At 38.1% G+C, this 72,089-nt stretch overlaps 1 pseudogene; it reads right to left on the bottom strand.

The window, feature by feature from the left end:
- Positions 1-24,742: 24,742 nt before the first annotated feature.
- LOC149224818 (receptor protein kinase TMK1 pseudogene) lies at positions 24,743-60,442 on the bottom strand (annotated as a pseudogene).
- Between the last annotated feature and the right edge of the window lie 11,647 nt (positions 60,443-72,089).

Genomic DNA, 72,089 nt, shown 5'->3' with positions numbered 1-72,089 from the left:
GTTTTGTTTTGATAATGCCATCTTCTAAATCAGCTCCTGGTGTAATGATTTCTCTGCTTTCTTTTGAAGTTTCACTAGGTTCTTCTTCTGACACTGAGTAAAAACTGCTGACAACTTTCATGATATCATTCTCAATGAAATGAATGCCTCCCAACCTAATTGAACAATTTTCAACGAAATTCTGTCAAACAAAATATCATATGTCAATAAAAAACAAAGTTAAAAAATATAGCGAGACACTTTCAAAAACACAAAATACAAATATAAATAACAATACTTACAATGTTTTGTGTCATCTCATTTAAGATTTGACTACACAACTTTGTAGATACCTCTCTCGTGTCATACAATGAATATGATAGTTGGTATTTAACCCTTTCATGTGACTTGGGAGCTTTTGTAAGTACGTAAACAACTTCAGTGTCTGGTACCGAACACATATCTACGACTCTTCCCATCACCTCAAAAATTCCATTATCATTCGGTATATCGATATATAGAGATATATTCACATTTGTGCTTTTTCTTTCTTTTACATACCACATTCTTGATGGAAATTTCACCTCTTTCGAATTCTTACAGTCTGAAATCATCTTCTTATCACTTGAGGCACTTGAAAGATTTGTAGTCATGAGCTCAGGTGGAGTTCGTTCACCAATGTTTCTTTTAGATGCACCTTTATGAGTCTTTGGTCCAGAAAGATTCACTGAAATTCTCTTTGATGCCATTTTCCTGAAAAATATAAACACATAAATCAATAAATAATAAAAACATATTAACTTAAATTAACAACGAAAATATATCATAAATTTTAATCAACAATCGCCTCACCCACCGCCCCTCATATTCCAAAAGGATATGCATTAACATTCCAGTGTAAAAAAAGTAAATCACGAATAAAACATTTTGCTCGGGCGCCCTCACCCACCCCCCCCGCACGGCACGGCCACCCTCATCCACTCACCCCCCCAAGCATCCCAACCCCCTACCCCGGCGGCCTAGGCGCCCTCACCCGCCCCACCACTCGGGTGCCCCGGCCCAACCCCCACAACCCTCCCCGGCGCGGTGCCCTCACCCGCCTGCCCCAACCCTCCCTACTCCCCCCCGCCCACACCCGCCCCACCCCGCCCGGCGCCCCACCCCGCCCGGCGCCCTCCCCCACCCCTCACCCGCCCCCCTCCCCCCATCCCCTCACCCGCCCGCCCCAACCCTCCCGGTGCCCTCACCCCTCCGAGCGCCCTCGCCCACTCGCCCGCCCCACCCCTTCGGGCGCCCTCACCCGGCCCCCCCGCCCAGCACCCTCACCCGCCCCCCTGCCTCACCCGAACCGCCCTCCACCCGGGCGCCCACCCACCCGCCCTCTGCCCTCGGCCCCACGAGCGGGGCTCGTGCAGGGGCCACCCAGGCCGCCCTGCGCCTGCCGAGCGGGGGTGCGGGCGGCCAGGGTGGCACCTGCACGAGGGCGCCCTTGTGCAGGTGCCACCCAGGCCGCCCGCCCAGCAGGCAGGGTGATTCCGTCCTCGTGCAGGCGCCACCAGGGCCGCCCGCGCCCCTGCCCGGCAGGCGCAGGGCGATTCCCGGAATTGCCCTGCGCCTGCCGGGCGGGGGCGCGGGCGGCCCTGGTGGCGCCTGCACGAGGGCACCCTCACCTACCTGCCCGCCTCACCCGAACCCCCCTCCGCCCGGGCGCCCACCCACCCACCCTCCGCCCTTGGCCCCTCCCTCGGCCCCACGAGCGGGGCTCATGCAGGGGCAACCCGGGCCGCCCGCGCCCCCGCCCGGTAAGCGTAGGGCGAGGGCGCGGGCGGCCCGAGCGGCGCTTGCACGAGGGCGCCCTCGTGTAGGTGCCACCCGCGCCCCCGCTCGATAGGCAGGGCGATTCCCGGAATCGCCCTGCCTGCCGAGCGGGGGCGCAGGCGGCCCAGGTGGCGCCTGCACGAGGGCACCTTCGTGCAGGCGCCGCCCGCGCCCCCGCCCGGCAGGCAGGGCGATGGAATCGCCCTGCGCCTGCTGGGCGCGGGCGCGGGCGGCCCGGGTGGCCCCTGCACGAGCCCCGCTCGTGGGGCCGAGGGAGGGTGGGTGGGGCTGAGGGTGGAGGGTGGGTGGGTGGGCGCCCGGGCGGAGGGGGGTTCGGGTGAGGCGAGTGTGTAGGTGAGGGCGCCGGGCGGGGGGGCGGGTGAGGGCGCCCAAAGGGGTGGTGCGGGCGAGGGCGGGTGAGGGCACCCGGGCCGGGCCGGGCGGGCGGGTGAGGGGGGGGTGGGTGGTGCAGGCGAGTGAGGGCGCCCAGGCCGGGCGGGCGGGTGAGGGGGGGGGTAGGTAGGGCGCTCGTAAGGGTGGGGCGGCCGGGAGGGGTGGCGGGTGAGGGCACCCGGGCCGGGCGGGCGGGTGAGGGGGGCGTGGGTGGGTCGCCCGGAGGGGTGGGGCGGGTGGGTGAGTGCGCCCAGGCCGGGCGGGCGGGTAAGGGGTGGGGTTGGTGGGGCAGGCGGGTGAGGGGAGGGGGTGGGTGGGGCGGGCGGGTGAGGGGGGGGATTGGTAGGGTGCCCGGAGGGGCCGGGCGGGCGGGTGAGGGCGCTCGGTGGGGCAAGCGGGCAGGCAGGCGGGTGAGGGGGGTGGGGTGTACCCACGGTTATTAAGCAAATGAGGTTGACCGGTCCCACCATGCTCACGATGGATGTAATTGTTATTTTGGCTCAGGAAAATTATTAATTAAAAAAAAAAAATATTTTTCATTAAACTAATTTAATATAAAAGTTTTCAAGGAAAAAAATTTAACTTACCTTTTAATTGCGAGAATTCTTCGTTGAATATGTTGTTGATAGCGATTTAGCTGCTCCACAAATTCACGAGTCTTTCAACGATTTTCAGAAAGCCTGGATGTGATGTGAGTAATAGTGATAATGAAATTTTAATATATAAGTGAAGTTACGGAGATGTTTTACTGTACGGTTAATATGGGATAATTTGTTTTACAATATTATAAAGTGAATATTATAGATTTGTTTTACAACGGGTTGAATGTGGGATAATTTGTTTTAAAATATTATAAAGTGAATATTGTAGTATTGGAAAGCGAATATTATATGGTTTAACTATTATAATAATTAATGTAGAAGTTGTAGTGTACAATTTTAATTATGATTTCATAAAAAAATTTAGTTTACATTTTTCAATAAATTGTAGAACAAAGTAATGAAGGTAAATAAATTTAACAGACTTTTTGGAGGGAAATATTTTCGCGAAACTTTTTGGAGGGAAATATTTCCGCGAAATTTTTTGGAGGGAAAATTTCATTCTTTAAGCTATATAATATCTTTAGGAGACTCTCCATTTGTATCATTCAACATCTTCTATTTGAAAGGGATGGATTGTTCTGATAGTGAAGTTTCGATTTATACACCATCAACTTCTTCATCGCGTAACAACTCTATTCATATTGATGAATATAGCGGGAATTCTTCCACTATGAATAGAAAGTCAATTCTTCCACTTAGTCCTGATTCTAAGGACTATAAGAGTAGCACTGATGAAAGAGGGGATGGAGAATTTCAAATAAATAAAGAGTCACAGATTCCACTTAGTCCTACTTCTAAGGACTATGAAAGCCGCAGTGATGAAGAGCATGATGGTGAAGCTCAAAAGAACGAAGTGCCACGATGTCCACTTAGTCCTAATTCTGAGGACTATGAGAGCAGCAGTTTTGAAGAGCATGATGGTGAAGTTCAAAAGAATGGAGGGTCACGGTGTCCACTTAGTCCTAATTCTGAGGACTATGAGAGCAGTAGTTTTGAAGAGCATGATGGTGAAGTTCAAAAGAATGGAGTGTCACGGTGTCCACTTAGTCCTAATTCCGAGGACTATGAGAGCAGCAGTTTTGAAGATCATAATGGTGAAGTTCAAAAGAAGGGAGTGTCACGGTGTCCACTTAGTCCTAATTCTGAGGACTTTGAGAGCAGCAATTTTGAAGAGCATGATGGTGAAGTTCAAAAGAATGGAGTGTCACAGTGTCCACTTAGTCCTAATTCTGAGGACTATGAGAGCAGCAGTTTTGAAGCGCATGATGGAAAATTTCAAAAGAATGGAGTGTCACGGTGTCCACTTAGTCCTAATTTTGAAGACTATGAGAGCAACAGTGATGAAAAGCATGATGTTGATTTTCAAAAGTATGGAGTGTCAAAGTGTCACTTAGTCCTAATTCTAAGGACTATGAGAGCAGTAGTGATGAAAAGCATGATGTTGATTTTCAAAAGTATGGAGTGTCACGGTGTCCAGTTAGTCCAAATTCTAAGGACTATGAGAGCAGCAGTGATGAAGAGTGGGATGATGAATTTCAAAAGATTGGAGTACCATAGTGTCCACTTAGTCCTAATTCTGCGGACTATGAGAGCAATATTTATGAAGAGCGAGATGATGAATTTCAAAAGAATGGAGTGTCACTGTGTCCTCTTAGTCCTAATTGTAAGGACTATGAGAGCAGCAGTGATGAAGGACAGGATGATGCACTTAGTCCTAATTCTAATGAGTATAAAGGTAGCAGTGACAAAGGACGGGATGTAGCATCTTCAATAAGTAAACAGTCACATTTTCAACGTAGTCCTAATTCTATGGACTATGAGAGTAGCATTGGCAATGCATATGAGGAAGAATATCCATTAAACATCGAGTCAGATTTTCCATTCAGTCCGAATTCTAAGGACTACGATAGTAGCACTAAAGAAGCGGAAGATGAAGAATATCCTCCAAGTCAATATTTGAAAAGCAGAGCTGATCATAGTGTGGATAACATTCCTCTTAATGATGATGAAAAGCCTTATACAAATGATGATCAAATGATGGAGATGTTGCCAAGAAATATTGTATCAAGGAGTAGGAGCAGACCTTTTCGTATCAATGCCAGTTTTTCTAGTTATACAAGGGGTAGAGCACAATATCTGACGAGAAGAAGTTCTATCAGTGCTCTCATTTCAAGTGAATGTTGCCAAAAAGATTGCTTGAAACATATGGATTTCAAATCTGCATTAGAAAGCAGGAAGAGATATTTGTCAATGAATAAAAGCATGCAAAATTCATATTTAGTTGGGTGCATGCAATCTACATTGTCAGGTTATGATTATCATATTGGGACTTTTTTTATCTGTAGAAAAGGTTTCAATGTTTCATTCGATTGGGAATTTTCGTCTCTCGAGAATTCAAGAAAATTTGGAAAAGGATCCCACATTTTATTCAGAAGTACGTCATAAAAGACAGTTTGGTCCATTACCAAATACTGCAATGTCATGGATGAAAGATTTCTTTTCAAAGCATGGAGAGTGTATGCCAAATAGAGAGACAATACATATTCCAGATAATTTTTCAAGACGAGAAATCTACAACTTATACAAAGAATATGCAGAAGGTGCTGAAGGACATGGCCAGTTTATTACATATCAATATTTTGTGAAGGTATGGAAGAAAGAATTCAAAAATGTCCGTATTCCTAAGAAGACAAGGATGGGGATTTGCAGTACATGTGCTTCTCTTAAATAAAAAAGGGACAAATGTGAAGGCTCAGAAAGAGGTAAACGTTCATAACTTTAACTTTTAAAATTGTATAGTCATCAACTATGAAAACATATTTCTTAATGAATCTCTTTTATGTTGTGTAGATTTAATTGTCAAACAACTTCAGGAGCATCGCGAACAACAAACAAACGAAAGGAAGAAGTTGTACAAGCATCGAAAGAAGTGTTATGATAATCCGAATAAATATTTGGGTTTGATAATTGATGGTATGGGCCAGAAGAAAACACTTTTACCACATTTTGTTCGCACACCCAAAAATTTACAGGAGGAAAACTTTATTCAATTTCACTTGGTCGGTTGTATGGTCTTCAATGGGGAAATGTTGCCAAGGGTGTACTTCACAGCTCCAAATATTCATAATGATGCAAATCTGGCCATAACCATAATTCATGATGTGATTTCTCATTGGTCTGGTAATCTTCCTGAAGTTTTGTATCTACAATTGGACAACACTTGCCGTGAAAACAAAAATCAGGTTGTTTTTGGATATCTAAACATGCTTGTTGAATTGGGAATTTTTCAAAAGGTAAAGGTTGGTTTCCTTCTTGTTGGGCACACTCATGACCATATTGATCAGATGTTTAGTCGTTTTTCAGTCACATTGAGGAGGAAGGAAGTTGGGAGCTTGCCATCACTAATTGAATGTATTAAGAAATCATACATGCCAGAGCCTACTTTTGATGTGTTGGAAGAAACTGTTGACATGCGAGGGTTTATTCTGGGATCATATGGTGAGGAGAAATGCATTGAACAACTTAATGACATTAGCTTCCAACATCAATTTCGTATCAAAAAAATTGATGGGAAAACACTAATATGGGGCAAGAAGTATTCAACTACTACAGAATGGGCACCGTCATCAGGATTGCAATTTTTGAAGTTCATTCCAGATCATCCAATATTTGCATCAAAAATATTGTTATTACAATCAGTTGGTGAAGTTCAGAATGCACGTAGACAGAACAGGGTTATAAATTATTCTGATTGCCTGGAAGAAATTAAAAAATGTATTAGATATACATATGAGTACTTTGACATTGCTGATTCAGTTTGGTGGGAGTCGTTTTTCAATAATCAAAGTGATATCATTTAGACAACAATAAATGAAGATATACCTTTGAAAAATCCATTTATTTGGCCACAAAATGTGTCGAATGAACATGAGGAAGTAAACATTGTTGAACAGCAACAATCTCAAGGTATTATTAATTCTTCACAGGCAGCAGAAAGAGAGATGTATATTGGTTCTAGAAGATCTCATGCACAACATGAAGCCATGGAAGACCTTTATAGGGGTTCAGTACAGGATATTAAGGAGGTTTGCATGATTGCAGTGCTAGCAGATGGAGATCCCAATGGCTATCCATTTTGGGTTGCTAAAGTTATAAAGGTCTTTACAGAAAATGAGGATGTTACAAGTGTTGAAGTACATTGGTATGCCACAAATACACACCCATTCAATGGTAGTTGACAAAAAAGATGGCGGAAAAAGAAAAAGAAAGGGTACAAATGTAAATCACCGCCGCACAGACATATTAAAATTGGAGGATGTAGACATACTTGTTTATGACTTCAATTTAACAAAGAGAGGAACTCTTCGCTTCAAGACGTTAGAGATTCTGAAAAGGTTGTTACCATAAGGAACAGTGTTGACATGGGAGTCACCTGAAACCAGTCGTAGATCTAGAAGAATTTTGAAACCTGAAATGTTGGGCATGCATGTGGACTCAGATGGGGCACTAGTTGATGAAAGAGAAGAATATGGAACATCTTCGTCAGCATCCAGTCACTCATCTGAAGATGTGAATTCTGATGGTGTGCCAGAAAACATTAGTGATTTTGAATAATTGTTTAAGATAGTTTATATAACTGATGTATGCATCGTATCTTCAAATAAAATTAATGTTTTCCATATGGTGTTAAATGAGAAGTTATGAGGCATTTTTATGTTGTTGGATTATATGTCTTAATTATGAAAAATTTTATTGTTTAAAATATCTAAATGCAATATTAAATTAGAGATATAAAATATGTTTTATTCAATATACAAATAATGACTTTTGAATGCATTTAGTGATGTAATTTGTTCATAATGTCATGGTTTTTTAATTTTATAGTTGAAAAAATTTCAATTTTTTTTGTATCTAGCATGTTATGGTTGAAAACATGTTAAATTTATACTTAGGAAAGAAAAATGATATTCTACCAAAAACATTAGTGTGTTTTTTCCCGCATAAACAACTTTGTTTGACACATAAAAATTTGGTTTTATTAGCATTTTTTTTAAATTTTGAAAATTGACCCTAAAAAAAAAATCGTTGTTCCAGTGTCATCACTTTCATTTTGAAGCTATATTTTGCACGAAAATTTCATAGTAAATTTTGTAGTCACTGCCAATTTTAAAACATGTTCAAAATTGACGCCTAAAAAATAAAAACATCGTTCCAGTATACACACTTTTCGTTTTGAGCACTGTTTTTGATGTTTTTTTGGCCAGAGTTCCCATTTTGAGTTTATAGTTCCCATTTCAAAGTTTACATTGTTCTATGTTGCTTGCATCTGTTTCCACAATTTTAAATGCAAGATCATCAGCAACATATAAAATTGGCAGTGTTTTTACCTTGGCCTTAATATTTTGTACTGCCTTAGTATGGACTTATGTCCATTCTGGAGGATTTTTCTTCAATCTTTTATTCAATATTCTTCTATCACTTGCGCAGTCTTGATAGAAGTTGCTTACATAATTGAGACATCCTAAAAATCTCTGTGGCTGATTTTTATCTGTTATGACATCAGGGAATTTATCTACAAATTCCAATGCATGCTTTTGCAAAGAGATCTGTCCATTTGAGATTGTATGTGCCAGAAATTTGATAGTGGTCTGAAAGACCTCTATCTTCTTCTTGCTGAGTACAAGGCCATTGTGTTTGACCAGATTTTTGAAAATATTTACATGCTTGAAGTGATCTTGAATGTTTTTAGAAAATATCAACACATCATCTATATACACAATAAGCCAATCAAAGTAAGGCTTAAAAATCTTATCCATTACCTTCTGAAACTTGGATGGCGCATTCTTCAATCCAAAAGGCATCACGTTCCACTCATAGTGGCTTGCTGGTATTCTGAAAGTAGTTTTGAACTTGTCCTTTTCTGAGATGGCGACTTTCCAAAATCCTGCCTTTAAGTCGAACTTAGAGAAGATTTTAGCTCCTACTATCCTTCTGATCAAATCACCTTTGTGAGGTATAGGATAGGTATCATCTGCTAAAACCGAGTTCAGAGGTTTGTAGTTTATCACTAGCCTTGGAATTCCTCTGATCTGTTCTGCTCTCTTGTTAACATAGAATCCATAACAGTTCCAGGGAATATCTGATTCTCTAATAAGTTTCCTATCAAGGAGCTGCTTGATTCCCTTTCCACAAATCCATGTATTCTTTATTCATGGGGATCGGTAGGCTCTTACAAGGTTTACTAGCATAACCTTCTTTGTAAGGGAGCTCGACTGTATGCTGCTTCCTATGCCAAAATGCATTGGGCTCTTCAGAGCAGCATTCTTCTTCAATTTGCTTCCTCAAATCCTCAATTTTGCTTTTCACTTGAGGAAGTTTAAGTTATTCTTCGATCCTGAGGGTAGATTTCAGATCTGACAGTCTTGCTTCAGCCTTGTCCAAATTTTGCATGGTTTGGACCATGGTGGAGATCCTTGGATTTGAAATATATGGTAATTCAATCTTCTTTGTTGTTCCTTTAGATGTAGGAACTGATATGAAATAACCAGCTTTTCCACCTTTTATTCTTAATGAGCCATGAGGCTCTACAGCTACTAAGAAAAAATTTCCAAGGATGCAGTCAATAGGAATATCTGCAACTGCAAATTTTAAATTAACGCAGTGATGCTCAAAGCATAGAGTTGCTTTGGGTACTTCATATTGGAGCTTTTTGTTGCCTAGGATCACCACTTTTCTTTCTGCAGCAACCCAATATTTTGTTGGAATGGTATTTATATTAAGAATATTTATATCTGCTTCTAAATCAATAAGCGCCATTAGTTCAAACATTTCTCCTCTGATGAAGATATTGACTTTGACATGATGCTGCTAATAAGAGATAGTCATAAACCTTATCTCTTTGAATCTAAATTTTGGATCTTGAAAACCTTCAGCAACTTCAATGGTTTGATTACTGTTGTATAAAGCAGTATCCCATGGTTGGTCTTCTTTTTCTTCCTCTCCTTCTTTTTTTTTAGCTATCTGCTTTCCCTTTTCTAATTCTGCAATCTGGGACTTCATAGCAGAAATTTCTGACTTGATGTTGTGAATTTCACGACTCACTTCTCTCAAGGTGAGGGATCTCACCCTGTCAGGTTTCTCTTGGTGCCTTTGAAATGATTTAGTGTTTCTTTCAAATGAGGCATCAATATATAATGATTTCTTACCTAAATCTTTTGAAGCTCTGGATTTGAGCTGGTCCATGAATGCTTCAATCAGGTGATTCTTCATCTCACCATCTTCCATGGCTCAAATCTGAGATAAAATCTTTATCTCATATTCTTCGGTTGCAGCCATCAGAACTTTTTCTTTTTGGGGTTTGAAATTATCCCCTTCTTCACTTGTTTCACTATAGTACTCTGAATCAGAATCATATTGAATTTGGTAGGCACATTCATTAGATTTAGAACAAAAGAATTATGAAATATCATAATTTGAATATTGTTGTATATGGGCATGTATTTCTTCTGCAGAAGAAGAACTGAAAGAATCATAAGATGATTCTTCAATCTGGTGCTGCTGAGCTATTTCTCTAAGCACAACATTGGGACAACGTTTTGTCTTATGGGTATGGGAACCACACTTCATACATTACATTGGTCCCTTGCTCTCTTGCTTCACTTGCTTTCCTCTTTAAACAAAGGCCTGAGATTTCTTGCCTCTGTTTTTCTTTGAATCTTCACCTTCTGGACATCGAGATGAAGTATGTCCAGTTTGACCACATAGCCAACATGTAAGGCTATTCCATTTTTCTTGCTTTGTTGTGTGCAAATGAATATCAGAAGGGTTGTAGTAATGTGTTCGAGGAACATACTTATAATATCCCTTTTTTCTTCTAGAGGTTTGGCCTCGAGATTGCTTGAGATATTTCCTTCTATTCTTTGGATAATTTCTACTATTCTTGTAGAATGTTTCTTTGAATTCTCTTTTTGCTCTCTTCTTGGTTTTTCTCCTTTTTACCAAAGGGTCATCTGCTGTAAGTCCATATTTACTGCAAATGGACTTTTTGTCTGGGAGTCTGGAGAGCTTTTCCAAAGATTTATTGACTTTGGCACTGGTACAAACACTGACCAAGGTCTTTGTGATATGAGCATATATTTCTCCCCATGTATAAGATTCGAATGTCAATTGAAATACTTCTTGCAATCTGATGTAGTCTACGAATTTGGATGGCAGGGCTGCAAGGTAAACTTGTTTCCATGACAAGTTCTTTGAATCTTTGACTTCATAAATTCGTTGCATCCAATCTCAGTGGAAGTCTTCAAACTGAGACATTTTATGGCATTTCAAATTCATAAGAATAACTTCATTTTTATTTGTGATTTTTGTCTCACTACCACACCAGTGTTCAAGGATCATTGATGTCAATGCTCCTATCATGTTGTTGATAGTGGTGCCATCGGGATTATGTATAACATCTCCATTTTCATCTTTGAGAACTGCTTCTTCCATCTTTGCTATGAGTTTAGGAGATGACTCTGTCTCCCACCACCTGAGAAGTGTGCCTGTAAAGCACTGTATAATTGTCCTGCAAGCATCAATCTCACTTTTTCCCCTTAGACACATAAGCTTGTATTCAGTGTACATCATATCTTTGAGCTGTCTAATCTGACCAATGCTCATGTTATCTATGTTCCAATCTCTGTGGGATTCTGAGAAAAAGGTATGAGCTTCAGGGAGCTTACCTTTGCCTTCAAGGTCAAGTGTTGGATATTTACTGAACCTATGCTCAAGAGGTTTGTAAATGGGAAAGATCTGAGTGTCTGGATATTTCTACTCCTTTTTCTCTTCTTCTTCATTCTTAAATAAGGATGCAATGGTTACCTTTTCAGTAGCCTCAGATTCTGAAAAGGTGGCTACTTCTTTTGGGAACAGTGCTGGGAACATGTTGACAGGCTTAACAGGATCCTGCATTTTTATATTTCTTTTGAAAAGAAAGGAGTTAGGAACTAGTTTTTTTGTCTTTGACAGATTCATTTTTTTCTACTTTATTGCTCAAACCAGTTATAAGACTCTTGGTTGTATCCAGATGATCAACTAATTTATCTTCTACTCCTTCTATTTTTGATAAAGTTTCTCTAGTATATGTACGAATAACAGTAGAATCATACTGTACATTATTCAAACACTTATTTACTTCATTTATTGATACTTGGACAGTATCAAAGTGTTCTTTCACCTCTACTGCTTTGGCTATGTTAATTTCTAAGCCTTTCATTGCTGTGTTTGTCCAATTTAACTGCTCACTTGCCTTCTGTATTCTGCCACCAATGCCTAAGGCATTGTCATCTTTCTGTACAAGTGGAATGGCTTTAGTTGCATTGTGGTTTTCTCCAATAACAATTCCTTTGAATGGAGGAAATGTTGATCGAGTTTCAACTTGACTCCCAACTAATGCAGTCTAGGCATGTTTATTAAATGAAGTAGTACCAGTTAAAACATTTACTGGAGAAACATTATCTTTCCATGAATAGAAAGATATACATGAATTATTTACTTCCATGTCATGTTTCCAATCTTCAACGAATTGCTTTTTCTCTTGGGGAGTATAAGTCTTATCAAATTCTTCTGCTTGGGGATTAGTGAATAAATCCCAATTAAGCATTGCTTTCATCCATTTGGCACTTATTTCAGACTTTAAACATCCATCCATAAGAGAAAATAATTTATGCATTTCCATCACAGCAAGCTTTTTGCAGTCTTGAGGGACTGGACCAAATCTACACGCAAGGATAAGGCCATTTGCTTGCTCCAGATGACGTAGACCACATCTAGGCTTGGCTGGTCTCATAAGACTCATCATCTCTGTTAATATTGGATCTTCTCCTTCCAAAGTAATGTTCTCATGCATCATAAGGACATGGTCAAACTCTTGGTCATGAGGGAAAGGAATGTCTGAGCATTTAGGATTGGGGCATGGATTTATAGAGGTTGATGGAGGAGCTACGCTAGATCTGGGGTTATGATTTGCATGGATTGCAGTTTCAACAAGCGTAAGCAAATTGACAATATTTTGGCATTCTAAACATCTAACTTCTAGGGAAGTGAAATTAACAATCTGTGCAAATTCAAAAAGGGAAATATATTTACAAGAGGAAGAACTGGAACATGCAGTATCTACAGTAGAAGGATCCCTATAATATTTAGAAATATTATAGGCTTTTTCAATACCTCGGCGATCAATAGTAGATCTTCTAGGAAAGGATAAGACTGCAGAAGATTGATTTTCTTTGATGTCGGCTGAGGTAATCCTTTTTGGAATGAGAGGCTGGGGGTTATGTACTAGCCAGTGCTCAGGGAAAGTCAAGTCTTCCCAAGGAATTTTTTGATGCTCGATTTTCTGATTTTTAGCATCAGTCATGATAACTACACTTGACTTGGAGTCACGACTGGGAGTGTGGCGGATGGTTGGCCATAAAGTATTGGTATGGCGAAAACAACCTTTTGTCTGTATGGCAATATTATTTCTCTTTTGATGCATATTGAAACTAGTGGTTTGGATCTGAAGCTGTAGGATTTGATCAATGGTTTCATCAAAAACATAGATAGAGAAATTCGGGAAGCAGTCAAAATAGACTGGGCCATGCGAAAGTGGGGCGACAATTCCGCCAATCAAGGAATCAGTATACTTGTTATGTGTGAGGTCACGAACAACAGCTAGAAAAAAGGTATTTAACCCTTGGTGTATAAGAGGGCGGATTCCTACTCTTATGCTTCCTAAATGCAGATATTTAGTATTTAGTCTTTTAGCCTCTACCTACAAAGCTTTTGGATTCATCAAAGGAATGGTCTGGATGACATCAGAATTTTCTTGTATTTGGCTGACAGACTCTTTTATGCTAATTCTAGTAGCATCTTTTAAGTGAAAAATAGATATGTCATTATATACTTCTGAGGGAGCTATAGCATGTAATTCCCAACGGGTAGAATGCTAACTTTCTTCATACTCAAGTTCAGCTTGGTTTAAGACACGACTTGAACTTGAAGCAAACATATCTCTTAGTGGATTTTCTTCAGCCATAGATTCTCTCTCTTCTAATTCACAGAAAGATACAGATTTCCGAAATGAATCCATTCTATATGAGTTTTAGATTAGAATACCGACCTTCTGAACCAGACGTTACTGGCTCTGATACCAATTTTAAGCAGGGGCTTCTGTCACAAGCTTGCTACTTGTTGCGTCTCTTTGATTATCTCTGATAGCCAACTCCTGGTGAACTAGTGGTGAACTCAGCGCGAACCTACTCAGAACTTTCACGCTCTCGCGGCCTCAACAACGGCTTCCTCGCCTAACAACAACCTTGGCGTCCCTTCGTTCCTTTGGTTGTATTACTAAGTATTAGCTTAACAACAAAACCATTGATATCAAGCTAAGTCTACTTGGTACTTTGTTCAGGTCGTTGGTTGATTCCAGCTCGACCCAAGTACTAACCCGACCGAGTCCAGCACTTCAACTATTCCTTGTTAATTTATATTGCAAAGGTCACCTAGTAAACCCTTTCGAGGTCTCAAACCGCGTTAGCATTTAATTCTTATGATGTGGTATTTATTCCTTCTATATCATTTCTTTCTCCAAGAATAGTACTAAATAGAGAGATATATTGTAAATTGACACTTAGTCCACAATGCAAATACCTTATTCTACCACATGGTACCATAGTTATACACACAATTTATGAGATGCACCAACTATCAGTTTCTGGAACATACAGACATTTTGTATCTTTTATGTTGTAAAATATGATCACTCGGTTATATTTTAAATTCCTCGGCTTCTATTTCTCATAAACATTTCATAACCAAACTAGTCATAGTCAACTTCATGCCAGAGATTATATCAAGCAGAAAACTTTATATAGTATCGTGTTATGTATAGATACTTATCTATTATGTTGGGTCTTCTAGAAATTCACAGGGTAGCCACACCACCCAACCTTGAGAAAGGGAATACGTCCTTTTCTCTCCGCAAAGCTTCTTTATACTAGAACAATTATTTATCAGTAACCCTAACAAGGTTAGTTCACAGGCATCAAAACCCCCTAGGTTCAACCTAGAACTAATTTCACCCATGAGGCTTCCACTGGTTCCTTTTCCATCTTAAGAACACCTCAGGGCAATGTCTTTCTCCACCCTCATAGTGTCATGTACAGGTTTCAGTATCAAATTCGTTTCTTCCTGATGCCTCCAACTCCCTCTCCCGATTGCCTTCCTTGGCTTTTTTCTTTTTAGATAATATTGTATCTTCCAAGGAAATAAAGGTAATTGATTCATAATTGTTTAGTAAAAAGAGTTTAATCTTAAGGTTCCCTTTGGTGAATTCCAAGATTCCCTTAGTTATGAAACAATAAAAGTAAATGCAAGTAACTCACAATTATTCACAATATATAGAGGGGTGTTACATCTTCTCCCTGGGGTGTTACAGTGCACAGGAGTGCTTACACACCATACATACAAAAAAATATGAATGCGACAGTTATGAAGGTTGACTTGCAGAAGGCATATGATTGCCTAGACGGGGGTTATCTGCGGCTGGCCTTGCATAAAATTGAATTACACCCCAGGAACACTGAATGGATCATGGCATGTGTTTCAAATGTTAGATATGTTGTGATCATCAATGGTTATCCCACTCGGTATTTTGGGGCGGGCCGAGGATTGAGCCAGGGGTGCTCTCTATCTTCGTTATTATTTATATTGGCTATGGATGGACTTGGCTTGCATATCAAACAGGTTGTGGTGGCAGGAGAATTTCAGGCTCTCTATTTGGGACAAAACATTCGGATCTTGCACACTTTTTTTGTTGATGATGTTCTCATTATGGGCATGATTACTAGATTTGCATGGTTGGCGCTACACCACATTTTCTTCAAGTTTGGGAATGCCATGGTATTTTTATGAATCATCATAAATCCATTATTTTATACGGCCGAGGTGATGAGGAGGACATAGCACATATCAAGGCTTTATTTGGGGTGGATGCTAATAGCATTGAGGGGGCTATGAAATATATGGGCTTACATATCAAACCCAATAACTATAGGATTAATTATTGGATGTGGTTGGTGGATTGCTTTTACAGTAAGATCTCGGGGTGGGAGCATAGATGCCTTTCTCTGGGTGGGTGGTTCACCCTCACTCAATCTATCATCACTCAGTTAGCGGTTTACTGGGTGCATCTCAATTTTCTTCCCGGTGCTATCATCTCGAAACTAAACAAAATTATGGCTAAGTTCATTCGGTATGGCTCGGGCACCGAAAGAAAATACCATTTGACTACAATGGCCTCCATTTCTATACCAAAAAACATGGGAGGATGGGGTATACCGGACCTGAGGCATTTCGGATGGGCTTTGTTGAATAAAACTCTGTGGCGTGGCATCTTTGGAAACGACATCTAGGTGGACATCATCATAAATAAATACCACAAAGGTAAAGATTTTACATACTTGATGCACAAGGAGCTTATTGGTGTTCATATGGGATCGGCCATATGGCTCAACCTAAACAAAATTCGGCCCTGGTTCTTGAGGCACATTTGCTGGAATTTTGGATTTGGGAGCAAGATACTAATTGGCCCAGATCACATATTGGGTATGAGACCAAATATTCACTTCTCGAACAAGCTCCTACATTGCATTAATGGCTCGAGATATTTATTCTAGAACCAAGCCATCATAACTTAGAATGGGAATGTCCCAATCTAAAAGAGGCGGGGGAGATGGGACTAACTAGCATTTGTAGTGGGGAGGAGGGAGACCAGAGTGGATGGCTTGGGAAGATGAAGTGTGGTGATATATCGGTGGAGGATTGCTACAAAACCATATGCCAGTACGCCCATAACATATATGAGGTATGCTGGTTTTTTAAGTTCTGGAAAACTAAGTTGCCTATCAAAATCATCTCATTGGTTTGGCTTGTCTAGAAAAACAAAAATTTGACATGGGATAATCTACAAAAGAGAAATTGGCAGGGGCCTAGTATATGCATTTTTTGCAGGAAGGAGGCAGAAGATAATGTCCATTTATTTCTTAAATTCCCTATCTCACAGCAGATCCGGAAGGTCGTATCAATTTCCCATTAAATCCTTTTGATAATATCTTGGAATGTTTGACTTGGTGGAGTCAAAAATCTCCCCAATGGCGATGTATTCCCCCCTCTTACTTTTGGGAAATCTAGGGATGGAAAAATTGTATTATTTTTTAAGGTGGGATGGGGGACATAATTATGGTGGCTAACCACATTTTGGGTTGGTTTTCTTCTGCCTTGTCCACTCCTATTAGACCCATTCGGCCTTCTATCCCGAAGCTTGGCCCTGGGATACTATATTTGGCTGGTTTTTTATTTATGGTGCCGCTTAGGGAGGCAGATGTGGATGTGGCTTCTGGATCATCATTTCTTTGGAACAGGTATACTAGGTACACTAGGGGGCTGGCAGTGGTACTAACATGAAAGCAGAGGCCATGGCTTTGTGGGGGCTCTTATGGTTTGTATCTTTCCTGTGCATTCCCTCCATACATATTTATGGGGATTCACAGTCCATCATCAATCATGTTCAGGATATCATGAATATCAAACAACGTCATCTCCAAGGCTGGCTCAAACAAATCATGACTCTCTGGAGGACTTTCAGGCACATATATATTCAACATATTGGCAGAGAATACAATCATAATGCTGACAAGATGTCCAAGATGGGTTTACTAGCTCTGCTAGATGGTATGAATATTGAGATTCACATAGGAGACACCACCCTAGATGCTAGTGTTTTTCCTTTTCCTGGATAGTATTTTTTGGATGTTGTACTTTTGTCTTTTCCCCATGTTTACTATCTGCTATCATTTTGTCTTTCTGAGGACAGTGTTTTAGTTGATCAGGATGTTCACATGATGGAACTTTGTTACATTTTAGTTTAACTCTTATCCTTGTATGTTTACTAGTTTTATTTTGGGACTATATGGGGTTACTAATGTGGACATTCACATATATGGTGGATGTTATATGCACAGATAACTGAGGGTATATGTACTGATATTTGATATTAATATAATTCTCAGTGTGTTTTTCTTACTGAAAAAATAAATTAATTAATTAAATAGCTAGGGTATGTTTTGAATTTAAGGATTATCACCGTATAAATTAAATTAAATTAAATTATTGGTGTTTGTTTAAATTCAATAATAAAGCAGTGTAGTTATATAAACTAAATAGCTAGTGAATAACCATAAAGATAAAAAACACTTATTTTATGATACATCTCATATTGCTAAAATTTAAAAATTATTATTATTGTTATTAGTTTAGAAAAAACATATAACAATTATTTTAATTATGGAAATTCGTATCTATGGAGATTTTTAACTTGTAAATAGGTTTGTTATAATATTATTGGCCAATATATAACTCACTAATACCAAGTATCCAAAAAAAAATAACTCATGTTCATAAAAACATATTTTTAATTAATCAGTTAAATTAAAATAACATAAATAGTATAACTACTTCTAAAATAAATCTTAGCCTTTAATTTATGACAAGTAGTAAAAATATTTTAGAATATTTTGTGAAAGTTAAATTAAAAAAGTTAATTCCAAAGTCTAAGAATTAATAATGGAAAAAAGGACCATTTCCTCTGTTAGTTAGACTACATATATACAAAATATTCTTATTTTTTATTTTATTATAACACACACAACTTTTTAACCTTCTTGCAATATTCTATTAATTCTTAGATTTTAGAATCCCCAAATCCGAGTGATAGAAGTAAACAAGAGGGGGTTTGGTTGTCATCGCCCATAGGGGTGGGTTGCTATCGCCCCACCTAGCCAATGGGCAAGGGGGCGTGGCAACGTGTCCCTGTAGTTGTTGGGAACAAATGTTGAAATATTGCCTAGACCTGAAATAGAAGTAAACAAGAGGGGGGTGGGTTGCCACTGCCCCACCTAGCCAATGAGCAAGGGGACGTGGCAACATGCCCCTGCAGCTATCAGGAACAAATGTTGAAATGTTTCCTAGACTTGAAACTAATGACGTAGAGGAGGATGGAAATTACTATGGATCGAAAGGACGAAAGCAATGAGGGACATTCAAGGTGGAAACAAATAAGTTGACTTATGCAAGGTGTGGAGGATGGCACAAATGTATGGTTCATCAATTTATTGCTGACAAACATTCTTTATTTGGAATGGTGTCGATTACAGTCTCAATATATCAGTGGTTCACATGCTTTGCAGCCTAGAGTAAGGCTGGAAGGGCTTTTGAGACTAGCCAAAGTCTATATGCTTGGTAAACACTGTGAATCTGTCAACATGATTTAGAGAAAGGAGGAAGCTTAGTAATTTAAATAATATCTCATTTCAAATAGGAATGGCTGCATTGGGCATGGGGGATAAATTTTGGAAGTTCATCAACAATAGAGCTTTATGGGAAGGAAAGGTTGCTCTAGGTTCGTGGTCAGGGTGGTCTGTAATAGAGGTTTTCTACAACATCAAAGACTTTATAAGTATTTCTTAGTCGTTTCTCTAGTTAGTTATCGAGGTTGTGTTTGTTTTTAGTCCTTGTAGACTTGCTTGGTGTAGTCCTAAATCTTTGGTTGCTGGGTTACTAATAATTAAAAGAAAAAAAAATTGTAAACTTTGTTGTTGGTTTTCTGGGTGGATATTGGAGCTTTTATAGCACTGTTTTTCATAACTAAAGGCGTAGAAAATCCTGGATTAAGAGGACGGCGGTGAGTTTGGAGGAAGAGAAAATATCACTAGGTTTCGGTATTAGGAGGGGGAAAGTAGCAAAAATCCTGGTCTCTGAGGTGGGGAGAAGAAGATATAGGCAAGGGGAGCATATTGCTAGTAGTTAAGGAATATTTTTTGCGCTAGCGTAGAGGAAAAATCCTTCTATGTTGGTTAGGGTTATAATCAACTTTTCCTCCTGGTGGTTATCTTTTGGTTGGATGGGTGGGAAATTTCCTTTATTGTGGCAAGATAAACTATATAAGGGGAAGTATAGTAGACATTTTCCATACCAGAGTATTGAAGTATTTCTTACTATGCCACATGAGAGAAGCAGATCGAGGAGAGGCTCAACCTATTACAAAGAAAGATCCCACCGTGGTAATTCTTAGCTTTAGAACAATGCTACTAGCTTTGCAGCCATATACCATGAACAGATGCTAGAGCATGTTCGGGAGGAACTGTTGAGATGGGAAAGGGAGGCATCCTCTTAGAGAACCTCTCTTTCTTATGGAGAAGTGAGGGCTTGGTGGGAAAGCTGGATTCCATAAACAAGGAAAATAAGGAGCAGAGGGAATGAGTACATGTAGACAATCAACCTTTATTGGCAAATGAAATTCCTTCTAGGTTGAGCACTCTTGGATAATCGAGAAGTAAGGAGGGATCTGCTACAAATGTTGGATCACATGCATGGCCATCTCAGGCATTATGATTGTAGGTTGGAAGTAATGGACCAGAGTCTAGCACGGATAGAAACACATATTGGGATTCCACGAGCAACCCCAAGACCCGAGTAACACCAACAAATCCTATTCTTGTAGATGAATCAGACTTGAATCTCGTTACCTAAGTTTGTGATGTTTGATTATGCTTAGTATGTAATTCCTCTTTTTATTAGTCATGGACATGATAGGATAAAGCAACATTTTGATGTTTTTATGTTTATGTTAGATATTGTTGGTTACTTATGGCCCTCCATAGGGCCCAATTTTAAGTATGGTCCAGTCTTCCTAACAAGAGATTAGAAGACTTATATATTCTTGATGTAAAATTTTGATTTTGTGGTAATACATTTTGAGATAAAATTATTTTGAGTATATTAAAAAAATGTATATAATTAGATTTTATTTTTATTTTTTAAACAAGAGAACTTGAATGAAAAGTTCAAATAATAAGAAATTAAATTTCCCTTAAAAAAAGATATTAAAGAAAAATATTACAAGATAAAAGTGAATATCGTTTTACTCAAAAATCATCTAATACAATTTGCACAAAAATGTTCAAGATTTTCTTGAGATTTTGAGTTTTTTTTTCATAATTTGATGATATAATTTATAGTGAAATTGCATTTTTTTATTATTTAAATTACATTTTTAAATATATAAACAAATTTAATACCCTGTAAAATTTCTAAAATTTTGATTATATACATATTTTAATTTCAAATTTCAGACAATCTTTTTGTAAGTTTTAACAAAAATATCTAAAATTTTTGTAAATTATTAATATTATAATCTTAATAATTTAAATTTAAATTGTATAACTTTGTATAATTGCAAAGGCATATTCTCATTTTAAATCATCCTATTCCTTCATCTATGTTCATAATCTTTCCATTTGAACTTTGATATTGATATGAGAAATTAAAAACAACTCTAATACCAAAAGCTTATAAGCTTATATCTTATGAAGTTTCCTGAAGAAGTCGTCCAACTATTTCCATTACTTACCAAAGCTAATTAAGTTTGCAAATTTTAAGAGATAATAGTATCATGACTCTCATCAAGGCTAAACATTACACTACCATGATAATATAATAGAGTTTATATTTTTAATCTCTTTAAGAGATAATCAAAATGATTTGGGAAATTTAAAAATTTAATTATTTATTAAAATTTAGAATTAAATATTGATTATATTTTTTTATTAAATTAGGATTAAGTTTTTTTTTTCAAATTTTATTTTAATAAAAGGAAATCTATCTCAATTTAATTATAAGAATAGAGATTTTATAAATTATGTAGTCTTCAAAAGATTATAAGACAAAAACAAAACAATAACAAAATCAAAATATTGTAAGATAAAATTAAAAGTAAATTAAATGATTGTAAGATAAAACAAAAAATAAAGAACTCAACGTAAATTTTACCATGTGAAGTTAAAGTGATGTAGAAGCACTGATAACATAGTTACAAGTGGGCGAGGAACCCAAGAGAATGAGGATGATAATAATGATGATGGTGGTGTAGAGTGAGTAACAAGTATGTGTGGAGTTGAAATGGAAGAATTGGTGATGAACGAGGAGTTTCCAAGAGAACCAATGGATATAGTGGTTGGCAACGTATGTATTTTGGTGGATGGTGATTCTTTTTTATGTAATTGAACTAATATTTATGTTTGCATATACAAGATGAAGAAAAAAATATTGAGAATGAAGAAGACCAAAAATCGGAGAAAACCAAAGTTGAAGAGAAAGGACAATAAAGGAAAGGATGGAGAAAAGACTAGTTTAATGAATATTTCTCATAAAATGGAAATCAAATTTTTTTGTAATGTTTAGTGAATAGATGAAAATGTGATAACGTAGACTAATTCTAGAAGTCTAGAGGTAGGAATGAGATATGAGAGAAAGTAGGGATGAATATTTGTTGAGAGAATCACGAAGATATTATGGAGAGATCATGAGAGATATTGTGGAGATATTATTGGAGATAGTTTTTTCTTTACAATGGGAAAACCTATCATACCTCAATTGTCAAACTAATAATGAGGACAACCATCTCTAGTTTCTATTTGCAAACACAGGGTAACAAATACTCACAAAAGAATACCTTTGAACTGTTTGAAGAAAACCTTCATTGAAACTTTAATCACAAACTCAAAAATTTAATTAAAAACATCAGAGTTTCCAAGCAGGAATGTTAAAATGGTATTAGAGCCTTAGTCATGGTTCAATTGTGGGTTGTTGAAAAAAAAATAGACCTCAACGGTTTGCTTGCAACCTGACAGTGGTTATATGACAGAAGAAAACCCCTATACAGGGATTACATATAGAAGTACACATACCTACAGAGAACAAACTCCCCTTAGAAGAAGACATTCCTGATACAGAGAGTGAAGAGACACAATAAAAGGGGAAGGAGATAGAGGAAACACCTGAAATTGAAGGGCTAGATATGGGAGATAAGGAAGAATAGGCCTTAACAGCTTGCTCAGTGCTATAAATGACTTGGCCAAGGACTAAAAAGAGACGGTGCACTTAATGAGAGGCATGACAAACACAAGGACTTCCACTAGGAAGGAGTCATTGAATGGGAAAGGGTCCAACAGTGCTTAGGGTAGCCAAGCCCATACTCATGTACAAAACTCATCACACACTGCTAGTAAAATGCCCAAACCCAGTATGCCTCACATTATACATGAGATACCTTAGGACATACCTGAGGAGTCTAGTCATGGAATTCCCTATGTAGAGTACATGGAGGAGTAGAAGGCATTGGGAGGGGAATTTCAATCTGCCATGAGATTTACTGATTTATGCCACCTTAAGCTAAAGAGCAGACCCAAACCATTTCAAAATGTTTCAAAGCATAATCAAGAGCTACAAAAAACTTTGGGGAAGGTGACGATCCCTTACTTTGATGGATCAACCAAGTGTTCAGCTCGATCATGGGTTCAAAAACTAGACACATATTTCCAATTACATCAGATGACCTAAGAGGAGGCTATTAAGTTAGCCACTCTACACTTAGATGGCAAGGCCCATGAGTGGTGGTACCATGGGTTGGTGACGTTAGGGCATAGCAGCATCACCTCATACACAAAAGTTCACTCAAAGACTTATTGACCACTTTGACAGGAAGGATCTAGAGATTCATTTTAGAGAGTTGGCACAACTCAAGCAGACAGGTAGTATGGAGGCTTACATTGCAAAGTTTTAGAAGCCGAAAGTTATGGTCACAGATATTTTAGAGACTAGATTGGTGATGTTATTTGTAAAGGGGTTGGTGGGACTTACAGGATGTCGCTTCCAAAAATAAATTCACTCCTAAACCTTCTTTCCCTCATAAGGGTAAAGAGATCAAGCCCTTTCCAAAGGAGTGGAGCAAAAACTGAGGTTGGACGAGGAGACCCGAAAAGAGCAAAGGAAAAAAAAAAAACTTTGTTCCAGCTATCAAGAGCCATGGGCACCGAGGCACAAGTGTGTTGGCAAAGTCAAAGTGGGAAAAGCTCATTAAATTGCAGTATATTTGGAAAGTGACATTGTTGATGGGGGTGAGGAGCCAGTAAAAGGACAAGTGCAGGGACCAGTACAAGGACAAATGCACCAGGCAGCTGGGGGTGAGTCTTCACATGCAGAGGGCAAAGCTCCTATTATTGCATCTATGTCAAGATTTCCTAGATGTCATACCTTCAAAGTTAGAGGGGTTAGAGTAGAGGACAAGGTGACAATATTGATCGAAAGTGGGGCTTCCCACAATTTTGTAGACGTGGAGACAGTGGAGCGGAGAGGGATTCCCACTCAGGAGGTCGATGAATTAACTAATTTACTATTTCACCATAATAATAAATTAAAAAATAAAATCAATAATAAAAACTATAGGTTTTTTTTCTAAAACTGACCATTAATATATTCATTTATGCTATATACCAAATATCTTTCCCAAATAATTAAAAGAATAGCTTACAAAATCCATGAATGCTACTGTGGTATCCACTGCTAACAGTAGATTTTCAAATGGCATACCTAATCTACTATATAATTTCTATAATAATGGTCCTTTACAGCAAGCAGAACGATAATTTTCCATTTCTAATGCATATTACATTGTGAATTGCAGTATTCTATAATGCAAAATACATTGTGAATTGCAGTTCTATAGCCATGAATTATATTTATATGTAGTTGCAAATGTCTTGTCCTGGTCTTTACATCACAGTTGAAAATGAGGGTGGCTCTAGCCACTAATTACATCACAAAAACTGGGGATCAGAACACAAACAGTTCCTTTCATAAATCCATGATAAGATGCACAGAAAACCTTCTATCCTTATTCTAACATAATTGAAAACCTTGTATCCCCATAACCATACTCCAATGTACTAAAATGGTAGCTTGAAAAACATATGTGTTGATGCTACTGCTGATAGTCTGAAAGAAAGAAGCCAAAAGAATCTCTGTAACGGATTTAAAAAAAGTAAAAACAAATCGCTCTCCAGGCCAATTTAAAATCCATGCCTTGAGTGATAAGGCTAGATGATCAAGGACCACCAGTAGTCTATCCAAACAAAAATGGCTGATCCAATCCAAACCAGAAATCCTGCAATGTTTTCTCTTCTGAAGCAACGCAAAAGGATGAGCAGGGAACACAGATATCAAGATCGTTTGCAATCCGGGAATTGTACTTTAAAAACAAAAAAGCTGAAACCTCCTCTGAGACTTGAATGTTGAAAGCTCTGCAAGTTTGTTCCCCCAATTCTGTTTTCTGATTTTTGTGGGTGATTGATTATCGGCAATAAGCTGATTCAAAGGAGTCTCCAAATCTCAGAGGCTTTTTGGGAATGTTTGTCTGAGTATTGTTCAAGCTCCTGACTGAGTATTCCTTGTCTATGAGGGATGGACCTCCTCCTCCAATGGCATGTCATTGCTTGAGCACCAGGGAGAGGGCACACCAAGGTCAGTGCCGCAGCAGTCCTGGGCATCCATGTCGGCAGGCTTCCACTGCTCAACGAGTGGAGAGAGCACATTGACGACGTAGCCCATGTCAGGGCGCTGCGAGGGCTTCTCGGAGGTGCAGTGCCCAGATAACTCCGCCACTGTGCAGATGTTTTGGAAAGTATCGTCAGTCATGTCAAGGACCGAGTCAACAGCGTTGCGGAAACCCTCACGGCTCATGAGCACACGCCGGAACCATGTGACCAAGTGCATGCTCTCCTATGGTTGGGTTTCATCCAGAGCCTTGCGTCCGGTTATCAGCTCCATCAACACCGCACCAAAGCTGAACACATCCACCTTGGTTGTCACCCGGCCCGTCCCTGCACCAAAACAACAATGGCAGAACTGTTATTCATTAGTTTGAATAAGATATTTTGAAAGAAACTTAAAGAATGGAGCGAAAAAATGTATGAAATAATGCCACGGCACGACACTAAATTTTAACCATGGTGCTAGGCGGAAGGAAATAGCAAAAAGCCGATTTGTCATGAAAGAATTGAACTGAAAATTAAAAACAAGCTGATTAGTAAAATGAGTAGCTGAGTCTGCTGGCCACCGTGGCCTGACCGAGAACTTTCCCTCGGTTGTGAGTGTCGCTTACAACAGACCACAGGGAAAGCTGATTCTATAACGGATTTAGTATGGAAAGAGATTGTCCCGTGCTAAGATGGATCCGTGGTAGGGGATTACAATACCAGACAAAATTTGACTTGAGGCCATTGATCGAATGGATTCAAATTCTTCAAGCTACATTAGCTAATTATAAGACCAAATCCCCTTTGTTTATTAATTTGTTACAACGTTTGAGTGACTATGCAACAAATTCTCTAATTATTTTGAATTATATCCGCTTAACATAAAATACTCTTAAATCTGCGGGATGGAACGGCCCTTTAACACAAATTGATATTAAATTTGGTCCTTTTTTTTCTCTTCTTTTGCAATAAGTATTAAATTTCGAGAGACGCTAGTATTATATATATATATATATAGGGGTTAAGATGACTAATAAATAAGTCAATTTATACTATTATGATAATATTCGAAATGAAAATGGAATAGAAATAGAAACTAAACTAGAAATGATAATATTCGAAATGAAAATGGAATAGAAATAGAAACTAAACTAGAAATTGGAGCGCTAAAAAGTTTAGGGAGTTAGTAATGTAAATATCTCTTTTTTTGACATAGATATAAGTGATGATTAATGTATTAATCTAAGTCCCGTGACAAAAGGACAAGGAACACATTATAACGTTATGTATATAATGATGATTCATCATTTATACAAGTTTACAATTTTTTTGGAGTAGCATGATCCAGATTATCCACAGTATTGTGTTTATTCTGTCGACGATTCAAACCCCAAAGAGGGTCCATCATCAGGTCTAAGATAGAATATGAATGATAGTTCCTTGAGAGAAGAATCTTTGACCATAGTATAAATAAACAAACCTAGATCTTGATTTATAAAGAAGCAGACCCTTATATGAATTCTTTTTAATTTTAATTTTAATTTATTTTTATTATAATAATAATTCTGGTTAATTATTTTAATTTAGATTATTTTTGCTTTAATTATTCCAATTGATTTCCTTAACTGATTAATTGTAAGTTTATTTATATAATGTGATGAAATTTTATTATTTTTAGTTTTTTTTTTTTTTTTTTTTTTTTTTATTTGTTGGGTCAGAAGGTAATTTTTCCAAATGAATTGCATTAAGTTGCTCATGGTTATATACAATCAAAGAGAGACTCTTGAGTTTCACCACTCAATGTCTCTTCATTTTCTTATTCTCCATTATTTATTATTTACATTATCTACAAATGTTCACCCAATCCCAATAATTAAATATCAACAACTAACACTTACTACTACATTAATAACAAATATAATAAATTAACATTTCACAAATACAAATTAATATGATTCGTGATTATTTTTATTTATTTATTTAAATTAAGATTGGAATTGAATAATAAATTAAGATTGGAATTGAATAATAATTTTACGGGGTAATAGTGTTATAACATGAACCCTGCTATTAGAAGGTAAATATTAAATTTTCGTTTTGTAATACCACCGTTTAGAACAAATCAAAATATTAAGGACCACGGGGAAGATTCAAAAAAGGAGAGGAGGAAAGTGTTGCAAGTAATAATTGATGGGTGGAACTACGGTTTAATATACAAAAACATTTTGGTTATGTCTCTTGAGTGAAAGGTTGCAATTGCAAAACATGAAAGTTAATTCATTTAAAAATTGACTTTCTTAATTTGCAATTGCCACTTATCCAAGTTAACTTACGAAACATTCGAGTTATGTTAAAGTGGCTGAAGCAGGTAGTGGGAACTCTCTCTGCTCCCCACCATTCATTCAACTCAATAGAGTAATGAATTCAATTTAACTTATTTTTGGGTTGAAAACGAAATTGTAGTTTGCTAGGTGCAAATGACAAGGAACAGACTCTTTCCTCTAATTATGAATTACAGTGATCAGGTCAGTTATTTTACAGTTGCACATTCTAATGATTATTGGTTATGGCACTTTCGATTTGGACACTTGCACTTTTCTAGTTTAAGATTGTTGCAGCAGAAACAGATGGTCAGAGGATTACCTCTCATCAAAGAAGCTGCTAATACTTGTGAGTGTTGCATCTTGGGAAAGCAACATCGTGAGAGTTTTCCAAAGGGAGTTGCATACCAAGCAAAGCAACCTCTTGAGCTAGTGCATATAGACTTGTGTTGACCTATAAGAACACAGTCAATTGGTGAAAGTAGTTACTTCCTCACTTTCATTAATGCCTATAGCAGAAAGACTTGGGTTTACTTCTTAAAGTAGAAGTCTGAAACTTTTGCAAGGTTTAAAGAATTCAAAACCTTAGCAAAGAACCAAAGTGATCGATAGATCAAGGTATTGAGGTCAGATCATGGTGGAGAATATGATTCAAAAACATTCCATGATTACTGCAAACAACGTGGAATCGGAAGATAGTTTACAACCAGATACACACCGCAACATAATGGTGTAGCAGAGAGAAAGAACAAAACCATTATGAATATGGTAAGAAGCATTTTGAAAGGAAGAAACTTGTCTAATGAGTATTGGGAAGAATCAATTACATGTGTTATTTATGTGATCAACAGATCTCCTACAAAGAGTGTGATGAACAGAGTACCAGAACAAGCATAGTCAGGTATATCTTGCAGCGTATCTCATATCAGAGTGTTTGGATGTGTAGCTTATGCACATGTGCCTAAGGAGTGAACAAGCAAATTGGATGATAAAAGTGAAAAATGTATATTTACTAGTTATAGTAAGCAGTGAAAAGCTTACAAATTGTATAACCCTGTCACAAAGAATACCATAATTAGCAGAGATGTTGTGTTCAAAGAACAAGAGTCATGGAATGGAACTGTAGACAAAACAGTTGATGCAAAAGTGCCACTGATGGAAGAAGATGATGTAGCAGAAAAGGAGCAGCAAGAATCACAAGTGAAGACACCAAACAGAGACACACCAACAAGGACTCCAAGATTTTCAGAGCAGCATGGATCTTCAAGTAGATCAACAGATCGAGATTCTCCCAACAATGAATCAGGTGATGAATCAAGCAATGGTAAGAGAAAGATGAGAAGTTTGAAAGATATTTATGATGATTTGGATGTTAGTTCAAATTTTGCATTGTTGTCATTCCAACCTTCTTCGTTTGAAGAAGCAATCAGAGATGAAAATTGGGTGCAAGCCATGGATGAAGAAATTGAAGCTATTGAAATGAATGATACATGGGATTTGGTTGATTTGCCAAAGGACAAAAATCTCATTGGTGTAAAGTGGGTGTACAAGACAAAGTTGAATGAGAAAGGTGAAATTGACAGATTTAAAGCTAGACTTATAGCAAAAGGATTCTTGCAACAACTAAGAATAGATTTTGGAGAAACGTTTGCTCCGATGGCCAGATTGGATATGTAAGAGCAATTCTAGCCACAACAACTCAGAACAAGTGGAAAGTATATCAGATGGATGTGAAATCAGCCTTCTTGAATGGAATTCTAGAAGAAGAAATTTATGTGCAACAGTTGAAGGTAACGAAGAGAAAGTTTACAGGTTGAAGAAAGCGCTCTATGGACTGAAGCAAGCGCCTAGAGATTGGGATAGCAGAATTGACAGCTACATGATCAAGAATGGATTTTGTAGAAGTAACATTGAACTTACCTTGTACACAAAGGTAAATGAGCATGGAAAGGTTTTGATTGTTTGTTTATATGTTGATGACATGATTTTTACAAGTGATTTTAAGATAGATGAATTTAAAGCAGCCATGATGAAAGAATTTGAAATGACAGATCTTGGTCTAATGAAATATTTTCTTGGCATAGAAGTTGAGCAATATGAAAAAAATGAATTTTTATTTGCCTAAATAAATATGCCAAAGATTTGTTGAAAAGATTCAGGATGGAAAATTGCAAACCTGTCCCTACACCAGTTGCAATAGGTACAAAGTTAAGCAAGGATGATGAAGGATCAGATGTCAATCCAACTCTATCAAAATATTGGTTGGCAGTCTCATGTATCTCACAACTACAAGACCGAATATCATGCAAAGAGTGAGTTTGATTTCCAGATTTACGGAGACTCCAAAAGACACACATTGGAGTGCAGGAAAAATAATACTTAGATACATAGCAGGAACTAGAGATTGTGGCATAATGTATGCAAGCATAGAAAAGAAGGATTTGATTAGATACATAGATAGTGATTTTGCAGGAAGTTTGGATGACAGGAAGAGCACTTCTAGTTTTTTGTTCCATCTTAGTTCAGGTGTGATTTCATGGGCATCTAAAAAGTAGCCCATTGTGACACTTTTCTTAGCAAAAACAGAATATGTAGCAGCAACATCGCAGCATGTCAAGCAGTATGGTTAAGAAGAATATTTGGTGCAATCAAGCAGAAACAACAAGGATCAACAATAATATATTGTGACAACACCTCAGCGATTGCACTATCCAAGAATAGTGTGTTTCATCATAAGAGAAAGCATATTGATACTAGATATCACTTTATTAGAGAACTTGTGAGCAATGGAGAAGTTCACTTGATGCCTTGTAAATCTAGTGATCAATTGGCTGATATATTCACTAATTCATTAGCAAAAGATTTGTTTGAGTTTCATAGAAGAAACTTAGGTGTTGTAAGCCTAGTTAAGATAGAGACCAACAAACATGTTTGAGTTTTCATGAGTGATGTTTTAATTTGGCGGTCATAATTAAGGGGAGTGTTAAAATAAGTTAATTACTCCCACATGAGGAGTTGGCTAAAATTAGAGAGTCAGTTAACTAAGTGTTGAGTCAAGTGGAGTTAAGTGATAGACAACTTTTAGTGTGTGGTTGTAGGTCAAGATATTTGAGGGAGTCACTAGTAGAAAAGGTTTAAATACCCTTCACCGAGTTCATTGTAATCATTAAGTTTTTGTGTGATCAATAGAAGAACCGCAGCTCATGTGTTTTGTGTGTGAATTTGTGTTTTGTCTCCTCTGCCTTTCCAAGAGTAGATCTGCAGTTAAGATGGATCTAGGCTTCTTTATATAATTGTTAAATTTTCAAAAATATGTTGAAAAGCACAATTATATCTAAATTCTATAAATAACTCCATTTAAAATTTTGGCTTGTTGTATGTCTTAAAATTGTTTTTGTTTGGTTAGGAGTTCATTTAACTTGGATGTAAGGATATAATGAAACAGGTTAATGGTCCAAGACCAAGAGGCATCTCACAAAAGTGAATCATAAAAAAATAAGTTAACAAGGCATCTAAGAGGAGTGAAAATCTGCCCCATTGCATACGACCAGTGGGTAAATTCCAAATGATATAGTTTTCCTTCTTAAATAATGATAACTCAACTTACATTATCAAATTATCAAGCTTTTTTATATGGTATAATAGTGTTATAAATTCTAAATCAATCTTATGACACAAAACAACATATTTATATAATTGATTTTATTTTCTTGATCACAAACCAATAACTATAAACAAATCATCCTATAATTTTTATTAAAAACAATATGAATTCAAACTACATTTTAAATAATTAAATAATCCAATTATTTAATTATATAAAGAAAATTGTAATACATGTCTGAAATAGTGAAATTGAAATTAATAAAATGAACTTACTCAAAATTTAAAAAGAATATATATATATATATATATATATATATATATATATAAAATTATTTTGGAAGGTTAACGAAAAAGTTCATTGCGACTTGATTTAAGGATATACATTATAGTAAATCGATGAGAATTTAAAAGAAAATTAAATAAACAATTTCAAAACTGCAATATTTATAAATTTTAAATATAAAAAAATGAATATTTAAAAAAATGTATTATTAGTCCCTGTCGGGGACTATATGCGATCGATAGATCGCTGACCGGGCATTGACCTAGCGAATTTTGCGAAATATTAAGGCAATTTCCTAAGTCGGACTAAGGTTTTGGGGTCTTATTGCTGGCTTCGTGTGGTTCGAGGTGGAGGCCACATGGTCGCGCGGCTCCCACGCGGACGGCATGCGCTGTGGTGGTCTTATGGGCGGACACCTGTCGCAGGTACGCGGACGGCATGTACTGTCGCCTTGGGTTTTACCCTGTTCGCGGCGTTTGGGTTGTTATTGTTACTTGTTGTTACTTGGCTGTTTATTGTTTAGCTCTGCAGTCTCTGCGATTTTTCCTTTCTGTCTGTTGTATTGTCTGCGGTGAAAACAGAATGTGGTTAACTGTGTAGCAAACGTTTGGTTGCGGTTCTGTTGTTCCAGGTCCGGCTTGTATCGCTCGAATGCTTGGTGTCGCTTCGGTAAGTTCGGCTACTGTATTGTTTAGATGTTTGTTCCTCTGTCGTTTGGCGTTTTCCAGTGGCATTGATGTTTGTCACAATATTGAGGGTTTTTGTTAGCTGCATGGGTTTTATGGAAATTTCCGTAAATGTCCTGCAAAGTACTCGGCTTGGGTTTTACCCTGTTCGCGGCGTTTGGGTTGTTATTGTTACTTGGTCGTTTAGCTCTGCAGTCTGTGCGATTTTTGCTTTGTGTTTGTTGTACTGTCTGCGGTGAAAACAGAATGCGGTTAACTGTATAGCAAACGTTTGGTTACGGTTTTGTTGTTCCAGGTCCGGCTTGTGTGCCTCGAATGTCTGGTGTCGCTTTGGTAAGTTCGGCTACTGTATTGTTTAGATGTTTGTTCCTCTGTCGTTTGGCGTTTTCCAGTAGCGTTGATGTTTGTCACAGTATTCAGGGTTTCTGTTAGCTGCATGGGTTTTATGGAAATTTCCGTGAATGTCGGTTTCGACCACCATGTGACTGTGATTTTCCGAAATATTAAGGAAATTTCCTAAGTAGAACTAAGGTTTTGGGTGAGGAAAGGTTTTGGAGTCTTATTGCTGGCTTCGCGTGGTTCGAGGTGGAGGCCACGTGGTCGCGTGGCTCCCACGCGGGCGGCATGCGCTGTGGTGGTCTTATGGGCGGACACTTGTCGCAGGTACGCGAACGGCATGTACTGTCGCCTTGGGTTTTACCCTGTTCGCGGCGTTTGGGTTGTTATTGTTACTTGGTTGTTTATTGTTTAGCTCTGCAGTCTCTGCGATTTTTCCTTTCTGTCTGTTGTATTGTCTGCGGTGAAAACAGAATGCGGTTAACTGTGTAGCAAACGTTTAGTTGCGGTTCTGTTGTTCCAGGTCCGGCTTGTATCACTCGAGTGTCTGCTGTCGCTTCGGTAAGTCCGGCTACTGTATTGTTTAGATGTTTGTTCTTGTGTCATTTGGCGTTTTCCAGTGGCATTGATGTTTGTCACAGTATTGAGGGTTTCTGTTAGCTGCATGGGTTTTATGGAAATTTCCGTAAATGTCCTGCAAAGTTACTTGGCTTGGGTTTTACCCTGTTCGCGGCGTTTGGGTTGTTAATGTTACTTGGTCGTTTAGATCTGCAGTCTGTGCGATTTTTGCTTTGTGTTTGTTGTACTGTCTGCGGTGAAAACAGAATGCGGTTAACTGTATAGCAAACGTTTGGTTACGGTTTTGTTGTTCCAGGTCCAGCTTGTGTGCCTCGAATGTCTGGTGTCGCTTTGGTAAGTTTGGCTACTGTATTGTTTAGATGTTTGTTCCTCTGTCGTTTGGCGTTTTCCAGTAGCGTTGATGTTTGTCACAGTATTCAGGGTTTCTGTTAGCTGCATGGGTTTTATGGAAATTTCCGTGAATGTCGGTTTCGACCACCATGTGACTTCGTTGTCATTTGGGCCGAGACGGCGTGGGTGAAGCTGTGATTCTTGGTGCAGATTGAGCGGCACGTGGTCCCGCGACTTCCAAGCGGACGGCATGTACTGTGGTGGTCTGCCTGCTCGAGATCCTGGAAAGCTAGTCAGCTTGGGTTTTACCCTGTTCGCGCCTTTTGGGTTATTATTGTTACTTGGTTGTTTAGCTCTGCACTCTCTGCGATTTTTCCTTTGTATTTGTTGTATTGTCTGCGGTGAAAACACAATGCGGTTGCTGCCTGCTCGGTTAACTGTATAGCAAACGTTTGGTTGCGGTTCTGTTGTTCCAGGTCCGGGTTGTATGCCTCGACTGTCTGGTGTCGCTTTGGTAAGTTCGGCTACTGTATTGTTTAGATGTTTGTTCCTCTGTCGTTTGGCGTTTTCCAGTGGCGTTGATGTTTGTCACAGTATTGTCTGTTCGTTTTCCTCAAGAGTCCATGGTCATTTGAGCATTATAAGTTAATGGCATTTCTCTTACCTGCATGGGTTTTATGGAGATTTCCGTAAATGTCGGTTTCGACCACCATGTGACTTCCCTGTCATTTGGGCCGAGATGAGCTGGGTGAAGCTGTGGTTCTTGGTACAGATTGGGCGGCAGTCTTTTGTAGTTTGAAGGGTTTTTGCACATGAAGATGTAAACAAATTGGGGTTTTTGAACTGTTTGAACTGTTTGTGCGGCATATTGGGTTTTTAATGGAATGTATTGTGGTTTGGAGAAAGAATTAGGTACTCCTCTGTTAAATTCAAGGTTCTGATGCTGGGTTCTGCATGAATATGATCTAGACGAGAAGGAATTCGAACTCTCGGCTTCGTTGCAGGTACGGCGTTGTTCTGCTAATTGGTTTTTGTCAAATTTTCTATTAATTGCTTTTTGTCAATTTGTTAGGCTTTTAATTTTTGCATTGTGTAGGTTTATGGTCCAGTTACTTTAGCTTTATAGTCCAGTTACTGCGTGGTCCCTGCCGGGGACTATATGCGATCGATAATTTTTCGATATATTGATAATGTAACCTAAGTCGAACTAAGGTTTTGGAGATGGAAAGGTTTTGGGGTCTTATTGCCAACTTCGCATCGTATTTGTTGTATTCTCTGCGGTGAAAACACAATCCGGTTCCTGCCTGCTCGGTTAACTGTATAGCAAACGTTTGGTTGCGGTTCTGTTGTTCCAGGTCCGGCTTGTATGCCTCGACTGTCTGCTGTCGCTTTGGTAAGTTCGGCTACTGTATTGTTTATATGTTTGTTCCTCTGTCCTTAGGCGTTTTCCAGTGGCGTTGATGTTTGTCACAGTATTGTCTGTTCGTTTCCGTCAAGAGTCCAGGGTTATTTGAGCATTATAAGTTAATGGCATTTTGGTTAACAGGGCGGACATAGGAAGAACGTTGGCATGTACTGTGGTGGTCTTATGGGCGGACAACTTTCCCTCCTCGACATCCTGGAAAGTTACTCGGCTTGGGTTTTACCCTGTTCGCGCGCTTTGGGTTATTATTGTTACTTGGTTGTTTGGCTCTGCAGTGTCTGCGATTTTTCCTTTGTACTTGTTGTATTGTCTGCGGTGAAAACACAATGCGGTTCCTGCCTACTCGTTCAACTGTACAACAAACATTTGGTTCCGGTTCTGTTGTTCCAGGTCCGGCTTGTATGCGTCGACTGTCTGCTGTCGGTTTGGTAACTTCGACTACTGTATTGTTTAGATGTTTGTTCCTCTGTCCTTTGGCGTTTTCCAGTGGCGTTGATGTTTGTCAGAGTATTGTCTGTTCGTTTCCCTCAAGAGTCCATGGTTATTTGAGCATTATAAGTTAATGGCATTCTGGTTAACAGGGCGGAGATAGGAAGAAGGTTGGCATGGTTTCTGACAAGGACAGAAAACGAGAGCTTACCAATTGAATTAGCTTAGTTTGATGTTGTTTATGTATTGGATCAAATGCTTCCTTTGCCAAAATTATAAGCTTTTCCCTGATACTGAGGGTTTTTGTTACCTGCATGGGTTTTATGGAAATTTGCGTAAATGTCGGTTTGGACCACGATCTGACTTCCTTATCATTTGGGCCGAGACGACCTGCGTGAAGATGTGATTCTTGGTACAGATTGAGCAGCAGTGTTTTGTACTTTGAACTGTTTTTGCACATGAAGATCTAAATAAATTGGGGTTTTTGAACTGTTTGTGCCGCATATTGGGTTTTTAATGGAATCTATTGTGGTTTGGAGAAAGAAATAAAGACATGCAAGTATTTATGTATTTATGTGCCGCATATTGCCTTTTTTTTTATTGATGGAATGTATTGTTATTAGTGGAATGTGTTACTCTGTTAAATTCGAGGGTCTGGTTTCACGAGTTGTGAGGCTTGAGCAGACTACTGTTCCTTAGGCGTGTATTCAAGGTTTTTCGCTTGTATAGTTTATGTGTATGCTTACTTTGGTGCATAATGTTATTTTAAGTTTGTAATTCTGTTATGGATGTATGAATATTCGACTCTGACATTACTCCTAGAGCGGAAGGTTGCTTTGTTAAGAACTCTGTTAAGTTCATTTAGTTACTGTTAAGTTCATTTGCTTTGTTAAGAACTGCTGAATTGAAAGTTTGCTATACTGGTGCTAGATGTTCTTCGTTTGCTGTTGTTTATATATTGGATGAAATGTTTCCTTTGCGAAAATTATAAGCTTTTCCATGATACTGAGGGTTTCTCTTAGCTGCATGGGTTTTATGGAAACTTCTGTAAATGTCAGTTTCGACCAGCATGTGACTTCGTTGTCATTTGGGCCGAGATGACCTGGCTGAAGCTGTGATTCTTGGTACAGATTGAGCGCCAGTCTTTTGTAGTTTGAAGTGTTTTTGCACATGAAGATCTAAATAAACTGCGGTTTTTGAACTGTTTGTACTCTTTGTGGCACATATTGGGTTTTTAATGGAATGTATTGTGGTTTGGAGAAAGAAATAAAGACCTGCAAGTATTTATGTATGTGCTGCATATTGCCTTTTTATTAATGGAATGTATTATGGTTTCGAGAGAGGAATAAAGACCTGCAAGTATTTTTCCAAGCAGTTCTGGAGACTTCGTTAACCAATTTCGTCATTTGCATATTTTCTCATGTACTCGTACAGGTTGTGTTGTGCATGAATATGATCTAGACGAGAAGCAATTCGAACCCTTGGCTTCGTTGCAGGTACGACGTTATTCTGCTAATTGCTTTTTGTCAATTTTTCTATTAATTGCTTTATGTCAATTTCTTAGCATCTAACTAGCTCCGTATAGTGATGTATCAAGACATTTTGTCTATTTAAACGTTAGATTAAAATCTCATGTTAGCTAGTTATAACCAAATTGATTCTGATATCATGTTCAACTACCTTATTCTCCTCAGAGAGAAAAAATAATTTTATTATGAAAACAAAATTACACTTACTATATATGTTTTTGCATTTCACAGATATCCTTAAGCATAGGAAGTGATAAAAGTATTGCTGGCAACATATCTTGCTTCATAAACAGTTTTCAAAAATGTCAATATGACAGCCCTATCATAGTCATTCTAACATATATCAGAGCTTTGAAGCCAGTTTTGTCTCATAAGAAATTAGCTCCTAGATATGTCCATAAACAGTCCCATAAAAAAATATAGATATAGAGATATCCTTAAGCATAGGAACTGATAAAAGTATGGCTGAGAAGATAGCTTGCTTCATAAACAGTTTTCAAAAATGTGAATATGACAGCCCTATCATGGTCATTCTGACATATATTGCAGGTTTGAAACCAGTTTTGTGTCATAAAAAATTAGGTCCTAGATATGTTCATAAACAATGCCATAAAAAAATATAGATATAGATGTTCACATTTAAACAGTCCCATGATTATATCAAAAGTGTGTCAAGACATTCCATGAGCTGCCCTTCCACTTTCTCTTGAATGATCCAAGGTCGTGCTACCAAGTGTAATGTAGCTTTTGACAGTCCATCAGTTTCCATGTTCCTGTCTTTGTAGACATGTTAAAAGATAATGTGTTAAATACTCTGTTCAAGCAAGTTGAATCTGCTCAAATATACGGTGAAATTTATAATTATCCAATGAATTTGTTCCATTCATCCAATTCACCACAATTTGTGAATCGTCAAAGATCTGTAATTTTTGGGCATCTTTTTTCACGTGCCACAATTGGCAACAGTCTTTGGACAATTTGCTCAAGCAGACTGTTGCTGTGTTTGCCAAAGCTGTCCTTTGAACATATTACATGTTCATCATTTATATGAATCATACCTCCAGCATCACATAATAATGGATCTTCTTGACAAGCCTTATGGAACTACGCTTATGCACTACTCGTCTCTGGTTCTCAATGGCTTGTTTGGGTTCCTTGACCCTTGAATTCTGTTTAGATCCATATACTATAACCATACTCTGATATCGAATAGCAGGAAACTTTTTATCTTGAAATAGCCTCACAGTTATTTTATTTCACAAATGCAATTGACAATGATGTTAACTTTCAGAAATATTCTTAAACTTATGCTGCATTTTTTCATTTTGTCTTCCCATTGCTTCCTTTTGTTAACTTCATTTTGTCTTTCCAGTCGTTGCTTTTGTTAACTTGCACAAATATTCTTAAAATTATGCTCATGTTTTTCATTATGTCTTTGCATTGTTTCCATTTCCAACTTCTTTGTTATTTATAAATATGGCTTCTTGGTAGAAATTTGATATTTGTTTAGCAACATAATGCAATAGCCTATTTTTTTAATATAGATACATTTTGTTCAAAACAATCATGTTCAGTTTTTGCTAACTTCATCAATATTTTTTGCAAAGCTGTACAAGACAGTTGCAAAAGGCAACTCTGGTAAGCAATTGCAAATGATGGAAGAAATAATAGATGTTGACAATTACAAATTCAAATTGCAATGCATTTTGCCTGAGAACATTGATATTGTATCAAAGAATCAATATTCATTGTATTTGCACGTGTCAAAAACATAGAATCATTGTATTTGCTTAATCCTCTTAAACATAATAATTTCAAGGTCAAGCAAAAAGTAAATTGTGAAATGCAACGTTTGGAAACCACTGCAAAATGGCAATTAGAATATGACTCTTCATCAATACAATCATTGCAATCCATCTTTATTCTTTCATTGAACACTCGCAATCTTCATGCGCATCTTGCTGATATATGCAATGACTATGACACAATGCAATCTGATATCTTGTGCTTACAAGAAACACATGTTGCTGTGTAAGGAAAATGAATGCTTCAAAAATTTCAATTGCATCTCAAGTTGCATTAAGCATGGAGTAATGATATTGATAAAGAAAAATATCATTATCCTTGAACATACCCATTTTGAAGACTGCTTTGTAGAAGCATTACTCGCAAAAATAAAAGTTCACACATTACAAATTGCAATACTCAATATATATGCATCGCCACGTGCAAACCTGAACAATATCCTCAATGTCATTGCAAAAGCTTTGTACCACTCAGATCTAAACAGTATCATAGTTATATTAGGGGACTTCAATATTGATATGGTACATTGCAATCAAAAACCAAAGCAGCTAGAAACCTACATGCAAAACTACAATCTGCATTTCCTAGTTGACAAAAATAATAGCATGCACAAATCATTCATTGACCATGTTTGGGCAAATCTAGCTAATATAAAATATACAATTTTCGTATTGGATACATATTGGTCTGACCATGATACAATATCTCTTGTCCTTCAGCTATGATAACCAATTTCGTCATTTGCACATTTTCTCATGGTACTCGTACAGGCTGTGTTGTGCATGTATTTGAACACTTGGCTTCATTGCAGGTACGACGTTATTCTACTAATTGCTTTTTGTCAATTTTTTTATTCATTGCTTTTTGTCAATTTGTTAGGCTTTTAATTTTTGCATTGTCTACGTTTATGGTCCAGTTACTCTAGGTTTATACTAGAGTTACTCCGTGATTGTTTTAAAAAATATAGATATTTAAGCTGTATTGGCTCATTTATATTTTTTCTCTCATTCAATTATATTGCAATTCAAATGTGGAATCGTCATTGTTTATTCTGTGTTTACATTAATATTAATATTAATATTAATATTATTAATTATTCCCTGTGACATTTTCCAACATTTGCCAAGAATTGCTCTACTGTCCCTCTGTTACATACTATGCATTCTATTCTACATTTACATATATGTCGTTCTGTGTCGATCAATGCAAGTTATGCCAAAGACAGCCTTGTCAATTAACCAACACAAGTATCCTATCATAAATTTGCAGATATGACCTCCTCTATTTATGGATGCAGATTCTGCTAGTAAAACCCTTTTCAATTGAACAGAACGACCAAGAAAAAAGAACAACAACATGCAACATAAACAAACAGAGTATATTCTTTTTGCCTTTACTTTCCTATGGATCTTCTGTTCTTGTTCAAGTTTTACTTTTATATGTTCTTTTGACTTGGACTAAATATGTCTTACTATTCTATAACATAGCATAAATCTTGAAAAAGGAAATGAAACAATTGAAGAAATAGAATGCATAAGCCAATTAGAAAGCGCAACCCAACCACTTGTTTTGCAAAGGTATGTCTATGAGAACTACAGAAATATGCTAATTTGTATTTAGAATATTAATGTTTACTATATATGCATTCTATTTTTATTTTTTACATATCTATGGTTCTATGGTTTTAATGTTCTTGTTCACTTTTTACCACTAATTTGCACTAAATATATGTTACTATTCTATAACATAGCCTAAATCTTCAAAGACAAAAAGAAACAATTGAAGAAATAGAATGCATAAGCCAATTAGAAACAGCAAGCCAACCACTTGTTTTGCAAAGGTATGTCTATGACAAGTATACAAATATGCTAATTTGTATTTAGAATAATAATGTTCACTAGGGTATGTCCATGACAACTATACAAATATGCCAATTTGTATTTAGAATATTAATGTCTACTATATATGCATTCTATCTTTACATATGTATCGTTCTATGGTTTTAATGTTCCTTGTTAACTGTTTACTTCTATACGCTCTTTCAAATTGAACTAAATATATGTTGCTACTCTATAACATAGCATAAATCCTGAAAAAGGAAAACAAACAACTGAAGAAATAAAGCACATAACTCAATTAGAAAAGGCAAAGCAACCACCTGCTTTGAAAAGGTATGTATGACAACTATACAAATATGCAATTTTCTATTTAAAATATTAATGTTTACTATATATATCTTCTCTTTTTACGTATCTATATTTAAATGTATATATAACAGATTAATCTTTACTATATATATCTTCTCTTTTTACATATCTATATTTAAATGTATATAAATTAGAAAATCTTGGACGAGTGAAGAAAGCACTAGTAGTAAGTCCCCCCAAACAATGCAGCAAGAAGACATGTACAGGTTACATATCGCAATTTCTTTATTGATTGCTTATCACAAAATACACGTGATAATATCCACATCATATTGAACCATGCGTTTGCCTGTGTCAGTCCAACTGAAACAATTGCAGCCAAACTTCATTCAACAAATGTACAAAATGATACATCAAAAAGGTATGCATATGAAACACAAAACTCTAATCTATTTCTACTTATTCAGTCTCTAGGAGAAACATACTATTCTACAAATGTTTATAGCAATTTCTAACTAAGCAATTTTAATAGGCAAAAACAGATACTGCCAATTAAAGTATCAATTGAAGATCTGAATAGTCGTAAAATTGGGCAGCTATTTGTTGGAGACATAATGGTTGTCTATACTGCATTCCTTGATAAAGCAAACAAATCACGTCAAGTATTGCGAGCTGATTTGACAGATGCTCAAGGAATGACGACTATAACATTGAGTGTACCTGCACATTTGGTGGAGCGACATGAACACAAAATTTTGCAAGGCAACAACATCTCAATTACAAATTTCAGAATATTGCCTAAAACTGTATATGATCGTGGTGACTGTGACAAAATAATATTGCTTAATGAATCAAGTATCATAGAAACTGTACCTGAAGTTTGCAAAGAATATTGCTTCATTCCCAATACAACCATTAGGCAATTTGCAAACAAAAAAGAAATGTACGCAATTGGCACAATTGCTGCCGCCGTTACACTTGCCAAACGAGTTGGATTGCATTACATACTTCATATCAAAGATGGAGATTCTGAAAATGACAATGCAACTGTATGTATTCAGATGTTACTTATTCCTAATTTTCAGTAGATAACATGCATCACTTCAATACATAGTTGTTGTAATTTGTCTATAGTTTTTGTAATTTGTCTAGTGCAATTGCAATTTTTCAATGCATACGAACAATGTATTTGCATATTACTTTTTGTATTTTTCAATACATAACAATTTCTGTTTTGCAGTTGCAACTCTTTGACACATATGAACAATTTTTCCTTTCAATGGAAAAACAATTGCAAAAAGGACAGTTTCCGCTCATCCTTTTCAAAAATTTAACAAAAAAGGTAAACACAACAGAAACAATATTCAGAGCATCAAAGTCAACGTTCATGACTGAACTTAACACAGATGCACTCAACAATCTCAGAAAACTAACTGCATCTACCTATGCTGTAAGTATAGCAATAATAATGTTTTTGCTGCCTTTGCATTTGCCATGTAATAATGTAAATTAACACTTGAATCTTTTATAAACAGGTCGAAGGTACTCTAATCGCAACAAATCCATATTCAACTCCTTTCGAACCTGTTTGTGCAATTTGTAACTCCCCAGTGAATTCATCCACAGCAATAGCCAATGCAACAATTTTCTGTTCACAATGCAATGATAATTTCCCTTTCCTCTACAAGCATTGTATAAATGCTGTAATAGAATCCATTACAAATAACTTTGTCCAGTGCATTATCAGGGAGCCGTTATTACATGACTTGCTTCCTGATTTAAAATCAATGTCATATGAAACATATTTGCAACAGAAAGCTATGACTGTTTACATCTTACGTGACTTCAAAATTCAGAGCAAGTTCACACTCAATGAAGATAGTGAGCTATTACATGTCAACTAACAAATGGAAGGTACATGAACATATGCCTTAACATGTTTTCTCTCAAATATGTCCTCTCTTCAATTTACAATGTTATCATTTTGTTCTAACTAACCATTTGTTATACAGATTACAAAATGCACGAACATGGCAGCCTTCACATCCACAACAAATGCAAAAGTAATATGAATATGTTTCTTCATATTATGCTGTTACTATAATACAAGTATTTGACTTGCAATTTTGACTCATTTACAAAGAATATGTAACACAATGGTTGATGAAAAAAGGCTAGAAAGTCTTTATGCATCTGTATTTGTACTGTTTCTGTTTCTGTTCTCTATGCCGAATGGAATGCATTCTGCATCATGCTTTATATCATTGAATACAACAAATGCAACATCAGATCAGCAATAATTTTGTATCTGGCACTTATTATCTACTCAAGTTAAATGACAAACTGTATATTGAATCAGCTAGTCATTTATGTTCCTTGCTATGTTATAGCTAAATGCTATGTTAGTTTTTGTTTCTTGCATACTGTAGGTAACGACTCAGGAAACAAGGCTAGAAAGTCCTTATACATGTCTCTTCGAATGCATTCTTCAACATGCTTGAAGCTAGACTTTATAAATAGCACCAAACTATATGGACTTTAAAATGAATATATGTTGTTTGAAAATGGAATTATGGCATAATGCATTTGGTATTATTAGTCCTTCCCTGGGACTATATGCAATTGATCAATTGCTGACCGTTGGTTGACCGACATGATTTTTCATTATAATAGCATTATAAACTAAGTCAAATGAAACTTCTGGGCTCCAAAGTTTTGTTTTATTTTACCTATGTTTCTGTTACCTGTACAAGCAATAAAAATCTCATCTAAACATAAGTTTCATAGAGGAAAACAATGCTGGCAATGTTGCTGCACCACTGATGACTTGGCTAGCTCCAAAGAGCAAGGTCTGTTCACTATCTTTTGTATCAGTGGCAGCCCCAATATTTTCAGTTTTCTATCCTGGTTTTTGAGCAGAGGCATGGAATTGGATGTTCAGAATCCTCTTAAGATCATGGCTGCTGCAGTTTTAAATTCTTTGGTCAATGACTTAAGACTTTGAACGTAACAAGTTCTCAGAGATGGACAATGGAATGAAGAACATGCAGCAATACTTGTTCTTGGTGACATAATCAGCATCAAACTTAGAGATATTGTTCGTGCGGATGCACGTTTTCTTGAAGCAGATTCTTTAAAGATTGATCAGGTCTTAATCCAATCCTTTTCTTTACTTCTTATTTCTGATTACATTTCTTTAGAGATATGATGATTTAGGGTTTCTTCTTCTGTAACGATAAAATTTACAAGGCTTTGCTATAATCCTTTTGAAGCTCTGCGGTGTTTTGCAGGTATTCAGCTCACCTTATCTCAAAGGCATTCCCTCTCTCAAGCCAGAAGGTAATTCAAATCTTTTTCTTACTGAGCTTACAACGTTTTTCATGTTTAATAAATTCCGCTAATCAACAATGAAATGCTCTCTGCAAAATTTGAGAAAATGAACATCTCGATATAATGAAAAATAACACACATGAGAGCTTGAATTTTATTTCAGTATGCATCCCCTGTTAAGTAGTGTCTGTAATCGCTGTAGTGTTTTTGGCTCTTCTGTAACAAAATTTGAACGGGACTTACAATCTTCTGTTGCAATCATTTTAAAAAGGAGTCTGAAGAACAGAATCTTAAAGTCATTTTCTCCATGAAATTTTCCATTTACTTTACTTAAACGATGTTATAATTTGTTCAGGACAGGCGAGGAGATCAGGCGAAATACGATGCTAGGAGCAGAGGATTATGCCTAGTTCCTGTGTCGTGTACTCTCCATGTAACCAACAACAATGGGACAGATTTCTCGACATCTGGTATCTGCTTTCTTCCTATTTTCTTGTCTTTATTTAATACCACCTTCGAACAATAATAATTTGCAAAAGAATGCTGTAAGTCATCACCATATTATCTGCTTTCTTACTATTTTCTTGCATTTTTCGTGTCTTTATTTATATCTGTTGATGCTTCCGCAGATTGATGAAGGATTTATTGTGGCTCTGCTTACAAACAGCGTGAACTTGAACATGTTGTCATTGCTACTGGGATCCATACCTTTTTTGGTAAACCAACACATATTGTCAACAGTACAAACCAAGTTGCCCACTTCCAAAAGGTTGGTATTTATTTTGGACTTCTGATTCTTCTTTTTGTCCTTTCTCTTATTTCATAAATACATAATTTTTGCCGATACTGCAATTGTACCAAATTGCCTAGTTAGGATTCGTGGTAATATTCAATGATCCAGTACTGTTAGCTTCCTTTCAACAACTATCAATTACTAATTGTTCTCATGAATAGGTTTTCACAAAAGGATATGACAAGGATGCTGTTGTCTTGCTGGTTGCAAGAGCATCCAGAACACAGAATCAAGATGCCTTTGATGCAGGAATTGTTGGGATGCTTACAGATCCTAAGGAGGCAAGTATTTTTTTTATGTCATCATATTAAATTTTAGTCAATAAGCAGGGCTATGCTTATTTTACTGATTTGTATCTTTTGTTGTGCCTTTTAACATCCATGCATCTAAAAGACACACGCAACCATTCCAGACCTCCATTTTCTTCCTTTCAATCCAACTGACAAGAGGACAGCTCTCATTCATATTGACAATGAAGGGAAAATGCATCGAGTTAGTAAACATGCTCCAGAGCAGGTATTGTTCTTTGGATCAATTATTTTTATCTTTCACACACAAGTAATGAATAATATAAATTTTCACAGCAATGCTGAATAATATTCTTCTTTTTATAAAAAAAATCAATGAATTAGGGAGATAGATTTAACCCGAAGGTCAGTGTTTGGCTCTGCAGTTGTCGTTGTCTCCCACTAGAAATTTGTAGATAACATTATACATAAAACTACTAAGATTCATAGTACGTAGCTCTCTATTTCAGGTGAACGTCCAATGTTTCCATTACTCAACCATTACATATCATTTCCAGTCTTATTTGTATTTTTGGCCTAAACAACATAAATTCTCAACTGGGACGCATGGAAATCTATTGGAATGCATACTTGCTCACCAGGATATCCAAGTCCTATGCAATAAAAACGGGCACTGCTGTCTATTTCAGGTGAACGTGCAAAGTTTGCATTACTCAACCATTACATATCAGTTCCAGTCTTATTTCTATTTTTGGCCTAAACAACATAAATTCTCAACTGGGACGCATGGAAATCTATTGGAATGCATACTTGCTGACCAGGATATACAAGTCCTATGCAATAAAAACGGGCACTACACAACCCTTTCCTCTATTGTGTCCTTGGCACATCCTAATGAAGCGCTTCCATATCCCCACTCGTGGAAGCTGCCTTGTCTGTTACAGATCGCCTGATCGATCTCTCTTTCGACATTCCCTAACTGTTGGTTGGTATTTCTTTCCACACCGGCAAGTTTTTTTTGTCTTTTCCACCAAATTCATTAAACAGACCTTGTCTTCCGCATTTAGGGTCGTATCAAGAAACTACCTTTGGAGTTCTTCGGCAAGGGGACTTAAAGGTTTTTCTGAAACCCGTGCCTACAATTTCTACTTGGCTGTTTGCATTTTCTTGCACCATTTTGCCCATTTGTTCTATACTAGGACAATGGCAATGACATGGTGCTCGAAACCGACATTTACGGAAATTTCCATAAAACCCATGCAGCTAAGAGAAACCCTCAGTATTTAACCAGAATGCCATTAACTTATAATGCTCAAATAACCATGGACTCTTGAGGGAAACGAACAGACAATACTGTGACAAATATCAACGCCACTAGAAAACGCCAATCGACAGAGGAACAAACATCTAAACAATACAGTAGCCGAACTTAACAAAGCAACACCAGACAGTCGAGGCATACAAGCCGGACCTGGAACAACAGAACCGCAACCAAACGTTTGCTATACAGTTAACCCAGCAACAACAGAACCGCAACCAAACGTTTGCTATACAGTTAACCGCATTCTGTTTTCACCGCAGACAATACAACAAATACAAAGGAAAAATCGCAGAGACTGCAGAGCTAAACAACCAAGTAACAATAATAACCCAAAGGGCGCAAACAGGGTAAAACCCAAGCCGAGTAACTTTCCAACATTTCGAGGAGGGACAGTTGTCCGCCAATAAGACCACCACAGTACATGCCGTCCTCAGCACTCTAGAATATTTTGAGCCAATGTTCGTATTAGATCTCGTTAAAAAGCATTACCTAGTTAACATGAATTTGAAGTTTGATGACACATACAGATCTGCAACCAGTAATAGGATTGCATGTGATAAAGTACCTTTGAACAGCTTGATCTTATTTTGAAATTTTGTTATCTAATTAGCAGCGCTGCTGCAGTGACTTCTGAAATCATGCACACAACAGCTGCCAATATTACAATATTACCAGGAGAAGACCTTTCTCGGTCTGCTTTCGAAACTGATCAATTGGTTCAGGTATATACAATACTCAGTTTCTAATAAATTGTTTTTGCAAATTAAAACAGATCTCGTCAAGATTGGAAAACTGCAACAAGTCATGTTACACATCTGTTTTACTCTTATACAGCTTTAGTCAATCAAATACTGTTTTTAATGTTAAACAAGCTTTTGACACATTGTACATGATATAAGGATTGCACAAGAAGCTTTAGTTCACATAACTCCTTAAGATGTTTTGTCTCAAATATGTCCTCTCTTCAATTTACAATGTTATCATTTTATTCTAACTAACTGTTTGTTATGCAAATTACAAAATGCACGAACATGATGGCCTTCACGTCTACAACAAATGCAAAACTAATATGAATATGTTTCTTCATATTATGCTCTTACTGCAATACAAGTATTATGGCTTTGTAACCTCACAGTTTTGATGTCTCCTTCTGCATTGTCATGTTCAGCTAGTTAGCATGACTCTGAAGATTGACCGCAGGTACAGTTTTGTAACCAGTAATAGAATTGCATATGATAAACTACCTTTCAGCAGCTTGATCTTATTTTGAAATTCTGTTGTCTAATCAGCAGGGCTGCTGCACTGACTTCTGATATCAGCCACACAACAGCTGCCAATATTACAATATTACAAAGAGAAGAACTTCGTCGGTCTGGTTTCGAATCTGATCAGTCGATTCAGGTATATACAATACTCACTTCCTAATAATTTGTTTTTGCAAATCAAAAGAGATCTCGTCAACATTGCAAAGCAATGCGAAACCCGCAATAAGACCCCAAAACCTTTCCACCCCAAAACTTTGGTTCAGCTTAGCTTATAATCACTTGCTTATAACAATCTGTTAAATGGCTACTGATTGAAGCTCAATTGTTGATACCTTGCTATGAAGACCCTTTATTGATCAATCCCATTCATCATCAAGCTACCCGACTATGCAGTCTTCACCAGCCCCATGGTCATCAAAGGTCAGCTTTGTTTAAACATTTTTATTTATTTCAAGTGCATCCATTTTCTATGCAGTTCTTGATTTCTCTCCAACATTTTCCAACATTTGCCAACAATTCCTCTATTGTTCCTCTGTTACTACCTTTTCGTTTTGATTTCTCAGAATAAAACCCCTGTAGTACTAACTATATGCTTTGTTTCAAAATTCAGTCAAATCGCAATATAAACAGTATTGGCAATTTCTCTGAGTTTGAGGAGCCAATTCTTCATCAAGGTAGTTCTGCCAGATTTGGAAGGTACACAAGATTTGCAAAACTTTGTCAATTGCTGCTATCATGGGGGGTTTTGCTGATCTCCATTTCTGTACTAATTTCCCTGGCATTGTACATCACCTTTGGCAGTGTCACAGCAGCTCGTCAGCTTATCGTCAGCTTATCACAATATAAACAGTATTGGCAATTTCTCTGAGTTTGAGGAGCCAATTCTTCGTCAAGGGAGTTCTGCCAGATTTGGAAGCTACACAAGATTTGCAAAACTTCGTCAATTGCTGCTATCATGGGGGGTTTTTCTGATCTCCATTTCTGTACTAATTTCCCTGGCATTGTATATCACCTTTGGCAGTGTCACAGCAGCTCGTCAGCTTATCGCAAAAACTACAGTTCAAGTTGTAATATCTGAATGCACAGTCGCAACCATTCTAGGAAAGTCTCAAAATGTTGTTGTTAAAATTCAGCAGCTAAGCTCGTATAAATAAGCATAAATTTCTGCAAATTCCATGGGATCCCCTTCAACTGAAACTTTTGAAACATGGAGACTTGGAATGAAGTATTGTCATTGCTGACAAAATGACATTGTACTGACAGAATGACAAAATGTTACAGCACAAAATTTGAGTGCCATTTCTTTGACTTGACATAAATGTATTTTGATAAACATGAATTACATTATATTTTGATTTTGGATTCTACTGCCACTGCTTACGCTCCAAAACCAATGTTCTCTATGTATATATATTCAATATATCATTACACAATGTATTAGCTTATCATTTTAAATTTTAAATTATATCTTTTAATTCAATTACTATGATATTGCAAAAAGCAAGAGTATAGAACACCAAAAGATAATGGATTTTTTCTTGGAGATCATGATCAATTTACATTTCAACTCGTAAACTTTAAATGTTTTTTTAATTTTAATTTGTTTATTTTAATTTTTATTTTATAAAATAAACTTATCAAAATTACTTTATTATTGTACTTAGATGCTATATTTACCAACCCAAAACTATAAAAGAGGCCAAAAGTCATGTCCTTTTGCATCACAACAAATCATTAATTAAATGCAACAAATTACTAATTACAAATTACATCAATTTACATTTCAACTCGTAAAGTTTAAATGTTTTTTTAATTTTAATTTGCTTATTTTAATTTTTAATTTATAAAATAAACTTATCAAAATTATTTTATTATTGTACTTAGATGCTATATTTACTAACCCAAAACTATAAAAGAGGCCAAAAGTCATGTCCTTTTGCATCACAACAAATCATTAATTAAATGCAACAAATTACTAATTACAAATTACATGCATTTCAAGTCGTAAAGTTTAAATGTTTTTTTAATTTTAATTTGTTTATTTTAATTTTTAATTTATAAAATAAACTTATCAAAATTATTTTATTATTGTGCTTAGATGCCATATTTACTAACCCAAAACTATAAAAAAGGCCAAAAGCCATGTCCTTTTGCATCACAACAAATTATTAATTAAATGCAACAACAAATTATTAATTAAATGCAACAAATTACTAATTACAAATTACATGCATTTCAACTCATAAAGTTTAAATGTTTGTTCAATTTTAATTTGTTTATTTTAATTTTTAATTTATAAAATAAACTTATCAAAATTATTTTATTATTGTACTTAGATCCTATATTTACTAACACAAAACTATAAAAAAGGCCAAAAGTCATGTCCTTTTGCATCACAACAAATTATTAATTAACTGCAACAAATTACGTCCTTTTCTTTGCTAATTGGTAATTGGACAAATTTAAAGTTCACACTAAAGTTATGATAAACAATATTTTTAAATAAATAAATCTTTTGTTCTTTTGACCATGGAACAATTCCTCAATCATTGAGATTAACCTGAATCATATCATTTATGTCCAAATATGTTACTAGATATGTAATCTTTCAATCATGGCTTCAAGACTGCATAACTATAATTTTTAAATGCTTAAGTCCTTTTTTGACCTTCGAGAATAATCTATGTAAATATTCAACACTCTCCACCACGAATTTAATTAACAAATTTATATTCATAATAATGTTTATTTGGTCATTATCACTTTATCAATATTTCCATAATATTCAAATGTAAAAAAATAAGAAAATTCTATCTTTTCTGCACCATGGTTATTAAAATACATAACTTGCTTTAACACCTTCCTATTATTTTATTATATTTTAATTTTATTATATTTTAAAATCATGGTTATAAAAACTTTATTATTATTTAATTTTATTATATTTTAATTATTAATCTAACCATTTTTTAAATCATGAGACATTGCAAAATTATATCTAAAACTAATCTTATTTTAAGAAATACAAACTGAACATTATAACAAGATACATGGCAAGTGTCTTTTGAAAATTAATTTTAATCATAATAAGAAAACATAGGACCAATGTCTTTTAAAAATTACTTTATAATTGAAAATAATAAAACAAGTGATTATTTTAAATATAAATGTTAATGTATTAACATACAAATTAAATTATTATTTTAAATAGATGGATAGATTTGTAATATCAAACAAAAAATTTGACATATAATAAAATTGTAACAAGCATTTATCAATTCAATGACATTTCTGACAATTCTTACTTAACAAAGCCAAAGTTCATTACATTTCACTCTTCGCATGAAGTCAAAAAGTTCATTCAAGCTCTCATGATAACGCAAATTAAATCTCATAATAATAACACACCAAACTATTATGTTAACCGGCAGGGACTAGCGCCACAACAGTGGCTCCTTGTTACTTTAAGTAATAATATGTATATATCATTTTTTAAATTATATATAATTGTTATTTTTAATAAAAATTGTATAAGATTATGTATGATTAGGTTTAGAGTATGTTTTAAAATGGTTTTTATTTGATTTGCGTTGATCAAACATACCAACAAAAGTGAGGTCCAAAACCCAGAAACGCCGTGAATAGTTCCGTGTAACATAATTTCCTCTCCATAATACTTAGAAATAACGCTGATTGATTATTTTATTATATTAAGTTTTTCCACCAATTGATTATTTTATTATACTAAGTTTTCCGGACAAGAAGGCATTAATTGATTAAACGAACTGTAGTGACTGCATGCTTACCTGCGTATTCAGGGGGCAGGTAGCCAAACGTGTCGGCGAGCCTGGTTTCTACAGACAACTTTCCATCGGGGACCCGCCTGACCAATCCGAAATCGGAGACCTTGGCCCGCATGTTGTCGTCCAGGAGGATATTGGAGGTCTTCAGATCTCTGTGAATGAAACTCGTCTATGCAATGCTATGCAGGTACTCAACCTCACGGGCCACATCGAGGGCAACGGTAAGCCTCTGTTTCCATTCTAGTGGCCTCAGCCCGTCATCCGCCCATTCAAACATATGCAGGCTCAGCAGACCGTGGGCATATATTCGTACACCACAACTTTTTCCCCGCCGTTGATACAATAACCGAGGAAACCCACGAGTGCCGGTGTCGAACCTTGGTAAGCACGGCGATCTCTGCCTGGAACTCCCTCAACCTCATGCTGTTCATCTTCGCGGCCTTCATCCGCTTCACGGCAATTTTGGTGCCGTCGTGCAGCTCCACTCTGTATACCACGACGAATCCGCCTCGCCCCAATATGTTCTCGTCGCTGAAATTGTCGGTTGCCTCCCTGAGCACCTCGATCGATATGACCATGTTGCCGAGTGGCTCGACAACATGACCGTCGCTCGTGCCACCGTTGCTCATGTTAGCAACCATCAAAGATATCGACGGTCTGATCGAGATTTTCGCCTGATCTTGGTAGGACGACGCCGGTGCGCCGTGGCGGTGAGGATTAGTCGCCACGCTTGTCGGGCTTTGCACGCGGGTCGACCTCTGACGCTTCCTCAACGCATAGCAGTAGCACAACCCCGCAACGAGTACCAGAGCCACAACGCCAATAACAATTCCCGCTATCCAGTTTTTGCTCCCTGAACCACCTCCACCTCCGTCGCCGCCCTGTGGAGATGATTTCCCGATCTGTGGATTGCCACATGTGAGAACAGACACGCTGGAGGCGAACTTGGGGATTGCACCCGACAACTGATTGTTTGTTACATCCAGCTTCTTTAAATTCGGCAGCTGGGTAAGCGCGGCGGGAATCGAACCCGTGAGGTTGTTTCCGCTGAGTATGATCTCCGTGAGCGACGTAAGGCTCGACAACGCCGGAGATATGGTACCGACGAAATGCTGGTCTACGATATTCAGCGTGCTTACATTGCCCCCGACGCAAGTCACATGGAACCACTGGGCACATGGATCGTTGCCCATCCAGGATTTGGCGATTGCATATGGGTACCCGAGGCCCTCCGCGAAGGCCAACAGGGCATTTACTCTGGAATCGCAGGGGATCCCAGGAACGGACGTGCAGAAATTGTTGAGAGTTGTGTCGGGCTGGGGTTTGGTTTTGAAATTTGGGTAAGGCCTGTGTAGCTCGTTGTTGTAAGATTTTTGAGATACACAGATCTAGATCTGCAAAACAATAAACAAGCTTGCAAGAGAGGGAAAGAAGCGAGCAAGAATTGAGAAAAGAATGAAAATTAATTCTACAATATTAGTTTTAGAATAAATACATAAAAGCAACTAAGTTAAGCTTAGTTGTACATGCAATAACTAAAGCTAACTAAAGCTAAGTGTGCTTTATCTTATGTTAATGTGTACATGCACTGTAGGAATTTACAGGGTAAGTTCCTCAGAAAGAACACCAAAAGGACACCGCTCACAACCAGATCACAGATCAATACACCAGTATTTTTGACGTGGTTAAAACCCTCAAAGAGGGAAACAGTCCACGGCCTGCGCCAACGTGGCTACTACAGGCAATTTATTAATCAAAGAATGAAAATTTACATAAGCTTCTCTCATGCACGGATTACCCGAACAATGACCCTCCATGCGCTTTAAATAGAACTCATGGACCAATCGGGTGTCAAGCCACGAATCAAGTGTCGGTAATACCGAGGAGAGAGTGAACCGTCGGATCACTACATATCGTGACCGTCGGATTGTAAGTTACAAAATGTACAACGGTAAAGAAACACACTTTACCTAACTCTATACCTAACTCTATACTAGACCAAGTTGAACTTAACTATTTCCTATGTGTCGGAATATCCTAACATCCCCCCTTAAGAACAACTTGGGATAGGATTGAAGGATTTACAAATATGACACAATAGGAGAAGGAAGGAGGCACTAGAGCCTATCCCCCCTTAGTGACAACTTCCTGAACTCCAAGCATATATCGAAGTTTAGTGAACTTCGCCTCTGTGAGAGCCTTTGTGAAGATGTCTGCAACCTGATCATCTGTTGAACAATATTGCACTTCAAGAACATGGTCATGAATGAGCTTTCTGATGAAGTGCATGTGTAGTTCAATGTGTTTGCTGCGCTGATGCTGGACTGGATCTTTGCATAGTTGAATGGCACTTTGATTATCACACCAAAGTGTGGTTGGATGCTGCTGCTCAAAGCCAAACTCTGATAGGATCTGACGAAGCCACAAGGCTTCCTTACTAGCTTCCACGGCACCACGATACTCTGCTTCTGCTGACGAAAGAGAAATGGCAGCCTGTTTCTTACAAGCCCATGTAATAGGTCCTGAACCAAGAGTGAAGACATAACCGGCAGTAGACTTCCGATCATCACGGTCACCAGCCCAATCAGAATCAGTGAAACCAACTAATAGAGGAGCTGCTTTGGCACTGTAATGAATCCCAAACTGTACTGTACCTCGAACATAACGAAGTATTCTTTTAGCTGCTTTCCAATGACTTTCACGGGTGTTTTGCATAAAACGAGCAACAAGGCCAACAGCAAAGGAAAGGTCAGGACGAGTATGGGTTAAATACAAGAGTTTTCCTACAAGTTGACGGTATAAGGTAGCATCAACTTCAGGAGAAGTACAAGAGACTGAAAGTTTGACTCCAGACTGAAAGGGAGAAGGGGCTGGCTTACAGTCTTCCATGTGAAAATGACGAAGAATATCACAAGCATACTTGGACTGGGAAAGGGAAATACCCTCCTTGGATTGCAAGACTTGAAGACCGAGAAAATAGTGTAAGTGTCCTAAGTCTGTCATTTCAAATTTCTTTTTAAGGCTGGACTTCACATGGTTTATAAGGTTGGGATCACTACCAGTAAGAATAAGATCATCAACATAAAGAACAAGGATGATAAGAGAGTTGCCCACTTTCTTGGTGTAGACAGTATTGTTAGAATAACACCTAGAAAAGCCAGATTCTAAAAGAAAGCTATCCATTTTGGCATACCAAGCCCGAGGAGCTTGCTTGAGACCATAAAGAGATTTCTTAAGTCGACATACAAGGCTGGAGTCTGTTTGGATGAAGCCAATGGGTTGTTCCATATAGATTTCTTCATGCAAGTCCCCATGCAAGAAGGCAGATTTAACATCCATCTGATGGACTTCCCATTTTAAAGAGGCAGCAAGGGAAAGAACAAGGCGGATAGAGTTCATTTTGGCAACAGGGGAGAAGGTTTCAGTGTAGTCAATGCCTTCAACCTGTGAAAAGCCCTTAGCAACAGGACGAGCTTTATGTTTATCAACTTTCCCATCTGGTCCATACTTGGTTCTGTAAACCCATTTACATCTAACAAGTTTGCGTCCCTTTGGTAGAGGAACAAGATCCCATGTATCATTTGCCAACAATGAATGATATTCTTCATTCATAGCTGCTTCCCAATGTGGATGGCCTGAAGCTTCTGCAAAAGTGTCAGGATCATGATTTACTGGAGCTTGAGCCAGTAAAGAAGAGGCTCTTTCAAACTGAGAACGTGTACGTCGCTGATCTGTAGGATCACCGGCAAGATCACCTGCTGCATCCCGAGTAGCACGGACCCATCTTGGAAGTTGAGGATCCTGAGAAGGTGGGGGAGGATTATCATCCTCACTTTCATCATCTGAAGAAGAAATGTTTTCAAAAGTAGAAGAGATAGGAAGAGGTGGCACATCCGCCGGACTAGGCTCGCAGGCCGATTTATTTTCATCAAATTTTACATCTCTTCTAATGATAACATTTTTGGACTTAAATGGAATAAGTCTATAACCTTTTACATCTTCAGAATATCCAACAAAAGTACATTTCTCACTCTTAGGTTCTAAAGCTTTATGCTTTTCATCTGGAATATGGGCCCATGCTTCACTTCCAAAAACACGAAAGTGACTTACATCTGGTTTAATGGAACTCCAAGCTTCTTCTGGAGTGATATTCTTTAGAACCTTAGTAGGAGTGCGATTGATTATATAATTTGCACAATTAATTGCTTCGGCCCAAAAACTAAGACTGAGTCCTTTAGATTGCAGCATACAATTAGCCATTTCCTTTAAGGTGCGATTTTTCCTTTCAGCTACACTATTTTGTTGTGGAGTGTATGGAACAGTATGTTGCATTTGAATTCCATTTTCGGTGCAAAAGTTGATGAATGTGTTTTTAACATATTCTCCACCATTATCAATTCTTAGCTTAAGAATTTGATTTCCAGATTGTTTTTCAACAAAGGCTTTGAAGGCCAAAAAAGTGTTAAATACTTCGCTCTTGAGTTTTAAGAAGTATACCCAAGTGCGTCTGGAGAAATCATCAATGAAAGTTAAGAAATACTTGCAGCCAGAGAATGAAGCAACAGGAAGTGGACCACATAAATCACTGTGCACAAGCTGTAAAGGGGCTGAGGCGTGCCAAGAGGCACGTTTTTCAAAACTGTCCCGATGATGTTTTCTGAGTACACATCCGGAACAAACACCATCTCTGCAAGATACCATAGGAAGACCTGTCACCATATTTTCTTTACATAGATGCTGAAGGGAGCGATAGTTTAAGTGACCAAATCGCTCATGCCAAAGTTTGCTCACTTCATCATTATGAGCAACAAATACCGAGGGAAGATTTGATGACCCAAAGTTGTGAAACTTATACAACCTTGTGGAATCATCAGCAATACCAGTAGCTAGAATCTGTTTAGGATCTCTTAGATCCTTGATTACAACATCATGAGGTGAAAATTCAACAATTTTACCTTCACCTGAATGAGTTATCTGATATACAGATAGAAGGTTGCAGGATAAGGTTGGAACACATAATACATCATTAAACTGACCATTGTCTAGATGAACAGTTCCAGTCCCTACAACATTAAGAGATCTATCATCACCAACATATATATTTTTGGTGTTACAATCATTTAAAGAAGAAAACATGGCTTTGTTTTTGGCCATGTGATAAGAGGCTCCAGAATCAATGAGCCACTCATGAGAATGAGAAGAAGAAGATACATTTAAAGCATAACCAGACTGAGATGATTGACAACGACATGCAGAAAGTGCCATTCCTGAAGATGAAGTTGAAGTTGAAGTTGAAGAATGCTCCACATGGATGTTATGTTTCTTCATTGTGGCTTCCAAGGCTTCCATCTTCTTAAAGCATTTAGATTCTAAGTGGCCATCTCGATTACAAAAGTTACAATGTCTATCAGTCTTCTTCCATTTGTTTTTATTGGTCTTATCATTTTGCTGAAATGATCTTTCATTTTGAGGCTGAGTTTGCTTAGGACCCTTGTTTGGTTTAGGACCATTCTTTTTAGGATATGACTTCTTAGGATTCTTTGAATTTGGTTGTTGCTGGGCGGCTAACGCTTTCTTGGAAGAGTTTCCAAGATTGAGAAGACCAAGGTGTAAGAGTTTTTCTTGTTCTCTTATTAAAGAATCACAAAAAGAGTCAAAGGAAGGGGCCTTGTAGTCTTTTCCTTGACAAATGAAAGCTTCCCTTGTAGAATGGAAGGTGGAAACAAATACAGAGTAGGTTGGTCCCAATTTAGTAAGCATGGAATAAATAAGGTTACTATCTTCTTTCTTAACCTTAACACCTTCCAAGAGATATCTAAGGGTCTTGAATTTGGACAAGAAATCTTCAATGCAAGAAAAATTATTAGGATCCAATGTAAGCAACTCATTTTCAAGTTGATGGGCTCTAATTTCATTTTTAATCCCAAAAACTTTAGTGATTTGTTCCAATGCTTCATGAGGAGTTTCAAGTTCTGCAATATGGAATCTAAGATCTGGAGAAATAGACATCCCTATCAAACCACGTGCTTGATCTTGTCTATTTTCCCATTTTGCAGCCTTGTCTTCATCTTTTGGTTTCTTCTCTTGGCCTGTGGCTATTCTGTAGAGACCTTTACTTCTAAGTAAATCTTCCATGTAGGATATCCATTGGAAGTAGTTAGTGCTGTCAAGAATGACTTGGCATGGACTTTCCATTTTAAAAAAACTGAAGCTAAAGATGCTGAAAGTAAGTGTTCCAATGGATAGATCTCGAAAAATTAGGCTGTTTTAAAAAAAACGGCTCTGAAAAAGGCTTCCGGATGAAGAAGTTATGGCTTTTTGAAAAAAAAATTGATGAAGTTGTCGGCAAAGTGCGCGAATGTGCGGAAATGAAAAAATCCGCCCCCACAAAATGGAGACTTGAACCCAAGACCTCTACTCTCTTAAAATAGCTTTGAACCAATTGATCTATACAAAAAATTTGAGAGAGAGAGAAAGAGAGAGAGAGGGGGGGGGGGGGGGGGGGCCTTGGTTTGTGTGCTTGCCTTGAGAAAGCTCTTTTTCCCTACAAAACACAAAACACAAAACCCAACATGGACATGCAAAGAAAACGAACCTTATGGCTCGAAGTTAGCTTTAGCCAAAAAACTAGATATTTTCAAAAATGAACCTTGCGGCTCAAAGTTAGCTTTGGCCGGAAACTAAATATTTTTCTCAATGTTTCTGATTTTCCAAGATCACACTAAGGTGCAGGGAAAAGAGCATACGCATGAGAAAAAAAACTTCCTTTCTGTTTCTGATTTGCCCAGATCGCACAGAGTCGCAGGGCAAAGAGCATATGCAGAAATGAAAGGTATAGATCCGGTAATAAAAAAAGGCTAAATAAACAGAAACCGAAATAAGCAGAGAGAAAATAACAGTAAACTGCAAATAAAGACTGTATACCTCCAGATCTAAAAAATGACGCAGCTAGGGCTACCGGAAACCTTTTCGCGTGAAACGAAAGGGGTTCCTCACTGGAACAGATGCTCCGAACACAACAGAGCAGTCCTCTCGGCCCGAAAGCAGTCAGAAACAGCAGATCTAGGAAACGGCAGTCGGATGCAGTTCTACCGGCTTCAGATTTGGATCACCAACGGACGCGGCCCTCAAATAGCTTTGATACCATGTAGGAATTTACAGGGTAAGTTCCTCAGAAAGAACACCAAAAGGACACCGCTCACAACCAGATCACAGATCAATACACCAGTATTTTTGACGTGGTTAAAACCCTCAAAGGGGGAAACAGTCCACGGCCTGCGCCAACGTGGCTACTACAGGCAATTTATTAATCAAAGAATGAAAATTTACATAAGCTTATCTCATGCACGGATTACCCGAACAATGACCCTCCATGCGCTTTAAATAGAACTCATGGACCAATCGGGTGTCAAGCCACGGATCAAGTGTCGGTAATACCGAGGAGAGAGTGAACCGTCGGATCACTACATATCGTGACCGTCGGATTGTAAGTTACAAAATGTACAACGGTAAAGAAACACACTTTACCTAACTCTATACTAGACCAAGTTGAACTTAACTATTTCCTATGTGTCGGAATATCCTAACATGTGCCACATGCAAGCAATAAGTTAACTTGAGCTAATCTAGGTGCATGTACACCAACACAACTCACCTAAGTTATGCTTAAGGGGGGGTGTTGGTGTACATGCACTTAGACTAGCTGTGCCCCTTAAGCATAACTTAGGTGAGTTGTGTTGGTGTACATGCACCTAGATTAGCTCCAGTTAACTTATTGCTTGCATGTGGCACATGTACACATTAACATAAGATAAAGCACACTTAGCTTTAGTTAGCTTTAGTTATTGCATGTACAACTAAGCTTAACTTAGTTGCTTTTATGTATTTATTCTAAGACTAATATTGTAGAATTAATACATAAAAGCAACTAAGTTAAGCTTAGTTGTACATGCAATAACTAAAGCTAAGTGTGCTTTATCTTATGTTAATGTGTACATGTGCCACATACAAGCAATAAGTTAACTGGAGCTAATCTAGGTGCATGTACACCAACACAGCTAGTCTAAATGCATGCACACCAATAGTTGTTTCTCAGATTGATGTTCAATGAGGTGAAGGAAACCAGCGACTCAGGCACTGGTCCAGTAAGCATGTTGTCTCGGAGCTGCAAGTCGAACAGACTCGCCGACTTGAAGTCGGGCACAGGTCCAGTGAAGGCATTCCCATCTAACCAGACCTGCGTGAGCAGAATCATGGCGCCAACGGTCGCAATGGATCCGCCGAGTAGATTGTCCTTTTGGTAATTCAGCCACAGTACCTGCAAATTCGACGAGGCATTGAATGATGTCGGAATCGACCCATTCAGACTATTGTAAGCCAGCTTTAGCGTCTGCAACCCTGCTATTGTCCCATCGCCCAAAAACTCCGGTAACTCGCCGACAATACTGGCATTGTTGGCACTGAACGACGTGAGAGCCACGGTGCTCGCAAGGTCTTCAGGGATCGACCACGGCGCCAACAGGCTATTATCGTCGATCGCAAATGTTTCAAGACTCGTGAGCCCGTGGAAGAAATCTGCCGGTATGGAATCAAACGCATTGCTGCCAAGAAACACCGATTGCAGAGTCGACAATCCGCTGAAACTGGGCAACGGCCCTGACAACAAATTCCATTGCATGCTAATCGAATTCAGGGCACTCAGCTTGTTGAAATCAGCAGGCAGTGTCCCTTCCAAATTCATCGCCTGAATGTTGATCCCCGTCACTTTGTTTTCCGAGCAGGAAACCCCCGTCCACCCGCTGCACGGATCGTTGACCGTCCAGGTGCTATCGACCTTCACAGTCTTCGCCATTTCAGCCATCACCTGAGCATCCGTCGAATCCGTGGCGGCATCGACCGGGCAAGAAAGGCAAAAACAAACCCACAGGCACCACCATAGCCAGTCCGCGTTCATCTCTCCCGAGTTAAAAACCAAGAGTCACACAAACTGCAATCGTATTGAGGCCCCTCGAATTTTATGGGCAGATTCAGTCTTGGCCATCTATCCAACTATATCGCCTTCAAAATCTAGACGTAAGGCACACAGATTCTCAAGTCTAGCCCCGAGAAACGCGTACACACAGACAATATAAGTAGGCGTGGAATTTGACGGGTTGCAACGCGCAGGGTGGGAATTTCAAATATCAAACACCTACTAAATTTATGGTCAGTGCAACTTTAATACCCGTTCATATCATTTGAAAAAAAAATAGGCAAATCACTGTAACGACAATTTTCTGTCAAATTCCATCCCTGTTACATCTCAGCCCGTATTTGACTGACAGGTAAGTAGGAAATCCCCACTTGACGTATGATGGGTATCAAAATTTTATAACCTTCAAACTTACAATCTGTAACAAAAGGTACCTTCATGATTTAGAGCATTTATTTACCGGGTGTTATTAAATCTATATTTATAGGCCTTATAGTGTGTATTTATAGGATATATTATTAAGTTTATATTTGCATGGTCTAAAATAACATAAAATATTTTTATAATTTGTAATATGTATTTATAGGGTGTTATTAAATTTATAAGTTTTATAATGGGTAGGGGATATTATTAAATTTATATTTTGAAGTTTAAATAATGCATTATATAAGACATGTCATGAATATTGGATCTAAATGATATATATATCTATCATAATAATTGGATTTAAATAATACAGATTATAAAAATTGTGTTATAACATTATTAGTGGAGAGAATAAATGAAATTGTAATAGATTTTAATGTTATTTGTTCAACATTTACATATATAGTTTATTTGGAATTTAAATTTTTATTGATTTTGTATTATATTTTATTTATTATTTAACTTTGTTTAACAAGATTATTTGTTTAGTGTTATATTTGTGTCAACTTTGTTTTATCAGTTTACTTTGTGTTGGTTTTACATCTATTTTGTTGTTTTCTCAGTGTTATTTTTGTTTCATTGTAGTTCTTCTCTAACTCCACTCTAGTTTCTTCTCTTTTAACTTCCAATTTCCAAGAGTTTTAAGGTGTTTAAAATTTTGATGAATAGTGGTTTGTCTCTAACTGCATTGTAGTTTCTTTTCCTTTAACTTCCAACTTCCAAGAGTTTTAAACTGTTTGAAATTTTGATGAATAGTAGTTAGTCTCTGACTCCATTTTAGTTTCTTCTCTTTTAACTTCCAAGAGTTTTAAGGTTTTTGAAACATTGATGGAACATGCAGACACACAAATGTGACTAGGGATTGCAGGGCACATTAATGGGGATTCTGTAAAAGACTTGTCATTATTCAAAATAAGAAAATAGCATCCTAACTTGAATCTCTTTCTCCTTTCTTCAAAATCTCTATTGTGATGGTGGAAAATAAGGGTGGCCTCAGGAGAACACAAGTAGAGTCATGGATTATCTTATGCTTAATTGCAACCCCAATTAATGTCCCCATTCTTTGGTAGAATGAGGCAAAAGATTATTATATTCTTAGAAGAATAAAGCATGAACAACATGAAAAGGCATATCAAATAAGAAATTTGTATTGTTTTCTACTTTATTGATTATATGAACAAGTGACTTTTTTTTTTTTTTTTTTTTTTTTTTTTTTTTTTTTTTTTTTTTTCTGTGTAAAGACTATTCTATTATGTATAAATAAAAGAGGAAAAATATTTACAAAGAGGTTGGAACCTCTGAGGGGGCTAAAGCCAGCCCTCTATCAAGAAAACTTTTGCCGTCAGCTCTCAACTGATTGTTTACATAGATAAGAAACGAGAGCCCTGGACTCTGTAGAACTATACCCCACCACCAAAAAGCAAAAACAAGACGACGATGGAGAATTGTACTGAAAAACGGACGCGACAGCATTAAACCGCTTAACAAAAACCACCAGTTTATCGGACCGCCGTCGACCAGCGAGCGGTTTCCATATGAACGAGCCCGATGAAATCTCCTGTTGACGTGTGGCTCTCGCATGACGTCATCCTTTCTGACTTTTCGGGACGTAAAGTTCCGCCAAAAAGAGCCTCCCGAAATCCTCCACCGCCGTCCGATCTGCTCCATCAATCTCCGCCGTTGATTGATTCTGCCTGAGGTGGTAACTCTGCATCCTCGCTGTTGGCTTTGCATGGAGAGCTGACCCATTCTATCATCACATTGTCTTCAACATCCGTAATATTGCGACCAGGAGGCATCACCGGATACAGAACAGTGCCAGAGAACTGCGCCGGTGCACAAATAATGACCTCCTCGTGTGGAGAAGATTGCTGAAGACGCGCATCCTCTTCATGACTTTTATCCTGCTGCCCCTCTGGAAGGATGGGGATATCCTCTACCCTGCCTCCTTGAGAGTCCTTAGAATTTTGTGGGAGAGTCCTGTCCATGGAATGTTCATCAGAGCCAGGGAGGTCATCTTCTTCCTCTGAGAAGATGACCGTGATAATAGCAGAGATAGTAGGCTTGTTTAGCTTGCTTTTAAAAGTGAAACGGGAGGAATGGAAAGAACTGGAGAGGGACGGACCAGAGTGGTCGGATGATGGAGAGGCTGGCGAGACAGAAACAAGCGGGGAGATGCGTCGAGGAACAGGACCTCTCCTTCCTCTAACACTCCCCCGTGTGCCTGAATTCCTGCCCCTCCGGGGATTTCCTCGAGGTCGAGCCATACCAGCAATGATTGATAAACTGAGAGGACAAAAGGTTTGGATGAGGAAGAAGAACGCCCCACCCCAATTTGAAATAAGCCGTGGATAACAGTACTCAGAGTAGAAAGTGCCCAGAGAAAGCACCCCACAGATAAAAAACAGAACCCCGAAATAAATACCAGAATTGTCTGAATGATTCCCTCCCTCAGCCCAAACAGCTTCAACAGACTCCGTGACCCGACCAATTGCAGTTATATGCCCAAGGAGAAAACAATGACCATACCAGATGCGAGCCAGAAGAACCGTGATTAGATGCTTGAGGCTGGCCTGTTGCGGTCTTCGATGGAGCCCTGATGGCTTCCAAATGCTTAGCACTGCGCCTAACTCCTGTGAACCAAATCGACCTGGAATGTCTCTGCTAGAATGAGCCAGAGAGAGTGGCGAACTCTGGGTAATTAAAATATATCGTATGCACATCATCCTGAAGTATTTACTCCGCATGCTATACACCCAATTCCTCATTAATGGGACTTAATGCACTGCCAAAAATCTCCTACTTGCTCTGCGATGGTGCCCAATTCTGGCGTCGCTCGTATGGGCATTAACTGCTCATAATATCACCCGCATCCGGGTGCGAGTTCTCCTGCAGCTGCATATCATTAGTAACTATGGTCTTGAAGATGGAGAGTTGATTCTCTGAAACTATGCTGGAGATTGAGCCTTCAAAGAATTCCCTTCCACTTTCCACCCCTAAGTTTGCAAGAAAGTCTGCCAATTTATTCCCTTCCCTTCTAATGTGTTTAAAGGAAATTGCTTGGTGATTGGTAAACCATTGCTTGAGCAGCTCTAATCTAGTGGCCAATCTCCAACTGCTACTGACCTTATATACCTGAGATCCCTGCATAAGCTTTGAGGCCATGTTGATGATGATTTGGGAGTCCCCTTCCACTATAAGAGGCAAGAGTCTCCGTTCCTGTGCCAAATTTAGTCCTCTCCATAGGCCCTCCAATTCTGCCGCATTGTTGGTATTCCAACCAATTGAGCCAACATAGGTTATTAGGGGGAGTCCCTGGTAGTTTCTGATGCTTCCTCCGTATCCTGTTTTTCCTGGATTCCCTTTCGAGGCTCCATCGAAGTTAAGCTGGTATGCATTATTTGGGGGAGGTGTCCAACTTGATGGAGATTCTAGATGCTTTGAAGAGTTATCCTTTGATATTAACGGATGTTGTAATTGAATCTGCCAGTTATCCCATATGGCTTGTTCCTGCGGGAGAGAAGGGAAGTCTTCTTTAGACCATCCTTTAACAGACAAAGTTTCTTTAATGTTCTGGTGCAGTCCCTGCCAAATTTGTTCAATTGGTTGAGCTTGATCTTTAAATATCCTTCTATTTCTTTCCTTCCAAATATTCCACATAAGTAATCCTGGTATGAGCTGCCATAGTGTGTTTAAGAGTTTACTTTTATACGGCTCTTGGGGCCAGGTGCGGAGAGTCCCTTTGATGTCTCCATTCACTCTTCCATCCTTCTGACATCGGAAGGCAATTTTTTCCCAGAGTTTCCTTCCCATTGGACAGGATTGCATAAGATGTAATGCTTATTCTTCTTCCTGTTTGCAGTTTGGGCAGATGGAAGGTCCAGCAAAGCTCCTTTTCCTGAGATTGTCCCATGTGAGAATTCTGTTGTGAGATATAAGCCATAAAAAAGTTGAGACCTTCGGCCATATGGATGGGTTCCATATCCGATCCCATAATTGATCTTTTATTATCTTTTCTTTGATGAGTATTTTATAAGCTTCCCTGGTGGTGAAGGTACCTTTTTCCTCATATCCCCATCTAAGGGTGTCCCGACCTGCCGAAGTGAGTATTTTCCTTTTTTGAAGCTCATTGGAGAGGGAGAGTTGAGTTTGCTCCGGGCTATGTGGTATTATGTGCCTGGCCTCTTTCCATTTTCTATGTTCTTGAGTGTTGTGTGAGTCCCAAAATCGACTCACCTTCTCATGTTGTTGTATGTCTTGATCAGCAATACCTGGAATTGTGTCTCTGAGGTTAGGGAGCTGCTGCCATGAGTCTTCCCAAAATCTAGCCGTGTGACCATCCTTCACCTCCCAAAAACTGTGTTTCTGAATTATATCCCTGTGTTGAATGGCTGAGTTCCAAATCATGGATCCTTTACTAGTTTCTGACATTCTAAGTCTCTCCTCCATGGATTTGTTGCTTGCATATTTCGCTGTCCAAAGGTAGGCCCAAGGAGTTGTGGGATTGGTTAGCCATTTCCACCAGATTTTGGCTCCCATAACCATATTACTATGTTCTGGGTCCCTTAGTCCAATTCCCCCTGCCTTTTTGGGAAGACATGCTTTCTCCCATTTTACTAATGCCCATTTTCGATTAAGTCCTGAATTACCCCAAAGGAAGTTTCTCTGAATCTGTTTGATAGCTTTAAGGACCCATTTGGGTGCTGTCAATATGGAGAACAGGTAAAGAGGCATGGTTTGAAGCACTGCTTTGATTAGAACTAGCCTACTTGCCATATTGAGCGCTCTGTGCGTCCACAGGGATAATCTGGCTTCCAGCTTCTCTAAAAGATTGTTCCATGAGGCATGCTTAAGAGCCGTGGCAAATAAAGGAGCCCCCAAATACTTAGATGGAAGGGAAGCAATGGAATAACCAAAGATACGGGCAATAGTTCTTTGAATGGATGGCGAAGTGTTGAAGAAGAAGATCTGGGATTTGACTTTGTTGATGAGGGCACCAGAGGCCTCCGAAAAATCTGCAAGAATAGATTTAATGGCTCGAGCTTCTTGAACAGACGGGTGACCAAAAAGCATATTGTCATCAACGAATTGTTGGTGTGAAAAAGCAGGGACTTGGTGGAAGGCTAGACCTTTGAGATGATGAGAGTGGAGGGCTTCTTTAAGGCTACGACCTAAACCTTCAGCCAAAATGACAAACAGGAAGGGAGAGATAGGATCCCCTTGGCGGATGCCTCTGGAAGGACGAAAAGTGGGGGAGGGGATTCCATTGATGAGAATAGAGAAAAACGAAGAGGAAATAAGACTACTGATCCATCTAATCCAAGAGGGGGCAAAACCAAAGGCTTGAAGGACTTGTTGCAGATATTCCCAACTGAGACTATCAAAAACCTTAGATAAATCGAGTTTGAGCAACATACCTGGTTTTTTTGTGTGCTTGAGTGAGTGGATTATCTCATGGGTTAGAATTATCCCATCCGTCATCTGCCTTCCTTCAATGTAACCAGTTTGTTCTGGAGAGATGAGAAGTGGAAGCAGGGGCTTCAATCTGGAGGCTATCACTTTGGAGACAATCTTGTATATGATGTTGCATAAGGCAATCGGACGGAATTTATCCGTAGTGGATGATTCCTCTTCTTTAGGGATTAAAGCTATGAATGTTGCGTTCAGTCCGGGATACATCCACCTGAGGGTACACGATTCTTCCACCACTTGCCATACCTCCCATTTGACCAGATCCCAAAAGTAATGAAAGAAATTTGAAGTAAAGCCATCGGGTCCTGGAGCTTTTCCTGCTTTGAGTTGATGAACAGCATCATCAACTTCCTGGAGGCTTATGGGTTTGAGAAGGAGAGTGTTATGCTCATCCGTGATTAATTTGGGAATATTGCTGATGATTTTCTGGATAGCTTCTGTTCTGTTTATATCCGGCTCTTGATTCATCTTCTTGAAGTAGTTGAGGAACACCTGTTCTATCCCTTCATGTGTTTCGATTTTGCTTCCTTGTTCATTGGTTACCTGGGAAATTTGATTAATCATTCTCCTTTGCACTGTAGATTTGTGGAAGAATTTCGTGTTCTTCTCACCCTCCTTCAGCCATCTAACTCTCGATTTTTGTCTCCAGAGAGTTTCCTCCTGTGACTCTCGCTCGAGGAGTTGATTCTCTAAGGACTGCTCTTTCTTGCTAAGTTCTTTTGAGCGTCCTTCAGTTATCATTCTTTGCTGAACCACTTTCATTTCTTGATTGAGGATTTCCTTAGCCTTAAAAATGTTGCCAAAGACAGAATGATTCCATTTTTTAATTTCCCCTTTGAGATATTTCAGCTTCCTTTGGAATGAGGCCATTTTTGTATCATCCGTCAAATTGCATTTTACCCAGGTTGCTCTAACAAATTCGTTGAAGTCCGGGTGAGACAACCAAAAAGCCTCAAATCTAAAGGGACGTCTAATATGGCAGCCAGGACGGTTCCATTGGAGGGCTATCGGCCAATGATCGGAACCGGAGTAAGGGAGAATAGAAGCTGTGAATTCTCCCCCTACATGAATAGCGTTGTTAGAGATTAAAAAACGATCCAGACGCGATGCTATTTGCATTGGACCTGTCCTTTTGTTGTTCCATGTGTAGAGGCCATTGTTAGTAGGAACATCTATAAACCAGTTATTCTGTATGAAATCCTTTAATAGAGATCCGTCCCTGTTTGTTCTGCATCTGCCTCCCTTTTTTTCCTCCACCAAAGCGATCATATTATAGTCTCCTCCAGCGATCCATAACGGGTATTGCCTATCGGTTCTAAGATTTGTTAGAGCCTCCAATATTTCATTCTTGTGCTGGGTTTCTTGAGGAAAGTACACATTAGTGATGTGCCTATAGATGTTGGTTCCTATTATATGGAATATTGCTTGGATTTAATTTTTATTTGCATGTATGTTGGTCATTTGAATCTTTCTTGCATCCCAAAGAAATGCAAGTCCTCCAGAAGCACCCTGAGCATCAACAGCTGCTACTATCCCCCCTGGCCAGGCCTTAGCTGCTATTTTTTCCAAAACTGTCGAATTGCATTTTGTTTCCTATAGAAAAAGAACTGCTGGTTTTTCTTCCATTAACATGTTTTTTAAGAGTTTTCCTTTCCTTGGGCAGTTAAGCCCTTTGATATTCCATGAGATTAACTTCATTGGGAAGGCTTGGGATTGATGTTGAAATACTTGGTTAGCTTGGCATATCTGCCTGAGTCTACCAGCACTTCTCCGATCTTGATGGTTCTTTCTAAGGTAGTTTTCCTACCCCTTTTTTTGCTGTCTTTGGTGATGAATTTGCCGTCCCATTGGCTGCCAATTTGAACCCCTAGAGAATATTTTTTCTGGGCTTTATTGAGTACTGCCACCAGGTTGTCCACTTGGCTGTCAGGTATTTTGTCGAAGTTCCCTGTTTTGCATGCATGTTCTAATCCCAAGATATCCAGCTCACCAATGTCTATTGATTCCGTATCCTCCTCCATGATTTGTGGTTCCTGAGAGTGACCATCGCCTTCCTTTTCATTTTCTATGTTGGGATTTGTGCCATCTATATCCATTTCAAGAAGGCTCCAGTCTTTGGAGGTTTTCTTAGGCTGATTGCTTTCTGGATCTATCTCCTTTCCTTTTTCTTTCGATTGGGGTCTATCCATTTTTTCCTTTTCCTGAGTAGGTCCTCTTTTATTATAGGTTGAGTTGTCTGGATCTTGCAAATCCTCATTATCTAATACTGCAAAGCTATTACTAGTAGAAGGCTTTGATTGATTACCTGGAGGTGTCTTTGTAGTAACTGCTGGTTTTTTATTCCCTCTTCTGCAGTTTGTCACTTTGGTGAAACCGTCTACCAATGGGCCTTCCTGTTCAGTTTGAGTCGTAGGTTTGCTATTCAATGGGCAGTCTCTGAAGAGGTGACCTAGGTCATGACATTTCCTACATCTGAAGGGGACATGTTCATAATCGATTAACTGAATATATTCCACATCTTCATGAAAGAGACTTACTGTATCAGGTAGAGGTTATTTCAGGTCCATGTATACACAGATCCGTGCATACGAGGTATATCTCTGTGTCTTTGTGTCTTTAGCTATTCTGACGAAGTCGCCCAGAACCTTACCAATGGCTTTGAGGGACTCCTCCTCCCAGTATTCCCATGGTAGAGAGTACAGCCTGATCCATACCGGCGCCCAGCTTAGATCCTCTTTATCCGGGTTGAACTGTTCAATCCATTCTCTGAGAAATAGCCCAGCAGAGTTAAAGAAATAAGGTCCTCCTTCAAAAACTCTGTTCCTATCCTCCAAACAGTTAAAAACTGCGGCGAAGAAACCCTTCGGCCCTAGATGCAGGGATATGTGTCCCTTTGGATGCCATTTGACATTTATCCATGCTCTCAGTGCTTTCTCGTTTGGCCATATTCCGATAAATTTGCCTATGAGAGCATGATATCTCATGTATTGAATTCTGGCATTGATACGGTGACTGGGTAGCTCCACTTTTGGTTTGTGTGCGGCTACTGGCTTGCATGTGGACGAGCTGACTTTCGGTTTATCTTGTTGTGCCTGTTCATTCTGTTGCTGCTGACTTTTGCCTGTGCTTCCATCATTATGTTCCTGTTCTCTTTCTGAACCCTCAGGATTTCCTTGCTGGTTGCCGTTTGAGGGAGGCATCCCTCCTTCCCCCGGATGGGGGTTCATTGCGACCGCCGGTCAAAACCCCCAGTCGTTTGTTATCTGCGCTGTCGCGTTCTGATTCTGGAGTCCTCTGTTCTGCAGGCCTGCCGTTGCAGGTGAGTACAGGAACCCTAATCCGCTTCTCAGAGCTCAGAGCCGACAATAGCTGAGGCAAAAAAAAAATAGTAACGCTAGACTGAACAAGTGACTTTTAAGATGAATATGTAACTTCATTTCTCTCTATATGTATATGATTAGATCCTTTAGAATGAGAAAAATTGCATTAATTAAATTTAAAAAAGACATTTCATATTTTACACCAATATATTTACATCTCGAATAAATAACTTTAAATAACCATACATACTATAAACCAAATTGAATGGTGCAGAAAATTAAACTGAATAATTACATATTTTTTTAAATCTTAAATTAATTATAATCTTTTTATGAAGTAAAGTTTTTTAAACTATAAATTAATATATAGTATTATACCATACTTTTTAAATACAAATAAAATTTTGAAATTATAAATAAATAAATTCTTGGCATTTTTAAGTCTTTTTCCTTCCTCAGCTCAATTTCCATTGTGTGGTCTTCTCAAAATCACGTGCATTTTTAATGCTATGAATTTAGACCAATTAACTATTATATTTTATTCTATGATGACTATTATTTTCGTGGTCACTATCGTTTTTGAAAAAATTATAGATAGTAAAACAAAAAAGATTTACGGCACACATGAAAAGTAAATGGTGGTCAACAAATTTGCGCTCGATAGGAAGGATAAAATTAAAATTCGATCAGTTTCCTGTATCCAGTTTCCTGAGAAACGGATATTGAAGTCCGGCCGCGAGAAACGCGGACACACGGACAATATGAGTCTCTTGCATTCGAGAAAAAGGCTCACAAACGGTTTCTCAACTCCAGCTCCGGTAAACGCGGAGACATGGACCATCTAAATCGCCAGAAAAGTCTCCTGCGGTTAGGGTTTAAAATTCTTGCGATTTCAATAAATTGCTGTCAGTTTAAAATTCTTGCGATTTCAATAAATTGCTGTTGGATTTTGACCTGAAAAATCTATCGGAAAAGCTTCCAAAAAGTCTCTTTAAAGACAACTCCGCTCTTATACATATTTTTACTGTTTTTAGCCATAAAATACGATTTATTTCATAATAAACACGTCAATTACAACTTGCCAATAACTTTAGAAAGTGTCATAATGATGGGCAGACCGTAAACTAACAAGTTTCAAAATATATATATATATATATATATAACAATAACATGTTGCATAAAATATTTAGAATAATAATCTGACATGGCCACTAAATTGAATATAAAATTATTAGATAAACAAAGTGGCAACCACTCGAATCAACAATCTAGACGTCGGCATAGACGTCGGCATGGAAGGCGTGGCGAAGATAAAAGCAGAGGAACTCTATCCACAAGATTCACATCTCAAACCATGCCCACACGAAGGTACAATTTTACATTGACTACATTTACTGTTTTTATTTATTATATATAAGTAGAAACATCTCCTTTTCAATGAAGGGTTTCGATGTAAGGTGTGCCACAGCGATTAATCTATTAATCTGCTATTTATATTATTTTCTCATACATGAGCTTTATGACGGAGGAGGGGGGGTTTGGATGTAAGGTGCGCCATAGCTATTAATTTGCTATTTATATTATTTTCTAGATACATAAGCTTCATGTGTTGGAGGCAGAAAATGACTTCCAGTGGCTTCAAAACACCGAGCCGCTCCCAACATTATTTGTCTGAAAGGCTTGTTAAAATGCGTGGGAGTTTGAGAATCTGAGTAGGAATCTCGAATGTAAGGTACTGCGAATCTCGATCGAAAGCTATTGCGTTCGTAAAATAGATTATGATATTTCAGTGTGTATGCCAGGGCCATGTGTAAAAGGTGACAGCAAAATTTGTGAAAAAAATCTGTAAAGGCTGTGAAAAAATTCTATAACATGTACAAATCTTCACACTTTATTGAGTGCTTCTTCCATAGATCATATATATCTCGTTACCAAGAATAAGCCCTTTTGATATATATTTTCAATCTTCAAGAATCTCAATTTACAAAGTTTATATTCTTCTATCATTAGGGTTGTGGACTTTGCACTTTCAAGGCTTGACAAGGGAAATGTCAATATATCTAACTTTGGCTTTAATGCTCAGCGTTAACTGGAAATAATTTTGATGCAAAGTATTGAGAAGGTTATTGAAGCCAGGCAGATGGGTCGCTGCATAAAACTTGTGGACCCGAGGTACCTGCATAGCCATGAACCTGTAATAAATATGCCAAGTTAATTTAAATTGTTGTATATTTTGTTTTCCTTCTTTTTAAATTTTAGTACTTGTGAGTTCTTGATACAAGAATTTGGTTACTTGTGCGGGGGATTGCTACGAGAGGGTATCATGGTGCTACAAGCTACGTTTGGTTTCGCAGAGTCATTCTCTTTGTTCTTTTGACCAGTTGGCTGCGTGGAGGACAAGAATTCATGGGAACATTAGGGT

Source organism: Pinus tabuliformis, chromosome Q (assembly GCF_031772625.1).
Source record: "Pinus tabuliformis cultivar Carrire ecotype Pingquan chromosome Q, CPIR1, whole genome shotgun sequence".
NCBI classification, from domain to species: domain Eukaryota; kingdom Viridiplantae; phylum Streptophyta; class Pinopsida; order Pinales; family Pinaceae; genus Pinus; species Pinus tabuliformis.
Note: the sequence above shows the minus strand (reverse complement) of the source record. Positions and strands in the feature narration are given on the sequence as shown.